The following is a 65374-nucleotide window of genomic DNA, read 5'->3' as shown; positions in this document are numbered from 1 at the left end:
TCCCATACCCACTAGCTACCTAACCACATTGTGACAACCCGTCCCGTGGACCCCACTAGCCCACCGCTAGCTGCCCCAACGGACCCCAAGCTGGCCCTGCAGGGCATCTGTAATGCCCCGAACCGTACTATTACCACCAAGGCCATCGGACAGCCCCGAGACGCTACTTGGGAAACGTTCACCAACGATCCGGCCGGGTACAAGAACGGATCAGGACCCCTTGGCCAGTCCATCGGTGAGGTTCCCGACCACGCGACACATCCTTCAGGCTTTACAACCCTGCGGATACGCCGTGCGTTGAGCCGACTCGGACAAAGTCTATACCAGTATGACTCGCTCGAATGAAGGAAACCCGAATATTTTGATTTAACAAAAAGAGTTATTACAAAAGAGTTTCTGAACAAGGCTTAGTGCCAAGTTTGTTTAAAACATACTTGTATTTTACAATAGACTCAAAATAAAACTATTCCGGGTTCCTATCGTTCACCACGCCCACTAGTTCCCTCTAGGGTCATCTGCAGCACAAAATATTATCATAAGTAATCTAAGATTACTTAGTGAGCTCAGGGTTCCTGCACAATAATAATCCCCCCAACCCCAAACATCAACAACAACAACAACAACAACAACAACATGCAAGCAAGCATCACAACTTCAAGCAGTCAAACAACAATCAGAGATAGCATGCGGAAGATAATGAGCAAAGCAAATTAATCTTGCAAGCAATAACATCAACATGCAATAACATGCAACAACATAAACTTGAAATCAAACAAGAGTTTTAAACAAGTTCTATTTCATGGGCCCGGTATGCTTCCTCTCCCTAACCCCTCTTGAACAACCGTATTACAGCCACAAAGGCATGCAATCGGACTTCACTCAAAACTACACCGTCGTGTAGACAGCCTCGGCCAGGGTAGCGAGCCCAGTAACCTCCGAGCTCTTTGTAACCAACCCTACAACACACGAACATGGGTTGCATGTCGCGGCTGCATGTGGTACGGATGGGAAGGACAGCGATACCAAGTCTTACTACGCTTAGCCGGAATTTCTCGCAGACTAAAACGTCTTAAGACCTCACCAAAGTTGATACTTGAGTTTTTATGGTTTTTAAACTCATAATTTTACAAGTATCTTAACATGTTATCACCCTTGTTACTAGAACATTTCGAACTAGTAACTGGTATAACCTCACCGCGCATGCATTTAAACAAGAAAATCACAAAGAAATTCAAGTAAAATGCAACTAAATGCTCATGCCAACCGTGCACTAGATGGATGTCTTTGTTCCCCATCTAGTCCGGCAAAAATATGTGCCTGAACTCACCGAAAACCGGCGATCTCGGTAAGAGTGGTCGGATTTTCTTCACGGCAACACCTTAAATCCTCCCTTGTTGAAATCGAGTTCCTTCTCGATTCAACACTTAACTGCGGTCGTGCGATAGTCTTGTCTTGCTTCCTCTTCTCTTCTCCTCTTCTCCCTTGCGGCAGCACTTCTTCTCTTTCTCTCCTCTTTCTCTCTTTCTCTCCTCTCTTTCTTTCTCTCTTCTTTACTTAAGCAATTTTTGCGAAAATGAGAGAAGATAGAGATTCTTATATAGAGAAAGAGGGTGGCGACTTGGCCCAATGCATGTGTGTCGTGTGCCTCTCCTCTAAGCCACACAATTTTGTGGTTGTACACTTGTCAAGTGTAAACAACACTTGTCACATGGAATCTTCCATGCCTTCTCCATTCACACTTGTATGAAATATGATTGGCTGCATGGAAATCATGATGTCTTCCACTTCCAATTTTGTTGTAGAGATTCCTTGGAATATCCACTTTGATTCCTCTATTTACTTGCATGAATTCTCATTGGTTGATTTGTGAGAAGACAAATTCCGCAATTTCCGGAAATTTGTTGACTCAACCAGTCGTCGGTCACTTGTCGACGTCACCCAGCACCTCTCGACCATTCTCTCGACAACTCTCGGTCGACATCAATAGCTCTCGGTCCTTTTTCTCGGACGCTATCGGCAACTCTCGATTCCCTTCTCGGACTGTGTCGACAATCCTCGACACTATCGGACATCCTCGGCAACTCTCGGCTCTATCGGATATCCTCGGTAAACCTTCGGACAACTTCCCTCGACTTACTCGGCAACTTCTCTCGGCCTTTACGGTACGTCACGGACGACTCGGGCGGTACGTCTCGGACGACACGGACATCTCTCCAACCGTTAAAAATTCCTTGGACTTTTCTTCAGCAATCTTTCTGTTCTCCTTGTTGGCTCCCTTTCTTGACCCTTTTTGCCTTGGGTTTTCATTTTGATATTTACCCCTTGGTGAGGGTCACTACAGCATCGATCCTAACCCCTCACTGGGCAAATGGAACTAATCATCCAAATCCTCAGTAGGTTATTGGTGCACTAGGCGTTCCTCGAACCCTGGTCCCCACCCTTTAACAACCTACTGTGGATTTGGATGATTAGTTCCATTTGCCCAGTGGAGGGTTAGGATCGATGCCCTGCAGGGCCAGCTTGGGGTCCGTTGGGGCAGCTAGCGGTGGGCTAGTGGGGTTTACGGGATGGGTTGTCACATAAAAATCGATTCTTATTGTAACAACCTTCCCACAGGACAAGCTGTCATCAATTGACCTGTGTGAAGGTTGTTAAAGGGTGGGGACCAGGGTTCGAGGAATGCCTGGCGCACCAATAACCTACTGGTGGATTGGGATATCCATAGTGATGGGTTAGGATCGATGCCCTGTAGGGCCAGCTTGGGGTCCGTTTGAGCGGCTAGCAGTGAGGCTAGTGGGCTAGCAGTGAGGCTAGTTGGGTCCACAGGACGGGTTGTTACACACATTCACAATCATAAACTAATAATCCAAACAACATAAGCTAGTGAATCAGCAATCCTAAGCAACATTCTAGGACTCAACTCTAGCAACCTAACAGAAGCTAGTCAACCAAGCGAACCACTAGAACATCCTTCTCTTCATTGCCTTGATTCCACGATCACACTTTGCCCTTACCTGCACCACAAACATATATTGCAATGCATGAGTATTTTATAAACACTCAGTAAGGCAATCCTCCCATCTACTGGGCTATACACACAAGCAATAGAGTATCAAACCAACACACAACAATCAACAAACGACAATTAGCAAACCAGGACTCAGCATCGACCGACGCCTACATGCATCGACTGATGCCAAATGGGGAAGCATCGATCAACAAGAAGCTGCATCGACCGATACCCAATCCGCATCGACCGTCGCATGCTCGACGTAACGCGAAAACCCTAGAGTTTTACGCGCCGTCCTCGCACTTGCATCGACCGACGCAAGTTATGCATCGATCGACGCAACGTCGAGCACCGTGTTTTTCCCGAAGCTTCTCGCCGGATCTTTGTTCCTACAACCACAAAACTCGATCTCAAGCCACAAGAAAGCTTCCTAACGTCCATGGCAACGATCTAACAAGTCTAGTATCACACAACATACAAATTAAAGAGTCCTCTAGCTTAGATAAGCCATGGTCATGCACTTACCTTTGCCACAGAAGAATCTGAACCTCAAACAACCAAGAACAAGCTCCTAGGAAGCTCCTACAACGATCCCAGCTACAGATCTCACCAAGAAATGCCACAAATCTCCAGAAATCACCAAGAACGCTCAAGAACAGTTTTCTCTCTTTCTTTCTCTCAAAATCGGCTATCCACGACTAATGAGACAAAAGAACGATTCCAGGGTTTTCTTTTCCCCTTTGCCCAAAACGCAGCGTTTGACTTAAGTCAAAACGCACAAAATTGAGCCAGCTTCGACCGATGCTCCAACTGCATCGATCGATGCACATCCCAAACCGAGATTTCCGTTTCACAGATGTTACAATTTAAAATTTAAAATTATATATTATAAAATTATTTGAAAATATATGCTAAATAATAAAATTAAAAATTGTCTCAAAAGAAAAAAATAATAAGTAGGGCTAAAACTTCATAAATTTTTTTAAAATATAACTTTGAGTTTAAAAAAAAACCATCAAAATTAAATAAAATTTATAATAAAAAATAATGTGGTAAAAAGACTCAACTCTAGTTTAAAATATTAAATAAAAAGTCATAATGAATTGAGACAACTCTAATTATAATTTGTATGTATTATAAATATGATATATTGTATGAAAGATTATTGTAAAGAGTAACAAGCATCATAACAGTTATTAATATTTATATTAATCATAAACATATATTATGACAAAGTGATCATAAGTGAGAATATCAAACAAACAATTATAATAAGTAAATTTATAATAAAATAATTTTAAAAATAAAATAAATTTCATCTTGAGTGAAAATTTATCAACTTATAATTATAATAAAAAAACACAACTTCTAAATTAAAAGATGAAACAGTTAAATCATAAAAAAGACATATTTTACGAAAAGTTACGATAAATAAACATAATTGTAAGTGACATAATTAAAGTTGATTAAATTTTTATATTACTATAATCATTGTGTTGAAGTAGTCATATGGACCAGGCAATTTGTGTTGAAGTGGTCAGATTTGAGAGGTGTTGGGTGAATGGTGAAGTCTCAGGAATGGATCAGGTTGTTAGAGATTTGAAAGGACTACAATCAAGGTAGGTCTACAGAGAATGGGAATGCAAAAGAGTACCAAGAGTTGAAGTTGCAGCCAATGCGATTTTATTTGTCAAGGTGGAGTTGGTTCTTCAAGGTGACTTAAAATCTCTGGAAGACTTTTGTAGACGTTGCAGGACTGTGCAAGAGTTTGCAAGTAAGTGCAAGAATCTACAAGGCTGGCGGAAGGTGACTGGGGTTAGGTTTTGCATTGAGAAGAGAATCAGAAACAGAAAAGTTTTGGTTTGCCTGTTTGCATCTACAGAGATGATTTGGTGGATGAATCTTCTGAAGGTATCACTTGTAGGAAGTTTAAGTGTTTGTTGACACTTAATAAGGAAGAATGTGAGTATAAGGGGAGGATTCAAGTAGATCTCTGGTGGTTAAAGATGCAGGTTATGATAGAAAAAACTAGTAGAAGACTAGTGGGTCTAGCAACATCATTAAGTTTTCTCAGGAGAGTCACTTACACGAAGGTTAAGTGAGGATTCATCAATGGTAAAGACATGTCAAGTTGTATTGATGAATGGTGAGAAAAGGTATGATGCTGGTACCAAGGTTCTTCTTGGTAAGGTCTGCAAACGTGAAGAACTATTGCAGGGTTATGTTAACAGTAGGTGTGGCTTCAGGGATTCTAGAGTGAAGCACTAAAGGCTGTTACAAGGAGACTAGCAGAGGTTTTTAAGCTGTTGGTCGAACATCTGTTTTAACATGAGGTTGTACTGTCAGATCGTACAAGCTGGATTCAAGAATCAATTGGTTAAATAGATGGGATGAAAACTCAATCTCAAGAGTAATGCATTGGGTTGAGATTGTTTACATGATAAATCAGAGATTGTTTCAAGATTGAAGCATGTATGATTCATGTGTTCTGCATGAGATTCAAGGAAGTTTGGTTCAATCTCAGTGCACATGAGGGGAATCAAAGGTCGACCAAGTGAATCAGGTTGCAGACGGATACAGATGATATACAATCATGATAACAGGTCTGTGGTATTTATCAGAAACCATGGAAGAGGTTGTGTGATTGTTGTAATCGTGTTCTGAGAGGTTGATGTCTTAGGTTTTACTAGTTCTAAAAGTTTCAAGATCAAGTTTCCATAAGCAAGCAAGGTGTTACTTGCGGGTGAATTAGAAGTTCTACTTCTAGGTGGAGCTGTTGTGAGGAACAGGAGAATCGAGTAAAGGTCTTCATAAGTGTTTCTAAGACCAGGAGAAACAAGGTTGAAGAAGATGATTCGTGTAAGGAGTGACACAAACTTGTTGGGACAGCTGAAGAGCATCATAAGCTATTCAGAGAAGCTGTCAAGAACAAGGTGAAGCTGTATTGCTTTGCAAACTGAAATTTCAGAAAGTTCGAACATAGGGACAATCATGACAGTCTAAAGATTTGATAGGTGCTGGGAATTTCAGAGCAATAGAGGATGGCATTGAAGAACACAAAGGAACATTAAACGGTTGGTTGTGTTCTGTATTGATTATCAAGAAACAAGGTTGTAAGGGTTTCTTCAGTTGTCGGGTTCAGTGGTCGGATTTCGTCTGCAAGTGGGATTACAGTCATCAGAAGAAGGAAGCTTAAGGGAGAGTCGCGAATCTCTTTAAGTTTCTGAAGATGAAGTTAAAAATTCCTAAGGTGGACAAAAGATAAGGATCATTGGGAGTTGCAGGTGCTACAGGAGAAGACAAACTTTGTTTTTCTTTTCAGGAAAGAATCAACACAAAGGGGATTTTGTGAGTTGGACCAAATGAAGCAAAAGGTGGAGTTTGTTGTAAATGTTTGCTTCATATGGGCTTATTTGGTCTGAACCAAGAACTGGGCCTCTATTGGTGTGAAGCCCATACAGGATCCGTGTTGTGTGGCCTGCAGGACTAAACCGACATAAGCTCTAGGGTTTCACTATAAAAGGGAAACTAGGGTTGAAGAAACATGTATGATGAAGAAAGCCGCAGAGCACGCACTAAAGAAGCTGGAGGTACATTGGTGACGGCTGTAGGGCACAGCGCAGGGCGCTGTGCATGGCAGACGCAGAGACGCAGGGCGTCGTACATGGAGCTTGAAGCTGTGCGCAGAACCATGATAAAGGAGCAGAAGCTGGAGCTGGGGTCGAAGGGCTGAGAGTCGGACATAACCTTGTCTAGGTTTAAGGTGTCTTCAGGACACTCTGATGAGAGACGAAGGTGGAGCTGCTTCTTTGGGGTTATGGAGGTGTTTATGGGTTATACATGGAGAGGAGAGCTGAACTAGAGACAGAGAAAGAGGAAGAAGAAAAGCTAGATCTATTATGTATTTTCTTCTTCAGGTTCTCTGTAGTTGTTAGTTCTCTAAGCTTGTATATGTAATACTATGTAAAACCTTGGTTGATTGATAGTGGATGTTTGTGGGAGAAGGTTCCCACACGAGATGTACCCTCTGCATGAGGGGAACTCGTTAAATCTCTATGTTATGTTTATGTTATGCAAACTGATCTGTGAAGTAGAAGAGGAGTAGGGGCAGAGTGGCGGTCTGCGGTTCACTACAGAGGTGAATCGGGGTCTGCGATTCTCAACAGGGAGACTGCTGCGGAATCAAATTCGAAGTTATAAGTGATGGCTACTACTGCGCCGAATGTGACTTTTTTGGCCACAAGACATGCAGCAACCCCCCTAAAGAGATCAACCACCCTTTTCATAAGTGTTATTTCGATCTTAAATGGGCCAACAATTATGAGGAGACGAGATGTGGTATATGTAGAGAGAAGATCGAGTGGTGTACAAAAAGTATATAACTGCATGGGGCGCTGTGATTTTGTAATCCATCTGGATTGTGTCAAGTACCCACCACCGAAGGTGATTGACGTTCCTCATAACCATGACCATAAACTCAAGCTCGAAATGGTGGAAAGCTGCTACACTTGCGCTTCTTGCGGAGAGGAAGGCGATGGATGTCTGTACAAATGTCATGATTGCGATTTGTCATTCCATGTGAGATGTCAAAAGTATGCGCCAGAGGTAATCCACCCTACCCACTCCTTACACCCTCTCAAAGTCTTAAATGGTGAACCACCTGCTTACAGTGATGGAAAATGTCGTCTGTGTGGAAAAAAACATGTTGATGAAGCTTTTTATCATAGTTCCTCATGTAACTTTACCTTAGATTTGCTTTGTGTTCAAAATCCACCACCACGATGTAAACACCCATGACCATAAACTCACCCTTATGCCAAAATCCATCTCTTTCACTTGCACCACATGTGGCTTGAAGGGAGATCGAAGTCCATATGTCTGTCTTCAATGCGATTTCACTGCCCACAATCATTGCTCTGGATTTCCATGGGTCATAAACATTAACCGTCATGACCATCGCGTTTCTCGCACTTCTCTTATCGGTGTTGTGAATTCGGTATGCGGAGTTTGTCGTAAGAAAATGGATTGGACTTGTGGGGGTTATCCTTGTCAGAGGTGTCCCATGTCTACGTTTCATACCAAATGCGCTACTAGAGAAGATGTATAGGACGGCATAGAGATGAAAGACGAACCCGACGAAGATGAAGAAATCGAGCCATTCAAGGTGATAGATGAAAACACGATACAACATTTCCTTCATGAAGACCATAACTTAAGACTTGACAAGTCATGTATATTTATTGAGGAAAGGCGGCGTTGCGAAGCATGCTCTTATCCTGTTGAGCTTTCCAAGCCCAAGCCAACTCCCCTTTTACTTTAGTATGATATTTTCTGCTTTGGATCCAGGTGGCAAAGCCCGCACGGATTTCTTATTGGGCTCCTTCCCAAAAGGCCTCATACTAATTGGAGTTGGTCTTGGCTTATATACTAGAAACATATTTTCTAATCTTCAGATGTGGGACATTGTTTGTATCTCAACAAACCTCCCCTCAAACTATGTACCACGATATTTTGGCCTCCCCTTCAGCGAAACCCAGGTACCTAGGCTCCGGTATCCCTTTTATTCCTGAAGTATCCTTGAGGCACCCTTAATCATGTCATCTTTTTTTGAGAGATCCTCCCACACCGAACACAGAGCCCACACCCACTCCCTAGGTCCACTTTTCGACCTAGGCTCTGATACCAATTGTTGAGCTTTCCAAGCCCAAGCCAACTCCCCTTTTACTTTAGTATGATATTATCCGCTTTGGGTCCAGGTGGCAAAGCCCGCAAGGATTTCTTATTGGGCTCCTTCCCAAAAGGCCTCATACTAATTGGAGTTGGTCTTGGCTTATATACTAGAAACATATTTTCTAATCTTCAGATGTGGGACATTGTTTGTATCTCAACAAACCTCCCCTCGAACTATGTACCATGATATTTTGGCCTCCCCTTCAGCGAAACCCAGGGTACCTAGGCTCCGGTATCCCTTTTATTCCTGAAGTATCCTTGAGGCACCCTTAATCATGTCATCTTTTTTTGAGAGATCCTCCCACACCGAACACAGAGCCCACACCCACTCCCTAGGTCCACTTTTCGACCTAGGCTCTGATACCAATTGTTGAGCTTTCCAAGCCCAAGCCAACTCCCCTTTTACTTTAGTATGATATTGTCCGCTTTGGGTCCAGGTGGCAAAGCCCGCACGGATTTCTTATTGGGCTCCTTCCCAAAAGGCCTCTTACTAATTGGAGTTGGTCTTGGCTTATATACTAAAAACATATTTTCTAATCTTCAGATGTGGGACATTGGTTGTATCTCAAAAAACCTCCCCTCAAACTATGTACCACGATATTTTGGCCTCCCCTTCAGCGAAACCCAGGTACCTAGGCTCCGGTATCCCTTTTATTCCTGAAGTATCCTTGAGGCACCCTTAATCATGTCATTTTTTTTTAGAGATCCTCCCACACCGAACACAGAGCCCACACCCACTCCCTAGGTCCACTTTTCGACCTAGGCTCTGATACCAATTGTTGAGCTTTCCAAGCCCAAGCCAACTCCCTTTTTACTTTAGTATGATATTGTCCGCTTTGGGTCCAGGTGGCAAAGCCCGCAGGGATTTCTTATTGGGCTCCTTCCCAAAAGGCCTCATGCTAATTGGAGTTGGTCTTGGCTTATATACTAGAAACATATTTTCTAATCTTCAGATGTGGGACATTGTTTGTATCTCAACATATCCCATATATCACGATTGCTTCTACAGCTGCATGAGTTGTAGTTTCATTCTTCATGAGAGATGTGCTAATCTACCTACACGAAAATGGCATGTGCTAAGCAATCAACGCTTGATTCTAGAAAGAGGTGAGCCCGGCCATTATGATTTATGTGGCGCTTGTGGAGAACTTTGTAGTGGTTTTCACTATAGACATGGACGATTTCAATTAGATGTGCGATGTGCTTCCGTTTCTGAGCCTTTTTTCCATCAAAGTCATCCTGAGCATCCCTTATTTTACACATCACCGCGGGGAATCTGTAGTGCTTGCAACCGAGGGGCATTTCATGTGCTCAGATGCGTTGAAAATAATTGTGGATACGTCCTAGACTTCAGGTGCGCTCTATTACCATATGAGGTCAAACATAGAGTTGACGATCATTTCCTCTCTTTATGCTACGGTGAAGAGACAAGTAGTAAATACTGGTGCGATATTTTTGAGAAAAAACGGATCCAAAAAAATGGTTTTACACATGTTAACATAGTGTGGTTACTTTGCATATCAATTGCGTGCTTAGTGAATTCCGAGGTCTCAAGCCAGGAAGTGAACTGATAGTGGATGCAAAAACTTTTGAGATAGTTCGTAAGAATAGTATGTCCCGACCACTTTGCTGTGAATGTCAGTCTCGTTGCATATTCCCAATTTTCTTGAAAATGGACTGCAACTTTTACTTTAGATATTATTGCTCCGATAACTGTCGTGAGCAGTACGACATACGATGTCTTTGAATTTGCTTGCTGTTTTGTGTTTCAAAATTTTTGCTGAACAAAAGAAAAGTGTATCAAAAGTACTTAACTTTGTTATATATGGTGATGTATTGTTGTTTCACAATCTTTTTATCCTTTCACTTCCTCTTTAACGAGAGTGAATTACTTTACGTGTATATGCACGCTTACATATACAGCCCAGTTAAAATCTTAATATAGAGTGAAACTTGTTTCATAAAAGAGACGGAGAATTTACTGTAGTGTGTCATACTTGAGTGAAAAAGTGATTTAATTGACTGTTTAATTGGTTATAACTTATAAGTTAACACATTTGCCAGTTGAACTGTTGTTCGTTCCATCCTAATCGAAAAATCGTAACTCATCAAGGACTTGGAATGTATGGAGGAAGTTCTAACTTCGATAGTCTTAAATTGGCTTTATATGATGAGTGGTTGAATCTCAAGTTAAGAGACAATTGAGTTATCATTGGTTTTGTTGGTTGCCAATGTAAAGAAAACTGTGGTTCATTGCGTACATACCTTTTAAGACCGAAGAACGTGATCAGTGTTAAAGATACTAGCTAGGGACTAGTATTGTTTGCTTCATCATTGCAAATTTAGTAAAATTTCTAGGAAAATGGTTTCTCAAATCCTGAGAGGTGAAAAGTGTCTTACCATCTTGTGACCCGAGTGTATCAATCTTTCTACAAGCAACCACAAGTGAGAGTGGCTTTAACTACGATACTTCCATGTCCTGCAAATAAGTAACAATATTGTACACATCAAATCAAAGCATATAGAAAAAATATATGAGAGACTACCAGCTCTACACTGTAACGAAGAATTTGAGAATGCAATCCGTCATGTTGACAGATTCTTCGCTATAAAGCTAAGCGAGAGCTGGTTCTCTGACCATCACCAGTCTCTTCACTAATATATAAAAATGTACAAGTCAAAGTGCCAAAAATTTAAAAGTTATTCCTATACATATTATGCTTCTTGAGATTGTAGCTACCTAAACACATGTCTAGATTCTTTCAGGATGAGAATTCCAGCCAAAAAGAAGCAGAACCTATATATGATGCCTTTTCCTGACTATACAGTTTATGAAGCATGGTTGATAAAATTGGATGGTCGATAAGGCTATAAAAGTCATGACCCTGCTTCAACCAGTCTAATAGAAATCTTGTAGGTCTATATGAGATTGATGCTTTCTATTTTTGTAACACTCGGAGATTTCTGTTAAGGTTTATTGGTTTCTGTAATATGGTTACTCTTAACAGATTGCAAATAAGCTTTAGTACAACTAGAGAGATATCTGAACACGAATACATCAGCATTCCATATAAGCCCATAACATAAATATTAATGCATTTGGTTCCAGTATCTTGATGGCAAATCAAAAAGGTTATATAGAAATGAGAAACATGGTTTGTAAGGGTCAACATACTTGATCTCCCTGAAGAAGTACGCTCAAGACTTCCAAATTTTCTGCTTGGCACTGTTGGCAACGGCATCTCTTTTGCAGCTCCTCCCCGAGTGAAGCCAATATCTGTTCCAACTCAGATGTCTGCTTGTTTTCCGTCAAGGAAACTATTCTTCTGAAAGAATGGCAAGTCAAAATGAAAAGTAAAACCACTTGCTTGCTTTTATATCCTCGCAAAAGAATGGCTGGCCGTCTCAAAAAAAGAACAGAACTAGAAGGTGCAAATGTGATAAATGATTACTGCAACTGTAGTTATAAGTATATAAACCGCTACACTAGCTAGCCGAATTAAGGATATTTAGCAAGAACTTGAACTGAATTTGTTTTCTCTGTTATGGACTCCATGAGTGACATTTTCTTCTCATACTCATCAAGCTCCTTCTGCAGCTACATATAGAAAAACAGATATCAATCCCATTTGTTCTCTTTATCGAATGAATAAACAAAATCTGAGAAACAAGGACTGCATAAGCTAGAAAAGGTATTTGGCGCAGCAAATTAATAATATATTCAAGCATCTTGGTCATGGTCTATTACCTGTTGTTGTATCTTCTGCTCAGCCAGGTATCCTTCTTCCTCTTTTGCTAATTGAGAATTTACATCAGATAGCATATTCTTAATAGTTTCTGAATCAGCTCCGTGACCATCCTCAAAAGCTATTATGAAACATATCCGGAAGCCATTATCTCTTAATAAACATTGAAAAATCAGACAAGAAGAGTAAACTATAAACTTTAGCTACTCACTTGCTTTTACGCCAGTACTATCATCATTGCTTAAACTCGATTCTACTGTTCTCTGGAACTCCCTATTACCCAACCAAGCAACTTAGATGTGTGTTGCATCAGCAGAAACATTAAAAACACAGAGAATCAAAGTAAACCTTATTTCCTTGTTCAGCTCTTCCATTTGGCTTATAAACTGATCTCTGTACATCACAAAGAGAACTAAACAATCACCAAACAAAACAAAAGTTATCTGTCAAAAACTTGAACTTATTAAGACGTTAGAAAGATCAGAATCACCTGAGTAATCCTTCCTTGTTCTTTATTTCCCAAACCATCAAGTCACCCCACAAAAAGTTCCAGAATATCAAACGAAGAAATTAACCAAACAAAAGACTAAAACTCAAATAAACAGTGTGTAGCCAGACCTTAAGAGCATCAATCTCACTGCCAATAGTAGAAACTTCATCCTGAAGAAGACCAATCCTTGCCTGAGGATAAAAAAGAAAAATACAGTTTCGATCTCACTATACTACAGAATACACCAAAAGTTCTTAATCATCCCAAAAAAATCGTAACAAAATCAAAACCTCCAGAGATTGAATCGTAGCATCGTTCAAAGACAATTCAACTTCGTATCCGTTAAGCTCCTCTTCCGCGACTTCTTTGATACGCTTCGCATGCTCAACTTCTGAATTCGCTGCTTCAACTTCCGATTGTAAAACCTCGATTCGTTTCTTCAATCCAACAACTCTTTGCTCTTAACCAGAAAAATCACCAAACAATTTCAGAATCGAAATCGCATAAAATCAACGCCTACAACTCAAAAATAACTCAAAAACGCATTATCAATCTTCTCCAGAATCTGTTCGATTTTGTTTCAAATTTCTTCTTCTTCTTCATCGCGAAATCTCCAGAGAACGATATGTACAAAAAAAATGAATGAAGATCTAACCTCCACGAGATCGTTCAGAGGTGAAATCGCGGATCAGAGAGAGAAGCTGCTTCTGCGTATCGATTCCCGCCATGGCTGTTTGTTTCTTCGTGTGTTCAAGCTCTCTCTCTCTAGTGATCTCTCTACTGAAATAAAGTAGAAATATATCTCAGTTCCTTTTGTTCTGAAACTGCTCGCATCTTGCGCAACAATTGGCAATATCTCGGCCTATATTTTCAAAGGCCCAACTTATTAAGCCCAAAGATGTTATCATATTCAGTATCGTAGGAAACTTGGAAGTTGGAACTGAAACTCGACGTATATTGCGTTTATGGCATATTTTGTTTTATGGCATATTTTGTTTTATAATCGCAAGCAACTGCTACTGCGACTGTAATTTTTCCTGTAGTATATAATGCAAACTAATATTATATAAACAACTAGCTCAAGTTTACTGGGGGCACTCACTCTATAAGAAATTTTGAAGGATTACTTAGCTGATTTCATTATGATTCGATTATTCCAATTTAAAATTATGGATTTTAGATTTTTAGTCATGAGATATAAAGAACTACTTCAAATTTATGATGGATTGCTGAAAGTGTCAGATAAGGTTTGGAGGATGAGGAAGATGGGCTATAGCAACTATTGTTATTCCTTATTAATATTTTTATAGGCTGTTTAAAACAGATCGATACATGAGTAATCAGTAGCGAATCTAGGAAATATGTTTGATGGGTTCAAAATGGATTCAAACTCACAATTGGTTGGGTTCAAACTGATATATACATTTAAAAAATTGGTGTAATTTAAAATAATTTTTAAATTTTATTGGTGTCAATTGCACCCATGAGAGTAAACATTCATTTTTGAGATATGAAAACAAGCGGATTCTCCAACAGAAATAAGTACAAAAACTTACTAAATCAGCAACTCACCCTTAATTTTTTTCGGGCCAAACCAAAAACGAGGTGGTTCAAGTTTGTTGACTTCTAGTCAGAGTTTAATTAGGATAGCCTCAATTTGTCGACTTTTTAAAAGTTTATGTTTAATAAATTTCATCAATTATTATATTACGATTCTACTAATTAATGTAGATCTAACTCATATCCAACAACCAACTTAAGAGTAAGAATTTGCCATATGTATTTTTTTTTTGAATAAAATGTATAATTTATTCGAAAAAGTATAACGTTTTTACATAAGTGCTTCGGCTATTTGAGTCTTTTAACGAACTAATCAGTAAAGCAAAAATTAAATGATATCCCTAGTGTGTTGTGAATCAAACCGCCATACAATCATCATAGGGATTATCACCTTGCTCTCATATGGAGGTTATACACTACAAGAAAATAAGTCTATAGCCACAACTATGCCACAACAAATTTGTGGCTAAATAAATATAGCTATAAATGAGACACAAATTTTTTCATGAAACTTTTGTAGCTTTTGTTTGGAAAATTTGTGGCAATATAGCAACAAATAATTAGTTGTCGCTATACGTGGAAAAAGAGACACAAGAAGCTACGGCATATATTGTGGCTATATAGCTACAAAATGGTCACCGCTATTTTGTGGTAAAGTAACCACAACACTCAAAATGTGGCTAATTGAAGCAGTGCCACAGAAAGAACCGTTTCTAGTTGTGGCTATATTGATTTTCGGAAGGTTTTACCAAAATATCTAAAAGAGAATATTTTTTTCCAAAGTAAACAACAAAATGTCACAAATCAAGTCACAGTTATTGGAGGACTGGGCCACAAAAATATTAACAAGTTGGACTTTTCTACAGTAGCCACCAAAAAGTTGTCACAATTTGTGGCAATCTGCAAGTTTCATTATTTTGATATGAAATTGTCTCATCGTATCAGTCTTGCCGGTGCAGAGAATATATTCAGTATGTCGACGAATTTAGTGTTGCTAATATATATACCACCACCACTCTTTCATTCGTTAAGGAGAGGAAAAAAAATGTCAAATTTTTTTCAATCTAGAGAGTGGATGTATCAACGAGTTGATTACTAGCAAAATAGTGTTCGTAATGAGTTCATTGATGGAATCAATATTTTTTATAGATTTTGCTCAAAATCAACTGTCTTTTATGGAGCGTAGAAATCTTCTATGTCCGTGTGTGAGGTGCAAAAACTTAAATCGTCATGATGCACAAATTGTGGCACATCACCTATATATGAGGGGATTTACATCAAATTATTTTGTTTGGACGAATCATGGTGAAAATTGCTACTTCGACAACGAAGCATCAACAAGTCATGATGCAGGGGAAAACGAAAACTGGGGTGATCATTCTAATACTCAGGTCCCAGACGGCCAATATCATTTTCCAGATGCAGATGTTCACATGGTACCCGACGAGGTGAACATTCCGGAAAATATACATCAATCAATGTATGAGGAGATAAACCATGATGGCACTTTCCAAGCATTAGAAGCAGCAAATCAACCTCTTTACGAAGGATGTGTTGATGGGATTTCTCAGTTGTATCTATCATCGAAGGTGATGCATTGGAAGACCAATTTCAATGTGTCAGAAGAATGCCTAGATGATATCTCTCATACGTTCAAAGCTGTTCTTCCAAAACCTAAAAAAGCTCCAAATTCATATTACAAGACGAAGAAGTTGACGAGGTCGCTTGGATTGCCATGTCAAAAAATTGATGTTTGTGAGGATAATTGTATGCTATTTTGGAAGGGTGAAGATCGAGAGTTGTTGCGTTGTCGATTTTGCAACAAAGATCCGTATGAACCAAACGTTGGGCGATCAGGGAAAAAGATTGCAAAACAGAGGATGTTTTACCTACCAATTGCGGATATGTTGAAAAGATTGTACCAGTCAGATACAACAGCATCACAAATGAGATGGCACTCTGAACATCTGTCTCCAAAAGGAGAAATGCAACACCCCTCAAATGGAGAAGCATTGAAGCATTTTCAGAAGGTATATCCAGAATTCGCTGAAGAGAGTCGTAATATTTATTTAGGCTTATTTACAGATAGATTTCGTGAAAATCCGGAAGTTGTTGATCAAATTGCGTTGCAAGACGACATACATAATCATTTCGTAGCAACTAGCAGTGTTATGCAAGTTGGAGCACGTGCACTTGAAGATGTATCAGATGATGAGCCAATACCAATGAATAATCCAAATGACGAGCATGTCTCTGAAGATGAGTTAGAAGGCCAATGTGATGAGTATGATTCCGACGAATATTCAGATTCAGATTGATATATTTTATTCTCGATGATATGTTGTACTTTAAATAATTATTTCTATTATTCAATCTAGACCTAAGCTATTTCTTAATTAGAATTCAAACTATTATATATATATATAAGATGGAGCTAAATAAGCAGATTAAGTCTTTTAATTTAAATTAATTAGCACCAAAATAAAAAAGAGTAGCTGTACATGTAAATAAAATTCTTATTATAATAAGAAATTTTGAGAGATTGTGTTAATTGTTGTATGCAACAAGTCTTGCTCTAAAATATTTTAGATTGGCACCAAAATTTTCTTAGTTTCCCGGTTTAATTTTCATGTTTTTAACCAGTGATTAGAGAAATAGCTGTGAAAAGATTAGAATTATTTTTGTCCGGGTAAGTTTGGCGTAAAACTAAAATACACAAGAAAACCCTAACTTTACTTTATTTATCTGTCTCTAGACTCTTCCTCTTCCTCTTCCTCTTCCTCCACCAATTCTGTTCTCACACCATCCTCCTCGGATTTTAGAAGTAGGCAACCGATCTCAAGAAGAAGTCCGCCTACAAGTGCTTAGCAACTATCTTATCTCTAATCTGTTTTTGATTTCTTGAATCTTTCTTTCTCTAAACCCTTTCACGTTTATTCACTACCAAGGTTTTTTCACCATCGTTGCTGGTTCTTCATCTAACAGTTAGGTTTCTTCATCTCACAATGGTTTGTAATCTCTGAATTTTAACTCTCTTTATGTGTAATTCTCTAAATTGGTAAATAGTAAATCTGAGTTTCATCTTATGCTCTAAACTGGTAAATAGTAAATCTGAGTTTTTGATAGTTTCTCTTAATTGTTAAATGGGAATTCTCTGTGTTTTATGAGTTTTTATGGTAATTCTTTGTGTTTTTATGTTCTCAGTTTTACAAACACTTCATATTTGCAGATGAATCTTCGTGCCCCTTCTTCATCACGAAGAACTAACATGCACTTCGGAGCCTCACAAGGAGTGCGTATGACTCCTGGAGCAACTAGGTCTACTAATTCTGCTGCTGTTCGACATATTGTTTTTGATAGGTATATATATTTTTGTGTCTATACGTCGCAAAAAGCTACAAAGATAGTTGTTGCTATTTTGTAGTATTTCCACAAATATATTGTGTCTATCTGTGGCACCCTGGATACATTGACATTGTAGCTATTTATGACAAATAGACACGAAAGAGTAGTAGCTACGTTTTAGCTAATATAGACACAAATTTATTTGTCACAATTTTGTGGTAATAAGTTACGTCGTAATTTTGTGGCCTTTTGTGGATATCCGTCACGACTTTTTTGGTCGATATTTGTGTCTATAATTGCTACAAACACGTTTGCGGCAAAATTGTGGCAAATTATCTACAAAATATATTGTGGAAAATTTGTGGCTAATTTTCAGCGAATAGCTACGAAAATAATTAGCTACAACGCTATAGACACAAATTTTTGTTGTAGCTATCCAATGCTATCAAGATAATAGCCACAACATTTATGGGCATATACACAGATATTTTTGTAGCTATAGCCAACTTTTCTTGTAGTGTTAGTCGGTTGCGAACATCTTTATCTAGTCTTTTGAGTAGTTGAGCCGATGTTGTGTGAAGTTCCCTATGTTTTCTACCATCTCGTTCTCTTTATAAAGAATAAACAAGGAGCTGAAAAATATATCATAGTAGGAATAATCGAACCCTGCCTATGATTCGTGACTAGGTTGAGAATAACCGCCCAGTCGGTAGAGAAGTTACCAGCGAGGAGTTTGGAAGCAAGGCCCGAACACACTTTGCTCGAGTATGGACATGAAAAAAACAAATGATTTCTGGTTTCCAATGGCGCTTTACAAAAGACACAAGATATGGGAGTCCATACATTCGAACTCAGCAACCGGTCACCCGTGGTTAGTCTGTCTCTCATGGCAAGCCAAGCAAGGAAAGAAAATTTTGGTGTGGCATGGGTAAACCATATACCTTGAGACCAATCCTGCCGTGGAAGCTACACCCTAGTTGCCTGCCATACTTCTTTTGTTTTGAAAGAATCCCTATAGCAATCTCCTTTCCTTTTCCAAATAAACACATCCTCTATTTCAGCTAGTTCCTTAGACTGTATCTCATCAATAAAGGTTTCTAATTGGTTAAGATGGTCAACACGATGTCGCCTTCTGTGGTGTGAAGAGATCACTTGTGCCAATGTTTTGCGGATACCAATCCCCATATTAACACATCCTCGTTTTCTTGTAACCGCTATAAAAGGCCCCAATGGGGACCAGTGATCGTGCCAAAAGGAGATGCTCTGCCCATTTCTGATCTTATATTTCACAAAGCTCAAAGCAAGGTGAAGATATTTTTGTAACTTTTTCCACATCCAAAAGCCTAATGTAGTGTGTCCACTGAGTGACAAAAAGTAACCCTTGTGGAGTATATATAGTCTCAAAAATTGTGTCCACAAAGTGTTTGAAGACACAAGACGCCAAATAAGTTTTAGGCAACAGACATTGCTTGCAGCTTGTAACGATTGAAGACCCAATCCACCTTCATCCTTCGGCTGGCAAACATCCGACCAAGACACTTTTACTTTTTGGTATTCAACTCTGGCCTTGACCACAGAAAAGCTGAACACAAACTATCGATTTCTTTGATTTAAGCACTTGGCAGACGAAACACACACATCCAAAAGTTGGTTTGACTGTGAAGAACTGAGCTAATAAGTTGAAAACGCCCTGCAAAGGAAAGATGTTGAACTGTCCAACAGCCAATCCTGTCTCTAATTCGCTCTATAAGTGGAATGTAGTCACTTGTTGTCAATCTTTTAGTTAGCAATGGCAGACCAAGGTAGTGTACTGGCAAAGAGCCAGATGCAAACGAAAAAGTTTGAAGAATTAAAGCCTTCTCAATGTCTTTAGACCCAGCCATATATAAAGTGGACTTTTCAAGGCTGCTTGTGAGTCTGGAGAATTCTGCAAATTGCTCAAATATTTGTAGAATACCCTCTATTAATCGTTGATTCCCATCTATAAAGACCAATAAATCATTTGCAAAACATAGATGTGTGAGCTGCAGGTTTTGACATCGTGGATGGTAACAAATCTTTCGTTCATTTGCATTATCAAGCATTGTGGACAATACTTGCATACAGATGACGAACAGATAAGGAGATAGTGAACAACCTTGTCGTAAACCCCTTTGACTACGAAACAAACCTGAAAAATCCCTGTTTACTTGCATTGAGAAGGATGCCGTAGTGATGCAGAGTTCAATTCATTTAATGAATCTCGAGGGGAAACTTCCCTTTCAAGTATAACTCCATCAGCATCACAACACCGATATGTCAACATATCCTCAGATATACCTTGATAATGAGCTGGCTTGTGAGCTAAGAAATCATGGAAAAACCTGACCGCCTTCGTTTTATTTTCTCAAGGGTGTCCACTACAGAACCGTCAGGGCATTTGATCTCTTTAATCGCATTGCGTACTTCCTTGACCTTGGCAGCTTTGTGAAACATCTTATTGTTGCCATCACCCACTTTCAACCAATGGAGCGTGGACCTCTGTTTCAAGAACTTCTCTTCCAAGCTAGAGACAAACAACCACCAACTATAAGCTTCAGATTCCGTCTTCATGGCCAGGGTAGTTGGATTATTCAACGTTTCTGTTTGAAAAATAAATAGTGTTGCAAACGCTTCTTTAGTTTTCCTTGTCAAATTTCCTAGCTTAGCCTTACTTAACTGCTTAATGCTCGGCTTCAATGCCTTCAATTTTTTGAAAATCGATATATCGCAAAAGTGGAATGATATAGCGAGTCTGTGTTGTCCCAAAAATCTTTAACCATGGGCAAGAAACCTGAATCTTGTGCCAGTGCATTAGTAAACTTGAAAGGCTTACGCAGGCGTGGCTTATCCGCTCCAAATTTTATCTGAAAGCGCAAGAGATCTGAACCACCCCTGCTTCAAAGACCCCATATGATTGTTGAAAATCTGTTATCCACGTATCATTAACCTGTATCCGGTATAGTTACTTACAAATGAACCCATCATCCGCTCTTTTGTTGCACCAAGTGAATAACGGTCTATGGGACTGCATATCTGAAATGACCCGACCCATTTTTTTATATAGATGTAATAATCTAGTGATCCCATACTCACTAACCACCTAACCACATTCAAAACAAACAGCGGAATAACCAAACTTAAACCAATGAATTAACCAATAATCAAATAACCATTATTAATTCCATTACCACTAGACCAATAATCCAATCTAACATAAATAAAAAACCGGCAATCCTAGACAACGTTCTAAGGACTCAATCTAGCAACCTAACAAGAGGCAGACAACAACCAACTGAGCCACTAGAACATCCTCTTCTTCATTGCCTTGATTCTATGATCACAATTTGTCTTTACATGCACCGTAAACACAAATTGAGATGCATGAGTATTATCATAAACACTCAGTAAGGCAATCGTCCCATCTACTGAGCTATACAAACAAGCAACTGAGAATTCCAATGTTAAACAAGCAAAAAAAAACACAAACAAACAAGAAAAACAAGTATCAGCCGCCTTCTTAAAGGATTGGTGTTGATCAACACCGGCTCTTGGTGTCGACCGACACTGCTCCTTGGTGTCGACCGACACCCCTCCTCGAATCGGAAACCCTAGCATCGACACTTGCAAAGTCTCCGCGCCGTCAATGTCTTGGTGTCGACCGATACCCACCTGGTGTCGATTGACACCGACTCCAGAGACACGTTCTGCTCAAAGCCGAAAGTCAAAGATCCATTTTCCAATTTGTCCAAATCGTCTGAAACTCACCCAAAAGTCTTGGAAACTCATGTGAACCAACAACCAACCCAATGCATACAAGAAAACAACACAAACAGCCATAAAACAAGCAAAACAAAGGATTCTCAAGCTTAGATCAGCCATGGTCATGCACTCACCTCTTTTGCAGAAAGTTTATGACCCAAACTGACGAATCCAACATCTTAGAAGGCTTCTCCTTCGTTCCTAGCACAAGATTTTCACTCCACAACAACATATTTCCCAAACAAGCCTAGAATCTCTAAAAAACCTCTAAACACTCAAGCACTCTGTTTTCTCTTTGGAATCGGCTAAACAACCTTTTTCCACGACCTAGGTCGAGTTTTGCCTTAAATATGTCGATTAGGGATTTCCAATTGAACTAAACTGAACCAAAACGACAATTTAAATCAACCCGTTCGAACCGGAAATTGATGGTGTCAATCGACACTCCCCTTGGTGTCGATCGACACCCACCCCAAAACCTACTATTTGGTTCGCGGATGTTATAATATCACTTAGGCTGCAATATCTCACCACTTCTTGGAAATCCACCATTCCCAGAGGAACATTAGGATTCACTGCATATACAGAATGATCCTCTCCCTTCAAAATTTCATTGAAATCATCGTAGATCATCCATGGTTTATTTCTAAATATTGGCGAGTCTTGGTGATTTTTCAAATCCTCTCATAGCAATTTTCTCTCCTCCACCAAGTTGGAGGCATAAACAAAGTTTGAGTCTCGGTGATTTGCCATATGTATTACCAAAGAAACTACTGTTGGGTTGTAATTTGTACGACAGATATCAACGTATATACCTCAATATCGGTAAATTAAAATCTTATTTTAATAGAAATAAATTTAAATTTAATTCACACAAAAAGTTAGTATAAAATATCATATATTTGTTATTTATGAAATTTGTTAATTTTCTAAATTTCATTCTCATCTAAACTTTGCAGACTGATAATTTAGATTAGATTGTTTGACACTTTTAATGATGCCACCATAATATAACAAACACTACATACATCTTTTAAAACTTCACGGGACGTAAAAGAAATACAACAACGAGAGTTAACATGCATATAGTTGTGACAATGTGATATACATTTAAACTTATTGATATACTCCATATTTACTGTTTTTTCATGGTTGTTATGTTCCATTATATTGTGTTTTATTAGTATTTTCATTGTGTTTTGTTACATTTAGTGTCTAAGTGAGTCTTCTTGCATTTTAAAGGTCCTATAGTGTCTTTGTCTATTGTGTGTCTTTTGAACCATTTCAGATTAATATAATGGAAAACACACATTTGGATGCGAAGAAATTGATTGATGATTCGGAACCAGTCTGTAGTCCCTCAAATATCGACTCTTATGAAGACCTTGACTTGGGATTTAGCTTCAAATTTCTGATCAAAATTATTGGAAATTGAGTTATATTTGCAATGGAGGTGATTTAAGGCCAATCAGATGTGAGTGTAAAGAGTTATACCTGTTTTAGTGAACATATATACAGCTAGAGCGAAGACAGGAGCCACAGAACAGCATGATCGCATCTGGTCGATCAGACTATCGATCAAACATGGATTAGAATTTACCAGAACCCCGGATTTCAACCGATCGACCAACTGATCGATCAACTCGAGCCAGACTTTCAGACTCCTAGACTTGAACAACCGACCAGACGATCGACCAACTGGTAGATCATTCTGGGAATTTGATGGACCAATTAGTCGATCATACGGTCGATCACACGTTATTTTTGCAACCCACTCTGGTTTGTTCCGGTTTTCTTTAATTTGTCTTATTTCAATCCGATTTATTCTGGTTTAGTTTCCTACTTCTATATACATACACTAACTCCTCCTCATTAGGAGAATCCTATATTTTGTTTAGCAATTTTTAGGGCTCATAAGCTTGTTTATTCTAAGTTTGTTGGATTGCTTGTTGATTTTCAAGTTATTAACAGTAACTAATTTTTTTTATCTTCCCTTATCTACAAATCTCTAACATTGATTTCACAAAGATCAACCATCTACCATTGTGTGATCATAAAATGAGTGAGTAGATCATTTTATAACTTTGGGCTTGGTAGATTAGGGAGATAGATGATTGATGTTTAATGTTTAAGGCTTTATTTACATGAATCATTTCTTGTTTGGTGATTATAATGCAAGATTAACCTTGATCATGTTATTTCTAGATATTCAGACTTCTATGCGCAAAAGGTGTTTGATGAAATTCCTGAACCAAAATATTCAAGAGCTTTGCATTCCTAGCCAATGGAAATTGATGATTAGGGTGCTTAGTGGTGTTTAGACTTGATTATAATGCATGCATATCTTGTGATTGCCTTTGGAAATTGTTGATGATTACTTGATTTGCATAGAGTCTTTATCATGGAAGTGAATTGATTTACATAAGTGTTCTTAGCCTAAGGATTGTTTTTGAATGTTTGCTTAGACATCTAGGATTGATTAGCTATCTCCCAAGGTATTAACCTTGCCCAAGGTTCATTTGCTTAATCTTGATTTAAAGCAGTTTTAAGTATGTGTTTCCCTTGCTTTGTGTTTTCTTTCTTTTGCCTTGTTTAAATTTGCTTGTTAATTAAGTTATTACATAAAAATAAAAAAATCATTTGTTAAGTTTAGATTGAGCATACTTATGTATTCCTTTTGAGTTTATTCAACTGAATAGATAAAAGTATTACATCACTTATAACAATGCAAAGACAATTAGGTCTGAGCAATGTACAAAACTACAAATCATAAACACCAACAAATGGTGCGACACTAGAACCAATCCAAATCTTGCCATCTTTCTCTTCCACATCACTTATAAACTGTAATCTATTTGCCTTATCCCCAAGTGCCTCCAAAACTTTTCCTGATTCACTCAACTTCACCGCTTTAGTGTAACGTATTTCTTCATTGATCAGCGAGTTTAAAGCGACCCAGAATTCTCCTTTCGAGTTTCTTCTGATGTTGTCAGGGTAACCTGGAAGCACAACAAACACATCTTGGGTTCCTGCTTTTGGACCGGAGAGCCAAAGCCTCAGGATTTTGCAATTTGTTGTTTCGGCTACCAATACAAAAGACCGGTCTTTGCTTAGTGCAACGCCATTTGCAAATGATATTCCATGTAATAAGACCGTAGCTTTCTTGCTTGATCTATCATACTTGATAAACCGTCCAGTTTTATCAACATTCAAAAAAGAACGGAAGTATTCCCTGACCATGACAACACTTTGGAGTTAAATCATCATCACAAAGAGAAAAGGATAAACCATGATATAAGCATCAATGTAAGAAGTTCACACTTTTGAAAACATGGATAATAAGAAAGATGAAAAATTTAGGGTGCTTCTACTTCATGTTACCATCTCTGGAATTTGGAACTAGCATCTGTGAAGTAAACCACATCATTTTCCTCATCAATGTCCAAATCATTAGTGAAACGAAACGGTTGTCCCTCAGCTTCTGTAACCAAAGGTTTGGCTAAACCACCAGCAGGACCAACGATAAGAAGGCCAAAGTAAGCATCCGCTATATAGAGATCTCCGGTTTTCTTATGGAACCGCAATCCTAATGGCCTCCCACACACATGCTCCAACTCTGGTGCAAAAGGGAGAACACATATCTGCCTAGTAACCATTTTCACAAGTTGTAACAGATGAGTACTAATCTATGTAAAGTGTTATGAAAATGTATCTACTATATATTTTTGAAAATAAAATATTATCACCAATCAAAATGTATTTACTATATATATATATATATATTTTGTCAAAGTATTTACTATATATTTAAAAGGAAATTTTTAAAATAAAACTGTTGTTATGTACTTAACTATATGATATGCCATTAAACACTTTTTGTGAATCCTCACCTTTACTTATATGTTAGAAAAGTTTAAGAAATAAAATTGCAAAAACAACATCTACAACATATTTTTACAAATATTAACAATTTTCTTTTTGTTTAAACTACTAATTTTTTCGGAAGAATTTGTTTTCCTTTCTAATTTAATTTTTGTATCTTAAAAAAATTCACTTAGTTTCATTATTAGAAAATAGGCAGTATATGAATAATGAAATATGCAATAGTTACACTTTCCATATATTATTCAATAACATATGTTTATCACATTTTTACTTGTACACTTTTGTATTTATATTTGTCCAAAATGTTCAATAACTATTTTTGTTTTTCCATACAAAAATGCTGAAACATGTACACATCTCACTAAATATCCTAAAGTTATATTACCTCTCATCAAATTCATACAGAAAGACAAAAGATTTGACAAAACACTAAGCAATCACTTCATGACTTCCACCATAAACCAAATTCTAGGGCTAAATTCCGAATCACTCATCGAGAGTTGTCGAATTTAAAATTTTGAAAACGTACCTATTAGCCATTGTGTAAGCGAAATCTGTCCATCCAAGTAATTTACCGCGCCATTTCAATACTCGACCGTCAGCGACACCAACATATGGACCTTCCCCTGCTGGATCGAAAGCTATACTCTCTGGACCGGAGGTTCCGACTAAGTTAACCACTTTGGCCAACGAGAAAACATCACGCGAACCAGGGATTTTAGGCGGTACGAAGGTACCTTAACCGGTTTGACAAGTCGAGACAAGGATTGTGAGAATTGATACAACCACTGTTAAGAATACTGTAACGAGCATCATGGTGATCGACTCAGTGTAAAAAAAATACAAGAAAAACCGCTACTCCAACTTGTATAATGCAAATATTTTAATTTGTTAGCACCTATAATGAGATAATCTTCTTATATAATAAAGTAAGTGGGGGTTATTGGTTTAAGATTTGAATAGAGTTTTAAAGATTTGAAATGTTATGTAGAATCTGGTGTTATTAGATCAAGATTTTGTTAAACTCTATTAAAGTTTAGTGTCATTAGTTTGTGATTTGTAAAAAGTCATTTAAAATCTTAACAAATCTGGGTTATTGGATTCAGACTTTTATAAAATCATTAAAAGTTTTGTGTTATTCAATTAAAACAAAAGAATCTAGGATTGTTAATGAGTTCAATTATTATGTTATTGGTTCATGATTTTAGATACTTTTTGTAAAAAATAAAGTCATGGAAAGTGTCATAAAAATACAAGGATTGTTTGGAGGACTTTACAAGATTTTGTTGGACTCTTCAAAAATCTTCATAAATCTCAAACCAATACCACCCCCTAAGATTTTTTTTTGACAAGCTTTAAACAGTTGTCATTTAGCACTTTCTTCTTGCAAAAAAAAAAAAAAGAATTGTTCAAAGTATTGTATTTATGAGACATTGTGATAATTTTTTAAAAGGTAGTATATAATTTAAAATAAGGAAAGTGTGACTAAATACATTAATTTTAAATATATTTACTTTATATGACATACATTATTTTAAATATATTTACTTTATATGACATACATTCTCAAATTTGATAACATAAAAAAATGTCCAAAAAAATATCTTGACATTTTAGCAATGTTTTTTTTGAAATATCTTGACATTTTAGTAATGTATTTCTTGACATATCTTGACATTTTTGTAAGATTCTGTTTTGACAGGCTATAAGAAGTTGCTACTTGACACTATTTTCTTGCAATATGTGTCATTTTATCTTTGATATTTTTAGTGTGTTTTTTTTCAATTAACTTTCTGTGACATACATTATTTTATTTACATTTATATTTAAGACAAAATATAATTTGATATTATACATTATAAAATGTTTAACTTATTCTTTAATTTATGTAGCATAGTGTAACGCCCCGATCGTCACCTCTTAGTGGGCCTCATGTTCAATCTTAGTCCATGGGCTCACCTTCTTTAAAGGGTCTCACATCCTTTCACTAGGCTCGTGAGCCCATCCATATCAGACAGCCGGTTTGTTACTTCCGGGATGTTTAAAGACTTGTTATCATCCCTACAAATCACCACATGATCTTTCCATGTGTTTTGTCCTCACTCGCACAGTTCCGACAGTCACTTTCCGGAAGGTAACCCATCCTAAGACTACTTCAGCATAAGCACGCTTAATTGTGGAGTTCTCTCAGGATCGTTGACCGAAAAGATAAGTGCACTTTTGGTGACATAGTGTGACACCCTGGCTTGCGGAGAGGTTTAAAAGAATTGATTTGGCCACCTATGTCACCAAAGTGCACTTATCTTTTCGGTCAAGGGTCCTAAGAGAACTCCAGAGTTAAGCGTGTTTGAGCTGGAGTAGTCTCAAGATAGGTGACCTTCCAGTAAGTGACTGTCGGAACTGTGCGAGTGAGGACAAAACACAGGGAAAGATCATGTGGTGATTTGTAGGGACGGTAACAAGTCTTTAAAACCTCCCGGACTTAGCAAACCGGCGGTCGATATGGATGGGCTCACGGATCTAGTGAGAGGATGTGACGCCCATTAAGGAAATTGGGCCCATGGACTGGGATTGGACATGGGGCCCACTGAGAGATGGCGGTCGGGGAGTTTCAACTGGTATCAGAGCCGAACCAAGACGAGTGTGGAGTCGAGTGGCCTCACACCATCAGGGGTGACGGTCTTGGTGCGCAACGAGGACGTTGCGATCTGTTAGTGGGGGTGAATTGTGACACCCTGACTGCGGAGAGGTTTAAAAGAATTGATTTGGCCACCTATGTCACCAAAGTGCACTTATCTTTTCGTCAAGGGTCCTGAGAGAACTCTAGAGTTAAACGTGCTTGAGCTGGAGTAGTTTCAGGATGGGTGACCTTTCGGGAAGTGACTGTAGGAACTGCGCGAGTGAGGACAAAACAAGGAAAGATCATGTGGTGATTTGTAGGGATGGTACCAAGTTTTTAAAACCTCTCGGATGTAGTAAAGCGGCCGTCGGATATGGATAGGCTCACGGGCCTAGTGAGAGTACGTGAGACCCATTAAGGAGAGTGGGCCCATGGACTGGGATTGTACATGGGCCCATTGAGAGATGGCGGTCGGGGCATTACACATAGGTGGCCAAATTAGTTATTTTAAACTTCTCCGCAAACAGGGATGTCACACATATTGTACAAAATAATGGTTTTCTCTTTTATTTCTTTTTTCCTTTATTTATTTATTTATTATAATAGATATATAATTTATTTTGCTTGAAATTCCTATCATATATTATTAGTTACATTAACAATTTATATTTAAAAAATGATAAATTTATTTATTTATGAATCTTCTCACATATTTTATTAAATTTCATATTCATCACATATTTTGTAAATCTCATATTAATTTGATTACGTTGAAATTCCTATTATATATTTATAGTTATATTAACTAAAAACAATTATACTTAAAACAACTAATAAATGTATTCTTGGTGAATCTTCTCACATATTTTACTAAATTTCAAATTCTATTATATATATTGTAACTCTCATATTAATAATCATATAAATCTTTAACTCACATATTTTACTTGCTATGGCTCACCGGCGTCAGACTGTGTCTTTGTTGTCCTGCTCCGCCGCTTCTCTCCCATCTAATCCAATATTGCTTCGCTTCAAGCTTCTTTCAAATCATATTTCCGATTTGAGATCCTGTGTTATTTTCGCTGTGATTTGTCTACTCCGCTAGCTCTTGTTGTTCGTCTTGACGGGTCTTCCGAAACCGCTTTGCATTCTGGATTCTTCTTTGCCGGTTATCCTAGCCTCGCTGTGTCTCTTTCCGGTTTTGGATTCTCCTTCGATCTTGTCTCCACCTTGGTAGCCATCTCGATGTACCAGACTCCGGCGGTGGTGAAATGACCCGACTCGTTTTTTTATGATAAATAATAAATAATAATAATAATAATAATAATAATAATAATAATAATAATAATAATAATAATAATAATAATAATAATAAATAAACTACAACTAGTGGTCCCATATCCACTAGCCACCTAACCACAATCACAACCAACAGCGGAATAACAAATACCAATAAATATCCAATAATCCAATAACCAATAAAATAATAACCAGTATTAATTCCAATCATAAACTAATGATCCAAACAACATAAATCGGAGAACCAGCAATCCTAAACAACATTCTATGACTCAACTCTAGCAACCTAACAGAAGCCAAACAACCAAGCGAACCACTAGAACATCCTCCTCTTCACTGTCTTGATTCCACGATCACACTTTTCCTTTACTTGCACCACAAACACAAATCGCAATGCATGAGTATTTTATAAACACTCAGTAAGGCAATCCTCCCATCTATTGGGTTATACACACAAGCAATAGAGACATCTCTAACCATCAACCAACAATCAACAATCAACAATAACAAACCAGGACTCTGCATTGACCGACACCAAGCATGCATCGACCGACACCAGTTGGAGGTTGCGTCAGAGAGATCTCTAGCTTAGATAAGTCATGGTCATGCACTTACCTTTGCCAAGACAATTCTGAACCTTAAACAAGCTAGAAAACACTCCTAGCAAGCTCCTACAACGTTCTAAGCCTCAGATCTCACTAGGAAACGCCACAAACCTCCAAGAATCTCCCAAAACGCTTAAGAACTCTTTTCCTCTCTTCTTTTCCCTCAAAAACGGCTAAACTCGCCTAATGAGACAAAAACTCGTGTTAAGGTGCAAGTTTTGGGAAAAATCGACCTTGCATCGACTGATACACTATCTGCATCGAGCGATGCAATCCCCTAAACCGGGATTTCGGTTCGCGGATGTTACAATTCTCCCCCACCAACATAGATTCGTCCTCGAATCTCGAACAACTATCACTCAAGTACTCCTGTGCAACCATCTCCACAGTCTGCACTCCTCCAACCGATCTACGAAATGTCACCTCTAGGCGATAGACTCACGCTCCATGCATTAGTTGCTCTCGACTTTTGAACTTTTCTTTACTCATAGGCCTAAACCTTGAGTTTTTATTGGCTCCACATCAGACCTAAGTCTGCATGCCATAATGTTGGCTCCTCATCAGGCCTAAGCCCGCATGCCATATATAAAAGGAAGTCCAATATTCGTCTTTCGGGTTACCACCCTACAGCGTGCCCCGGATCGTCATCCAAAGTCGATATACCAACCATACTCCCAAGCCACAAAGTCTCAGAATATGGCAGTACTAGGAGAACCAAAGTCCCCCAAGCGAGCAAACAATTCTGAACACGTCTGAGTCCTATCCCTATCCAGATTTCCTTCTTGTGGCTCGCGTAAAACATCACAATGTCCTACCAACCACATATCCCCTCTTTGGAATACCTCATGACCACACAAGGATCATATACATGCCACAAGGCCAATCAAAGGTCCTATACATGATCGCCACAAAGGCCAAACAAATGTTCTAAACAGGACCGCCACCAAGGCCAAACAAATGTCCTCAACAGGACCGCCACCAAGGCCAAACAAATGTCTTAAACAGGACCGCCACCAAGGCCAAACAAATGTCCTAAACAGGACCTCCACCAAGGCCACTCGTCCCAAAGGACCGTCACAAAAACCACTTGTCCCAAAGGACCGTCACGAAGACCACACTGGCTAAACAACCAGCAACAAAGGTCACACATCTGACTAAACTGCCCACCACAAAGGCCACACAACTGGCTAAACAGCCTGCCACAAAAGCCACACATCTGGCTAAACAGCCCGCCACAAAGGCCACCCAACTGGCTAAACAGCCCACCATAAAGGCAACACAATGTCTCAAAAGACTACCACACACGGGCACAATGACTCAGAAGTCCGCCACTAAGGCCAAACAAGCCCCTCCAAGGCTCCCCACCACTAAAATGGACAAATTCTAACTCACATAAAACTTTCCATTTTTAGAACTTTCCACTTCTGAATACTTTCCACTTTTGGAAACTACTATTTCAGGAAACTTTCCTCCAAACCCCGCTTCACAGAGATTTTGTACCCCAAACACCACCTCATCTTGTTACTTAGTCATACAACCAACCACCCCAAGCGACCAAGTAAACAAGAGAGATGGGCTAGAATACTCCATTCCCGCTCCAGCCACGAATTACAAATGGGACAAGGCTAGACAAGCTCAAGTTGCAGCTTGCTTCTCATACCACTTCTAAACCTTGCCTTCATCCTCGCCTCAGGCTCCCAAGTCTGCTTCTCCACACCATCACAGTCCCAAAGGACTCTCATCAAAGGAACCTTCTTCTTCCAAAGTTCCTTGATCCTTCTCTCGGGAACCCTCACTGGTCTTGCCTCCAAAATCATGTTAGGCTGAAAATCTTCAGGAATCTTAGCCAACAACTGATCATCCTCACAGAGACACTTCCGCAACATAGAAATATGAAACACCTTGTGGAACTCACGCATAACCTCAGGCAACTCCAGCCTATATGCTACCGGTCCCACCCGCTCAATCACTTTGAACGGACCCATAAACCTCGGACTTAACTTAGTCTCTGTCAATGACCTGTTCGGACCCGCAACATAGCCATCTTGAGGTACACTCTGTCTCCTACCTGAAACTCAAGATCTCTCCTCCTCCTATCGGCATAACTCCTCTGCCGATCCTGAGCTTCCTTCATGTTCAGCTTGAGCACCCGAATCTTCTCTGAGGTGACTAGAACAAAATCTGCCCCAAACATGCTCCTCTCCCCCACCTGAGTCCAGCATAACGGTGTACGGTATGTCCTCCCATACAAAGCTTCATAAGGAGCCATCTTAATACTCGCCTGATAGTTGTTGTTGTAAGCAAACTCTACCAGGTTCAGTGATCTGCCCAATGGCCACCCCAATCCAACTTACACATCCTCAGCAAATCCTCCAGCGTCTTGATCGTCCTCTCTGACTGTCCATCTGTCTAGGGATGATAAGCTGTACTCATATGCACCTTAGTGCCCATCTCTGCCTGAAATGCCTTCCAGAACACCGAAGTGAACTTAGAATCCCTATCAGAAACGATACTCGCTGGCACCCCATGCAATCTGACTATCTCTCTCACATACTTCTTAGCCAAGACCACTGCTACATCAGTCTTCTTAATGGCCAGAAAATGTGCTGACTTAGTCAACCGGTCCACCATGACCCAAATAGCATCAAAAGTCCAAGACACTGGCAATCCTACCACGAAATTCATCGTGATCATATCCCACTTCCACTCAGGAATGGGTAGACTCTTCAGTAACCCACCAGGAACCTGATGCTCAGCCTTCACTAGCTGACACACATCGCACCTCGCGACCCAACTAGCTACATCCTTCTTCATCCCGACCCAGTGATAGTACCTCTTGAGATCACGGTACATCTTAGTCGCTCCTGGATGAATAGAAAACTTGCTCGGATGAGCCTCTCTCAGGATCTCCTGCCTCAACTCCTCATCCTTGGGCACACAAACCCGACCGTGCACCAAGATAGTTCCATTATCTGAGACCTGATACTCTGAATCAACATCCTTTGAGGCATTCACCAGCCCCAAATCCTTCTCCTGAGCCAATCGCACCCTACTCGGAAGATCTCCTGCTCCTGAGCCGAAGCTACCCTCTTCCGACACAAAGCATCTGCAACCGTGTTAGCCTTACCAGGGTGATAAGCTATCTCCAAATCATAATCCGCCACAAGCTCCATCCACTGCCTCTGTCTCAAATTCAGCTCAGGCTGAGTAAATATATACTTCAGGCTCTTATGATCTGTAGACACTTGCACCTTTGCACCATAAAGATAAGATCTCCAAATCTTCAGGGCAAAAACTACAGCAGCCATCTCCAAATCATGAGTAGGATAGTTGCCCTAATGCTTGAACTACTGCCGCGAAGCGTAGGCAATCACCTTCCCATGATGCATCAGCACACACCCCAAACCAACTCTAGATGCATCTGTATAAACCACATAGGGTTCTCCCTGCTCAGGCAAAGCCAACACTGGTGTAGTAGTCAACATCTCCTTAAGGCTTTCAAAGCCCTCCTCACACTCCTGTCATCAAACAAAAGGAACATCCTTCCCTGTCAACTTAGTCATAGGGCGTGCCCTACTTGCAAAGCCCTGCACAAATCTCCTGTAGTAACCTGCCAAACCAAGGAAACTCTTGATCTCTGTGGCATTATGTGGTCTAGGCCATTCCCTGATAGCCTGAATCTTCTCCGGATCTACAGAAACTCCCTCTGCAGAAACAAAGTGACCCAAAAACCCCATCTCACGCTGCCAAAAACTGCACTTGCTTAACTTGGCAAACAACTTCTGCTCCCGCAGCTTCTCCAAAATTGCCCTCAAATGCACTACATGCTCCTCAGGACTCTTAGAATATAGGAGGATATCGTCGATGAAAATGATGACAGACACGTCCATAAACTTCTGAAACACGTTGTTCATCAATCTCATAAATGTTGCTGGCGCGTTAGTCAACCCAAAAGGCATCACCACAAACTCATAATGCCCAAACCTTGTCCTGAAAGCCGTCTTCCTCGCATCAGCCTCATCTATCGGTATCTGATGATAGCCCGACACCAGATCTACCTTGGAGAACCAAGTAGCACCTCTCTACTGATCCAACAACTTATCGATCCTAGGAAGAGGGTACTTGTTCTTCACAGTGACCCGGTTCAAACCCCGATAATCAATACATAACCGAGAACTCCCATCCTTCTTCTTCACAAACAACACCGGCGCTCCCCACGATGATACACTAGGACGGATGAATCCCTTACTCAGCAAATCCTCTAACTGCTTCTTCAGCTCTGCCATCTCTGCTGGAGCCATTCTGTAAGGAGCCTTGGATAACGGCGTTGTCCCCGGTTCCAGTTCAATAGTAAAAGGATCCGACCGAGATGCTGGTAATCTCTGCAACGACTGAAACACGTCCTCAAACTCCTCCACTACCGGAATACCGCTAACCGTAGACTTCCCCACTGACTCTGGCATAGATATAGTAACCAGATAAGCCTCACGGCCCTTCTCGATCATCTTCCCAGCCTGAATGGCTGAGATCACGAGACTCCCCGAAGTCGGTCTAATACCCTGAAAAACCAACTTCCCTCATGGATGCTCAAACTCCACTCTACCCCGATGACAATCCAAATGCACCATATGCCGATGCAACCAATCCATCCCGAGAATAACATCATACAACTCCACTGGACTGATAAGCAAATCCGCTGGCCACGACTCTCTTGCGATCTGAATATCAACTCCTCTAACTCGTCCAATAACTCTCAAGAACTTGCCTCCCGCAACTCTGACAACTCCTGTGCGCTCCCCGGGATCCGCTCTGATTCCCGCGCTCTCTGCACACTTCGGAGTAATGAAGCTATGAGAAGCTCTAGAATCAAACATAACGTGGGACTTAAACCCGCCCACTAACAAGGTCCGTACACAAACCTCATGTGTTCAGAACCTAACACTTTTATCACAGGAAACATAAAATCTGAACCTACTAAAATTCACAAAGCTTAAGCACCAGAAATTATACCTGTGATTGTTCCGGCACTGGTTCCACCAGTCTCTGCAGTTATGTAAACCCGTGGCGCCTGCTCAATCTGTGCTACCTACTGCCCACCCGGCTGCACCTGCTGCAACGCTGCCACTGCTACCGGTTGCAACTTGGGACACAAGGACCTGATGTGCCCTGACTCCCTACAATGATAACATACACGAGCCACTGCTGTCGGAGCACTCCTCTTGGGACAGCTAGCAATCTTGTGATCTTTGCTCCCACACTTGAAGCAACTCGCACCACTCGGCGTCTGCATAGCCTCCCACCTCCTCTTGGTTCCTTGCACATGCTTGCCGCCCCTGCTAGAACCTCCATGATGTTGAGTCTTACAGGGCTGAACTGCTGGACTAACCGTCACTGACTGTGCCTGGATATCCTCCTCAATCTATGTTGCAGTCTCAACCAGCTCTGCACACGTAGCATAACTACGTCCTCTACAATGGACCCTCAAGTCATCATGAAGAGCCCTCATAAACCTCCTGATCTGGGCCTCCTCAGGCTCCATGGCCCAACCCCCATAACATAGAAGTCGACTGAACTCCAAGTCCAGCTCCCGCACTAACCGCGTCCCCTGAGATAACTGCAAAAACTGCACCTCCAACCGGTCCAATGCCTCTCTCAGAAAGTACTTGCGGCTAAACTCCAAAACGAAGTCAGCCCAAGTCATCTCCCTCTGCACTCTCCTAGTAGCCACTGATCTCTACCACACCTGAGCATCACTAACCAACTGGTAGACCCCTATGTCCACCCAAAACTCCTCAGGACATCTCAGAGTATGGAAGTTACATTCCACACTCGTCCTCCATGCATCTGCAGTAGTAGGATCTGTACTAACCAAAAACCGCGCAGTATCGATGCCTTTCATCTCCTTTAGCATGGACAAATAACATCCATGTGCTCCTGCATCCGCAGCCACTGGCTGCCGCTCCTCCGCCACCACTGGTGGCACCACCTGAGCCTGAGCCGGTACCACTAGTGGCAACCGCTCCAACAACTGTGCTAGCAAAGCGGTAAAGTCAGCAGCAGGGACTCCATCCGCTGGGACTCCCACACCTGGGACCCTAGCATCACCAGCTACTGGAGCATCAACACCGCCCCCTCCGGCCACACTCATGGAATCCTCCTGGACACCCTGCGACTCGCCAACACCCTCAACTGTCACAGTCTAGTCTGCAGTCTCACTCACTGCTGGGCCTCTGCTCCTACCACGACCACGTCCGCGTCCACGACCAGCAACAGCACCATCTCTAACCATCTGCACTACCATGAACAGAAGGCTAAGCACACAATTTAAACATACACAGAAACATAAACTCACCGTGGAATCACATAGTAGGCTCGAAGAGGATGTTCTAGGACTCCATGCCACACACAATTGACTAATTCACATAATCAATCAAAGCATGCAAATCCCAAACATCTACAGCACAAAGCCTAGTGAACCCAAACCTAGAACCGTAAGAGCTCTGATACCAAACTGAAACGATTCGACCCTTTTAAAAAAATAAAAAATAAATAATAATAATAATAATAATAGTGATAATAAATAAATTACAACTAGTGGTCCCATACCCACTAGCCACCTAACTATAATCACAACCAACAGCGAAATAACAAATACCAATAAATATCCAATAATCCAATAACCAATAGAATAATAACCAGTATTAATTCCAATCATAAAATAATGATGAAAACAACAAAAATCGAAGAACCAGCAATCCTAAACAACATTCTAGGACTCAACTCTAGCAACCTTACAGAAGCCAGACAACCAAGCGAACCACTAGAACATCCTCCTCTTCATTGCCTTGATTCCACGATCACACTTTTCCTTTACCTCCACCACAAACACAAATCGCAATGCATGAGTATTTTATAAACACTCAGTAAGGCAATTCTCCCATCTATTGGGCTATACACACAAGCAATAGAGACATCTCTAACCATCAACCAACAATCAACAATCAATAATAACAAACCAGGACTCTGCATCGACCGACACCAAGCATGCATCGACCGACACCAGTTGGGGGTTGCGTCAACCGACGCATGGTATGCATCGACCGATGCAAGGATAACTTGCATCGACCGATTCTACCATTGCATCGACCGATGCATGCTCGAGATAGCACGAAAACCCTAGGTTTTAAGCGCCGTCCTCGCACGTGCGTCGACCGCCGCACAAAGTGCATTGACTGATGCACATACCGAGCATCGTTTTCCCCCGAAGCTTCTCGCCAGATCTTCGTTCCTACAACCACAAAACTCGATCCCAAGCCACAAGAAAGCTTCCTAACGTCCCAATTAACGATCTAACAAGCCTAACAGCACATAACAAGCCAATCAGAGAGATCTCTAGCTTAGATATGCCATGGGTATGCACTTACCATTGCCAAGACGATTATGAACCTCAAACAAGCAAGAAAACACTTCTAGCAAGCTCCTACAACGTTCTAAGCCTCAGATCTCACCAGGAAACGCCACAAACCTCCAAGAATCTTGTGTCTCTATGTTTGAGCTTTGGTTGTTCTTATTCGGGTATGTCTGAATAGGCTTTATCCTTCTGTATCGTTTTAGTTTGAATGAAAAGTTTGGGTGCACAAAAAAAAAACTCCGCTTCTATGATATTTGACAAAAAAATTTAAAGAAAACTTTCAACATATTAATACACTTTAATGTATTAATTCCATACATTTTATTTTTACAAAAAATGAGAAGAAAAAAAAACACATATTAAATGTATGACATATTTATTCTTTGAAATGTAACCGTAACTAGCTCCTATTATTGAAAAAAAAAACTAGCTCCCATGAGGTTTGACCCAAAAAAAAAAAACTGAAAACCTCCCATGATACTAATGATATATTGGTACCACAAATTTCTCTATAAATAGGAAGACAAAATTTTTCATCAAACATCATATTCTACCTCTCACATAAATTTTTAAATTTTGTAATATATATTTTTATTTAACTAAAATATCTTAATTTTTTTTCCTATATGTGACTTTTCTAGGTTTTGAAACGAATAAGTAAAGTCAAAATTTGGAGCATATGTGAAAAAGCTAGATGAATAAGTTCTAAGGCACATGACACGTTATATTCTCACTTTTAGAAGAGACACAAGGTATTTCATATCTTCTTTACCTTTTGTTTTTACTTTTTCTTCGTGTTTTTAAATTATTAAATGACATTTTTTGTGCAAAAGTAAATGCTTTTTTTTTTGTCATCGAAGTAAATGTTGTTTAGAATGCTTATTTTGTGTATCAGTATATTACTTTGTTTCTTTTGACCTATCTGATAAATTTTTAATATAAAAAATTAATTCTAGAAAATAATTCATAAAATCTAATATATTTTTATTTTACAGATAATATATCTTATTCATAATATTAATGTTAATTATCATTGGTTATATTTAAAAATAACTAAATATTTTTTATTACGTTCATTTTATCCATGTGAGACTTACAAAAAAAAAGACGTGTGGGATTTTTTTTAGTACTATATATAGAAAAAAATATGTCTCAAGGCGTAGAGATCGTTGAAAGCAATGTTTTTAAATCCAGACCGGACCGGCCGGTCGAACCGGTCCAACCGCGACCCGGTAGACCTCTAAAAACCAGACAAATAAAAACCAATAAAGCACCGGAAAAATCCGCTAAAAACCTGTGAACCAGTGGTTGAACTGGTTGGTCGGACCGACGGATTGGTCTCAAATTAAAAATATTTTATTTTTATCACGTTGTAAACTCAAACCAAATTAAAATAATTGTTATTATTTATAAAAGAATCACTTAGTTATTTTATCTAATCAATTGAAAGTTTAATTGAAGTTGTTTAGTACTTAATTAAGTATGTTTTGTTCATGTATTTATAGAAAAGTAGATGTTATGCTCATAAAATGTAAACAAATCTGAGATGGCGATTGCGACTGCTTCTAAGATCTGTGATGGATTTTTTCTTTGATTCGGAGAAAGGGAGAAATGGATTCTCGCTTTCTTATTCTGGTTTTTGGTTCCGGAGATGGAGTGGATCTCCTTATTTGTGGCGATTTCGAATCCGATTTTTGCTGTTCGGGATCAGATTCAAAGAAGGGATTTTGGTTTTTATGGGTTTTGATTCTGCGATTCCTTTGGATATTGATTTGTTTGTAGTTATGGAGAGGGATTCTGTGGAGATTGAGATTGGGCGGACTTGGTATATCCTTGAGGTTATGGATTTAATCGGGATTGTATATCTATTATTACGGATCGGGTTGTGGTTTCATCTGTGTAGTAGATATGGAAGCTTTTGCGATTTGTTGATGGAGGTTAAGGCAATTGAGATTTCCAGATCATCGTCGATGCGATCGGGTTTTGTGCGGATAGTGATATGCATTTACTTGTTGCGATTCGATTGTGATTTTGGGGTCTGGGAGGACGAGAATTTATTTATGCGTGTATTTGAGTTATTCTTTGGATTCACTTTTCTCTTGCTCTCGCATTGGTTTGCTTTCGTTCATCTTCTTTCTTTTATCACTTCGTGGTTGGTTAGTTCGGGTGGTGGTTACGGTTGTTTGTTGTCAAGCAAAATGGCTCAGCTAGCATTCAGCAAAAGCAAGGCTTCTCTGGTTCGTACTGATACGGTGACTATCTCCAATTTGGTTCTGGCCCAGCGCATTCAACAGTTCTCTATGACTCTCATTGGGCGGTTGATGAATCCGGCTTGTCAGAGGATGGAGTCTGTGGTAGCTAACTTTCCAAAGATTTGGAAACTAGAGGACAAGGTGGTTGGAGCGGAACTCGGTTAGGGGGTCTTTCAGTTCAATTTCGAGGAGGAAGAGGATATCCTCTCTGTTCTTCAGAATGGTCCGTATCACTTTGATAAATGGATGGTTTCATTGGTAAGATGGGAGCCGATCATTTCTTCCTGTTATCCTTCAGCGATTAATTTCTGGGTGAAGGTGACAGGGATTCCAATGCATTTGTGGGAGGTGGCTACTCTTGAAGCCATTCGGAAGAAAATTGGGAAGATTCAAGAGATTGATGAAGAGTCAGGCAGTCTCTGTGTGTCTGTCAATGGGTTTAATCCTCTGATTACAAAGTTATTGGTGCCGTTTGCTACTGGGGATGAGATTGTGGTTTCTTTGGAATATGAGAAGTTAGTTGGGGTCTGTGATCATTGCTCTAGGATGACTCATGATTCGAATTTGTGTCCAGAGATTCTGAAGGTTGGTTCTGGTTCTAGTAATGGTACTGAAGAGCTCTCTGATAATAGGGGAGGACCACGACATCTTCCTTTGGTGAATAAGGAGATGCATCATAATGTTGGAGGTTGGGAGAAGCCTCGAAAGCATGCTAAGAGAGCCTTAGACTTTCAATCTTGCGGAGGTTGGTGATTCTGGTTACTTCCCACAGTTGCGTCAGGGTGATAATGGGTTTCACGGTTCTCGCCACCAAGACAGGGTTCACGGTCAGGCTTGGGGGCAGCAGAGGAACTTTGGGGATTTGTCTATACGGGACGAAGGGTACAGGCGCGGGTCTTACGCTGGTAGTGGAGAAACATCGAGTAAGGCTTCTGGTTTTCATCTCAAAAGGAAGGGTGCGGGGATGGTTTGGCCAAAACCTTTATACAAGGTGAAGCAAGCTTCTCTGGATCAACAAACTCAGTTGGGTCTTGAAGATTACACCAGGGTCTCCAGAGTTGGTCTTGTGACAGAGAAGGAGCATGAGGGAACTTCGCAAAAGGTTGATGGGGTGGCTTCTATGGCTATAGATTTTGTGGTTGACACAGATGACCTGCTTGAAGATGGTGAGTGCAATGACTCGGCAAAGGGTGATCTCAGGGTGGTTCAGGAACAGGGTGTACCGCAGGTCTAGGGGTTAGAGTTGCCAACGGATCAAGGGTCCGAGCTTCACACTGGTCAGGAGTCTGTTATAACGGATGAACCTAGTGGTGATCAGCAAGGTATTTCTTCTCTTTCTAACCTGGTTGCACTTGATGTGGGTGTGATTAATAGTGCTTTGGCTACCTTTACTTTAGGAGATAAGAGGGATGATAAGAAGAGGATAATCAGTCCTTATGTTAGAAAAGGTGTTAATGGTTCTAGGTTAGCTACTTTGGTCTCGGCTTCTCCTGGGAAACGTTTGCTTGCTAAGGCTTTGTCTAAACCTGCAGGTGATGCTAACAAACAGAAGGTTTTGGGGAGACAGGGGACTTCTACAGTGGGCATTAAACCATCGGATGGTGGCCGCTTAGGCAAGAAAGAGAAAGGGATGGGGGCTCTTCCGAAAGCGCTAACAAACAGAAGGTTTTGGGGAGACAGGGGACTTCAATAGTGGGCGTTAAACCATCGGATGGTGTCCGCTTAGGCAAGAAAGAGAAAGGGATGGGGGCTCTTCCGAAACCGCCGGCTAGAACGTGAAGATTTTAAGCTGGAACTGTCAGGGCATTGGGGCTGATCTGACAGAAAATTATTTGGGTGATTTGTTGAAGAAGCATCGACCAAACATTTTATTTTTATCGGAAACAAAAAAGTGTTTTTCTTATTTACAAAAGTTGCAGAATAAGTTTTGTTATAATAATTTGTATACTGTTGAACCCCGCGGATCTAGCGGTGGGCTTGCTTTGTTTTTTATGAATGAAATAAAACTCTCAATTATTTATGATAGTGATCGTATTATTGATACACAAGCATATGTTGGTCAAAAGTTGGTTTTTATGTCCTTTGTTTATGGTGATCCTATTCCCCAGAAAAGACAGGAAGTTTGGGATACTTTGATTGATATTGGCTCTTTCCGAGTTGATCCTTGGTTTTTGATAGGTGATTTCAACGAACTAGTTGGTAACCATGAGAAGACAGGGGCGCACTGCGCTCAGCCTCTTCCTTTGTACCTTTTAGTTCAATGCTTCGGCATTGTGGGATGCTTGAGTTTCCTTGCTTTGGGGATCAATTATCCTAGAGGGGAAATCGATGTAATAACCAAGTGGTCCGTTGCCGGTTAGATCGCACTGTGGGTAATGAGGATTGGCATGGGTTATACCCAAATTCGAGGGTGGATTATTTGGAGATGATTGGTTCAGATCATTGTCCGATCTTGGCGAATTGTCAGAAGTGGGATAGGCGACGACTTAGACAGTTTCGTTTTGACAAAAGGTGGTTGGGTAAGGAAGGTATAGCGGGTGCGGTTGAGTCTGGGTGGAATCGTACCAGGAATTTCCGCATCCCTAGCTTTGTGGATAAGTTAAGGAATTGCAGGAATTCCATTTCTTGGTGGCGAAAGAATAATATAAGTTCTGGTCCCTCGCTTATCTCTTCCTTAAAGGCGGCCCTCCATGAGGCTAAAATGGATGATTCGATTTCTCAAAGGGAAATTCGGGATATTGAAAGGAAATTAAAGGAGGCGTATCATGATGAGGAAATATATTGGCAACAAAAAAGCAGGAAATTCTGGCTCAGGGTTGGAGATAAAAATACCAAATATTTTCATGCCTCCACGAAGCAGAGGCGGGTGAGGAATAGGATTGTTGGTTTATTTGACATAGATAATGTCTGGAACGATTCGCCGTCGAGTATGGAACATATTGCTACTAAGTACTTCGAGGATCTTTTTAAGAAGTCGGCTGGTAATGGCATTTCAGAGATGGTTCAAGAAATTAATCCTTTAATCACGGAGAGTATGAATAGAGATCTTACTCGGGACATTTCTGAGGCGGAAGTCCGTAAGGCTCTGTTTGCGATGCACCCGGAGAAAACACCAGGTCCTGACGGCATGACTGCTTTATTCTTTCAACGGTTTTGGTCCTCTTTGAAAGGGGATTTGGTGACTTTGGTTCAGGAATTTTTTAGGACGGATCGTTTTGATCCTCGTTTAAATGAGACAAATATTTTTCTTATCCCTAAGGTTGATAGACTGCAGCGGATGACAGAGTTTCGACCGATCAGTCTTTGTAATGTCAGTTATAAAATTATTTCTAAAATCTTGTGCTTTCGGTTAAAATGGTTCTTACCTCTATTGGTCTCTGAAACTCAGTCAGCCTTTTTTTCTGGTCGTCTAATAACTGATAATATTCTTGTCGCTCAGGAGATGTTTCATGGACTAAACACTAATCAAGGGTGTCAGACAGAGTTTCTCGCTCTCAAAACGGATATGAGTAAGGCATACGATCGAGTAGAGTGGGATTTCTTGGAGGCGGTTTTGGTCAAATTCGGTTTTACCAGGAAATGGATTTTATGGATTATGTGGTGTGTCTCTTCTGTGTCATACCAAGTTCTATTGAATGGTCAACCCAGGGGCTCCATTCACCCTCATAGGGGTCTTCGCCAGGGGGATCCCCTGTCGCCGTATCTGTTCATTCTTTGCATGGAGGTTCTGATAGCAAACATTAAGAAGGCAGAACGGGAAGAGAAAATAACGGGTATCAAAATTGCCCGTGATAGTCCTACTATTTCGCACTTTCTGTTTGCTGATGACAGTCTTTTCTTCTGCAAAGCTGAGGCAACCGAGTGTAGAAAAGTCATGGATATAATAGGGGATTATGGGAAAGCCTCAGGACAAGAGGTTAATCTGGATAAATCTTCTATTATGTTTGGTAAAAAAGTCCCTTCCGATCTACGACCTCAATTAAAAACCGTTATGGGTATTTCTAAAGAAGGCGGCTTGGGCTCGTATTTGGGTATCCCTGAGAACCTTCAGGGTTCGAAAACCAAGGTGTGTAGTTATGTTAAGGATCGATTAGATGACCGAGTAAACGGTTGGTCTGCAAAGCTTCTATCGAAGGGGGGGGGGGGGGGTAAGGTGATTATGATTAAATCGGTGGCATCTGCACTTCCTACCCATGTTATGTCGTGTTATAAGCTCCCGCAGGAGCTGACTTCAAAATTGACAAGTGCTATATCTACCTTCTGGTTGAAGTCGAATGATAAGGCTCGTGGTATGCAATGGATAGCTTGGGATAAAATGTGTAAAGATAAATGTGAAGGGGGTATAGGCTTCCGAGCTCTTGAACAATTTAATGATGCTATGCTGGTAAAACAGTTCTGGCGTCTTATCCATTATCCGAATTCCCTAATGGCTCGAGTGATGCGCGGTCGTTATTTCAGGAACAAACACCCTCTTTCGGCTAAAAAACCATATAATCCTTCCTTTGCTTGGCGGAGTATTTATTCAACTAAGGCATTAGTGGAGCAGGGTGCAAGATGGGCGGTAGGCTCTGGATGTTCCATCTCGGTGTGGCGGGATCCGTGGTTACCGGATACTCGTCCAAGACCAGCTAATGGTCGGGGTCAAATTTTGCTTCCAAGTTTGATGGTTAATCATTTAATAAATCCATCTACGAAGGATTGGCATTTACCTATTCTAGAGGAGTTTTTTGATCCGGAGGATATTCCGATTATTCGGAGTATTGCGGTCAGCAAAGTTTATAAACCAGACTCTTTAGTTTGGCATTTTACTAAATCAGGAAAGTACTCGGTGAAGTCTGGTTATCGGCTAGCACAGGAACTAATCACGGAAGTTGAAATTGGACCTACGTGCATGGCTCTCCGAGCCTATGCGTGGAAACTTGAGGTTCCCTCTAAGATTCAACATTTTTTCTGGCAGGTCGCTTCTGGGACTCTTCCTGTAATGGAACGGCTTGCACATCGCGGCGTCCGATGTGATATTCAGTGTAAGCGGTGTGGTCTCGATTCGGAGACCATTAATCACGCTCTTTTTGAATGCCCGCGGTCGAAGAGTATTTGGGAGTTGTCTCCTTTATCACTAGAAGCAGAAGGTTTTCCATATGCATCAATCTATGCGAATCTGGATTTTCTTTATTGGTGGGCGGTAGGGCAGTCCGGGATTGCTGATATTTCTCTATATCTCCCTTGGATCCTATGGTCGGTATGGAAAGATAGGAATAAAAAGGTTTTTCAAGGTTTAGAGGCAGAACCGACATAAATTTTAAATCAGGCAACAAATGACAGATTATTGTGGGCTGAGGCCAAATCTCTCTCTGATAGTTTTTAAATCCCCCGGCTCCTTTGGAAATTAGGGAGCCGTCTATCCGATGTCCATTTGATGGTTCATGGAAAAATTCGGATGTTTTACAGGGTCTGGGGTGGTGGTTTTGTGATGGGGATGATTCAACGATTCTCTTAGGAGCTCGGAGTCAGCGACGTGGCCTTACCCCCTTACATGCGGAACTTCAAGCCTTGCTCTGGGCCATGGAGTCTATTTTGGAGGCAAGAATGGATTGTCAAGCTTTTGAGACGGATTGTGCAGAGCTTATCGCGATGGTACAGAAGCTCGACGATTGGCCAGCCTTTTCGATTTTACTGGAGGACTTCTCTATTCTCAGATCTTCTTTCCCTTTCTTCACTTTGAACAGGATCCCTCGTGAGTCTAACGCAAGAGCAGATTGTTTAGCCCGGTCTTCAAGGACCTTAGTTTCTGAAACTTCTTTTGTAAACTTTTTCCCTCCGGTTTGGGCAACCAATCTTGGAGTTCTCTTTTAATTTTAATGTGTGGTTGAAAAAAAAAACGTAAACAAACCAACAAATTGACTCGTGGTTCAACCAGTCTGACCGGTTGACCCAGTGACCCAAAAGACTTTCGGTTCACCTTCCGGTCAGATTTTAAAAACATTGTTTATTATGGTTATATGATATATCATGGTTTTTAGGTGTTTTTACCCATGATATAAGTCACATTTATAGAGTCTTTGTGAGTCTTTGCAGGTTTAGGTACATCTTGAACTTATTTGTAGATTTCGGAGCATTTTGGAGCATCAGGAGGAACAATGCCGAGAAAACAAACTCGGAGAGTAGAATTTGTGTGGTGCATCGATTGATGCAGACCCTGTGTCGAGCGACACGTCATTCTGACAGCAATTAAAAGGCCCGTCTTTTTGAAGTTTAGAATATTTCCTAATTCGGCCAAGAAGTTTTCTTTATTTGAAATTAAGGCCCAAGACGTGTTTTACACTATACAAATATAATTTTTAGGTCGCTGTTTAGACTTAAGCTTTATTTTTTTCTGTAACATTTGAGAGAGAGATTTTTAGAGAGCTTTTGTAGAGAAGAATCAAGACTCCTTCGGAGAATATTCAAAACTCCTTTACTTCTTCTATTTATTTCTCAATGATTTCTATTTTATTCTTGATGTTTGTTTCATTCAGACATTCACCATGTCTAAGTAGATCTCTTGTTAGGTTTAGGTTTTTCAAAAGAATTCATGAATTGTTAGGTTATCGGATTGTTAGAATAAATTATAGAGTTCTTCAACTAGATTGGTTTAGAAACAACCCGACCCATTTTTTTTTAAAATAATATAATCAAAACCCCCATGATATATAATTACAATCCAAATAATAAATCAACAACAAATCAACATGTACAGCGGAAGCAGAAGATAAACCAAACCAACTCCAATTTAATATAAATACCATATCAATTAAAAACCAATAAAAACCATCAACCTAACATGCTTCTAACAAGGTTCCAACAACAAATAACACAACACAACAACCGAGACCCTAGATTATCCTCCTCCTCATCGTCATGATTCCACATTACTTGCACCACAAACACAATCAGAAAAGAACAGTCTCAAAGATGAAACCTTAAAACAAAAAAACAACCATTAACTATCAAATCCCTCCAGTGAAAAACTAGCCCGAGATATCAAGAAGCTTCCAACAAAATTTCGTGCCGATCAGAAACCATACAAAACCACTATATCAGTTACAATCCCCGATAGTCCCAATTCGTGTATGAGAAAACGTGTCTCACAAAACTGCCAATAACTCATCGAATTTAAATCCAAATCCACTACTGTAAAAATCAGAATGAAGATGGACGACTTGGAAATAAATCTACCAAATTTAGTTATCTTTGACAACGATTTGATATGTCAAAACTGTTTCCTCCCAAACCCTGACGATTCTGCTCCTTCTCCTTCTCTCTAAGATAAAGCTTTGTTGATTTCTTTCTCTTTCTGCTTCACACCAAATCGACCAAAGCTATCTCTCTTACTTTAAGACTCAGTGTCGACAATCCACAAAAAGGAGAAGGAGGCGTCACTTTTAGAAAGAATACTAGGGTTTTTGGTTTAATTAGATTAAACCAGAATTTAACTAAACCGAAATTAATTAACATCTACTCCTTTAGTTTAATCGACACAAACCAAAATATAATCCCAGAACACGGATGTTACAATTATCTCCTACGAACAAGGATTTGTACTCGAATCCCGCAACACCGTCTATCCACCAAGGAACTCTGTGCAACTGTCACCACGGCCCCAAATCCTCCGACCGGACTGAACAACGTCAGCCATGGTTTCCCCATGCAACTGTCGGAACAGCCCGCACACTCCCATGACCCGACGGTCCACAAAACCCTGACCCCACTGGTCATCACAAACCAAAACCCGGTATCACTCCCGATTTCCGAGGTCTACATCCAGTCACTATGCTCATATCCACGTCCTAGACATTGTTTGCTCCCTCACTCATACATTTTCAGGTTGCAACCTTCAAACTGCACCGCCTGCACTCTCACACCATCGTCCTCGAGCCATACCGTCTCACTCTCGGATTGTCACCCTCGAGATCTCGGTACCAAGGGAACTACTCATCCCCTCCGGGGAGCTAATCATCCCCTAGGAGAACTAATCATCTCCTCTGTCGCTCTCAGGGTCGCAACCCGTCAAGACCGCGGTGCACCAGGGGAACTAATCATCCTCTCAGGAGAACTAATAACCTCCTCCAGAGAACTATTCATCTCCCCAGGAGAATGAATCTTCTCCTCATGAGCAAAAAAGTCATAACGTTTATAAGAATCTCCCGATCGAAACTACCTCCCGTGGTTCGCGTAAAACATCGCAATGTCCTACCAGCCACCATATTCCCTCACCGGAATATCACCACCCCATGACCACTCTTCATGCCAACTCTAAAACATCCCTGCCACTAAAGCTGTTTATCCACCCACTTTTCAAAAATAGATAAGTTTTAACTATTCATAAAACTTCCAATTTTTAGAATACGCATAAAACTTCCAATTTTTAGAATATGCATATTCTCGTATCACCGTGACATCACCAATCAAAAACCCATGAGAACTGATTATCTCATCTGCGACTATTCTTCAGGTCAACCTCTAAACATTCCCACCACTCTGGACAAGTCCTAACTATTCATAAAAATTTCCATTTTTAAAAATTTCTATTTATGAAAACTTTCCATTTTCAGAATCGCATAATCATTACACTCCAACACAAATAAGGATCCATAAGAACTAACCATCTTATTAAATCCTCTCCAACAACATTGTAAATAAGTCCGCAATACGGTCATCTCGGTCTGAGCAAAACCTGTTGCCACACTCACAATATCGGCTGGACCTCCAACAACACCAGTAAGCACACCGGCCACACCCTCAGACCCCAACCTGACCAGCATGCGAATTACTAACTTGCTAAAAAATGGCACTCCAACCACCCTGGATGAAGTAATTCTCCAACTTAATTTCTCGAAAATCCATTTCCAACACATGCACTTTCACAAATCACCGACAACTGTATTTCCCAATACCAGCGTGAACCACCATTTTCCGACAACTTGTCAATAGCCAACTGCACTTCCCGCAGAGAAGCTAAAAACACTACACGACTAACAACACACAAAACAACTTACCGTGGATTCTCATTGAAGGCTCGAAGAGGATGATACTAGGACTCCATACAACATGCAAAATGACTAACTACTCATAATCAATCCCATCACACAACATCATGCATCAAACAATAGGAAAATAATTCAACCAGTTAAATTCCTAAACCGCTCTAAACCATCCATTAACCCGCCCTAGAACCGTAAGGGCTCTGATACCAAACCGAAATAACCGACTCGTTTTATTTAAAAAAAAATATATATATATATATATAATTAAATAACCCATAATATTTCATTACAATCCTAATAATAAACCAACAACAAATCAATATGTACATCGGAAGACAAACCAAACCAACTCCAATTTAATATAAATATCATATCAATTAAAACCAATAAAAACCATCAACCTAACATGCTTCTAACAAGGTTCCAACAACAAATAACACAACACAACAACCGAGACCCTAGATCATCCTCCTCCTCTTCGCCATGATTCCACGCTACACATTCATTACCTGCACCACAAACACAAGAGATGCGTGAGTATTACCAGAAATACCCAGTGAGACGATTCTCCCATCTACGAGCTATACACACAAGAAAATCAAGAGTACAACCACAAATAAAAAATAACAAACCAGTCATTAAATAGAACACCCAATAACACATTCACCACACCTACACATCATCACACAAAACAAGTCATACAACCCAATCGCTTAGATAAGCTCATGGTCACGCACTCACCTTAAAAAATTGATTCTAACAACAAATATAACCAGGGGAGACTCTCCTCGCGTCTGAAACAGTCTAGAAACATCCTACAACAAGTCACACAACCAAAAGCAACTGTAAGATGATTAAGCTCTGTGAGTCGGACGTATTGTATTCACATAATATATATAGGGTGTTACATGATATGGTCAAATATGATCCGAACTATACGAGATATACACAAATCATATAGATTCCTATATCTACGCTAACACCCCCCGCAGTCTGAAACAAGCTTTCTTTGGTGGTGAATGATGATGAATGTATGCAATGAGATATGAATGGATGAATGGTAAGGTGTTTCAATTTCCCTTATGCAGTTGCAGTATAAGAGGTGTCAATCCTAAATGAGTGTTTGTGAACAATTAAGATATGTATATGAATCTAAGTTAAGCCAAATATAAAGGATGTTTGTCACTAACAATCCTATGATGCAAATGCAAAGTGCAGAAAGTAAAACTACAAGAACTAGATGCTAAATGTAAATGGAACAGAATGATTGTAACAGTAATGAAGCTAGAACAGAAATAGAAACTATGCTAATGAACTAATGCAAGACAAGTAATGAACAGGACACTAAGTAAATGCAACAGAAATGCAACTAGAATGAAACAAGAGATAAGACAGGACAACTACAACGCATAAACAAGAATTCTGGGGATAAACTCGAGCAAGCACTCGATCGAGTGTAGATCGAGTGCAGGGTCGAGCTGGACTAAAACGAGAAAACAGAGCAATGCAAGAAAAACATAGCAATACCAAAAACGAATCAAACAACAAGCAAGCAACAGGATTAAGACTAAGAAATCAATAAACAAAGAAGGCCTTGAGGAGGGATTCATGGGATGAACTAATCATTGTGGTTATCTAACTTGGTCAACAAACCTCAAACAACTTGAGCTAATCTCTAGACATACTATTCTAAGACATGTTTAATCCACTTTCATGGCAAGAAACAATCAAACCTATGCATTTCTAGACTTGTTCTCACATAGTAAAGAATCTACACAAGCAGGCATTAAGCAATACATCTCATACCAAACAAGACCTCTAATCTCTTAGCAAGCCTAATGGTAAGCTCTAGATCTAGCCTTATCTATGCTTCTTAAACATTGGTGTGATGCTAAGATGCTTGAAATCAAATCCTACCTTCTCAGATATAGGATCAGCATTAAGATCATCTAGCCTAGAAGAGATCTACAACAATCAAGCTTGACCAAATCAAACAAACCACAAGATCAATCCAGCCTAACCCATCCTCAAGATCCTAGAGAACTACTCACAAGAACACATGATGAACAAAGTCAAAAACCCATAAAATATTGAAACTTGCATCAAATGAAAGATAAAACAGAGATCTACAATATTGATGAAGAAATGAAACTCGAAATCTTTATATCTTGAAAGTTATGAAACCAACAAATTACAAGAATCTAGTCTTTTTCTCTCTTAAAACAAGTACAACATCTAAGAAAAATAAAAGTGCAAAAAAAATAATTCCCAAAAGGGTAAAAACTAGGTTTAGAGAATATCTAAAAAGCTGGACTCTTTTGGTGGCTGCAGGTACAAGGCCTTATATAGGAGAGGGAGTGGAAGCCCTAAAAATACTAAAAGACAAAATAGTCAACGGCTCGGTCAACTCGACCTGTGCTTGGTCGAGTGGCAGGTCGAGCTAGCTTCTCTCGTGCGTTCTCCACTCGGTCGAGTCCTCCTCAGCACACGGTCGAGTGTCTGGTCGAGTGTGCAGTCGAGTTGGACTCCGGACCTTGTTGTTTCAGCCTTAATTCTCTTACCTTCCCTTCATGATTGCTTCACTTCTCCTCAGTATTGCTTCCATGCTCCTTAAGCTCCAAAATCACATGTTTATGCATGAAAAGATGCAAATGCAATGCAACTAAACTCTAATGCATGATTAGTCCTAAAGCTATACAATAATGGTCAAAATGGATAGCAAAAGATGCAAAAGATGTGAATAAACTAAGGGAAAACAAGGTAAAATATATGAACATCAACACCCCCAAACTTACTCTTTGCTTGCCCTCAAGCAAATAAGCAAGACATAAGAAGGTAAGTGAGGTTTGAAAGTGGGATCTCAGCTCCTAAAGCTTGCAAATAGACCAACTAGAATCAATGTCCAAGTTATTAATACTAAGATGCAAGTTGAATGAGCTAAACTTAAAGACTTTAGACAAGCATATCACAACCTTTATTGATTTGAGCCTAAGATATCCACATGCATTCAAATCAACTATTTCCTTTAACATTCATTAAACAAGAACATGAATCAACTTATGCAATGCTTAAACTCATTTGGCTTGGAGATAAAGGTTTTGTGACAATGATGGTCTCTTTTTAGAGTGGGGCTTATCAATATCAAGGTTCTCTCATGAAAATGGATTGAGCTTTAGAAGAATGCTAAAGGTAAGAACACCTAGACATATACAAGAATAAAACCTTGTCTACCCAAAGGCACCCAAAGTGTTTATCCTAGCAATCTAAACACAAATGATCCTAGTGCTACCCTTTACTTCTTCTTTTCTCTTTCACCCTTTCCTCTTTTGGTTTTCAAGTCTTAGGAGATGTTTCTTATTTGATCTTTCTAGTGGGATGGGGGATTCTTACTTATTTGCTATGGTTCTCTTTTCTTCTTATTCTTAAGACATATAAGTTTTTTGCTAGACTTTTCTCTTCTTTCTTTTCCTTTCTTTAGCTAGACCCATTTTCAACAATTTTTACTTCCCATCCTTTCACTAGACTTTGCTTAAACTCAATCTCCTCTTAAAGACTCTACCCTTTTTCTTTCTCTTTTCTTTCTTTCCTTTTTATAACAGCCAAGTCCCAAACCCAACAAGTGAACCACCTAATCCTATCTAGTTTGAAAAATGCAAACTAGAACTACACAAGGTCTTACTCTTGTCAGTTCAAACCTAACACTTTCTACCAAGCATAATCCCAAAAATAGGCCTCACACACACAAGAATAAACATGGCTTGAAAGAAGGGTTGGCTTAGGGGTAGGGGAACTGATTCTTAATAAGGAAATCAGCTACTTGGATCAACAAGAGTGGTGAAAAGGAGAAAGATGATCCAAGTATGTATATGGTATCCATGAGTTTAAAGCAATGCACACATTGATAATTATAAGTCAATATTAGGCTCTTATTAGTAGGAAATGGTTTCAAATCTCAACATGCTTCAATTTAGACCAAATGCAATGCAGGAATTCAAGGCTTGGTTCAATCTTATACTTCTAACCACTCGACTAGCATCAAAGTACTATTAACTTGGGCATTGATCCTAGTCTAGTGAATAAGCAAGCTAACAAGGAAATACTCATTATAGATCCCTAATGCAAATATTATACAATCCTATATGAAACATGCTAAACAAGATCCTAATATACAATGCAAACTACATGAACACTCTCTTTTTTATAAAGATTTTTTTCAAAAAATTTCAAATTTTTATGGTTTTTTCTATGCCTTAGATGCTTATGCAAATACTAACATATTGATGCTAAAAATTTGAAATAAGAACACAAAACACAATATCAAATACTATCTCAAACCCTCCCCCAAACTTAAATCACATAGTCCCCTGTGTGAAAGAAATTTGTAAGAGGATTTAAGACTAAAAACAAAAAATAATATGAAATGCAATGATATTTACAAGTGAAGGTGATGGTTGTACCTTATGGATTGTGGAAGAAGTTGTCCACATCCATCTGCATGCTGTCATAGGAGTAGTTGGGGTCTTGTTGGTGACTTGGAGAGGGAGTTTGGGGCAGCTCGACGATGGCGATCGACCGTGACTCGGTCGAGTGCATGTCCGAGTGGGGGGGTCGAGCTGGACCGCGTGTGTTCAAATCTTGTCCCTGTTGCTGGTAAAACTGCTGGTAGAGAGCTGGATCCATGAAGTATTAAGGTGGGATGGGAGGGTAACTTGGATAACCTGGATAAGCAGCTGGAGGTGGGAAGCCATAGGGTGATCTGGGCTGGAACTCGGCCAAGTGCATTGGGGGTGCTCGGTCGAGTGGGTGCTCGAGTGACCCGGTCGAGTTCCTTGAAAATTTTTGTTCTCGGGTACTTGAGCTCCTCTTCCTCTGATTTGGCTCATACATTGAAGTCCTAGCTGGTTCCACATGATTCGCAACTCTTGAAAGTGCTCTAGTTGAGCTACTTCTCCTCAAAGGGCTTGAAGGTGTAGGTGAAGAATTCCCACTCTTCAACTCAGCAAACTCCTTCTTTAAGCCCTTGATAGACTTAGCCATGTTGGTCACCTTCTTCTTCAGCTTATCAAACCTCTTCCCATGGCACTTATTCCATTTTTGCAAAAGAGTCAACCTCTTGGTATTCTCCCTTACTCCTCTACTATCCCTTAGATTGGGCTCATAGTCTTCAAAATAGAACTGCTCCTCCCCATCAGCCACTTGTGCATTCCCAGCTTCCTCAACTCTAGGTTGAACTACTCCATCAAACAAGTGTTCCTCAGCTGGCCAAAAGTCAATGTTGGCTCCTTCTTGAATGGTGGTGAGCTCTTGGTTAGGCAAGATGAATTGCTTTTTCCCAAGTGTTGGAAGCTCAAAGTTGAAGATGTGATTCCCTTGATGCATCTCCTTGGCTAGGATGAGAGTAGAGGTGAGGTAGCTTGAGTCAATCCATCTTGGTAAGACCCTTTCTCCTCTAAATGGAACCTTGGCAGCTTGTAGAATTGGAGTAATGATGCCTCCAATGGTTAGTGCTCCTCTTGATCCTTTGTTCTCCAACTTGCCTACCCAACTTCTCAAGTGAACCATATAGTCAATGAGCACAATTGCTAGGTCAGTCTCCACAGTGGACCCAAGGATGATGGTAACATTTCTTGCTTGGAAGATGATTCCATTGAGAGCTAAGTCAATCATCTTTAGCTCCCCCTCATTAATGTTCCCAGTTTCCTTCCTAGCAAAGAAGGTGTTGGCAAGAGCTTTGTGGAAGTACCTTAGGACTGGGCTCCTTATCCTTGAGCTCTTGGAATTGGAGGATGAGTAGAGCTTGTTGTCCCCAATGGTTTCCCACACAGCATAGAGTTCTTCTCTTGGAATCATCAAACTCCTATTGCTCCCAACCTCAAATCCAAACACATTTGCTAACTTCTTCATTGAAAGATCATACCTCTTCCCCTTGATTGTTAAAGCAATGTGACCAGCTCCAAACTCAGCATCTTTCCTTGCATATGTGGTCAGCTTGACAGTGGCTAGGAACTCACAACTTTCTTCTTTATAGCCCTCCATGCAAAGCCACATGAACTTGGTAAGGTTGCTCTTCTCAAAGAGATACTCCACATCTTCATCAATGGCTAGCTTCTCCATTGTCTCCTTGTGAGGATATCTAGTCCCCAGGAACTCCATTCTCATGAAAGCATCATAAAGCTACCTCTTTGACAATCCACAAGATTCTGCCTCTCCATCATCCACCAACTCTTCTTCTTCACTTTCTTTCTCACTCTCATTTTCACTCTCCTCTTGCTCAACCTCAACTGCTGGCCTCTTCCCTTTGGCCTTGTGTCTCCTCATAAACTCATTTAGAGTTGGCTCCCTTTCCTCCTCACTTTCAGTCCTCTCAGGATCTTCCTCAACTGACTCTCTCCTTGGACACGGCATCTGGCTCGACCGGCTGCTCGAACCGCCACTCGGTCGAGTGCATGACCGAGTGGGGCGTCGAGTGGTTCTCCCAGATTCTCTTCTTGAATCAAGGCCAGCATCACGACGTTCCATGGAGCTTGCAGCGGTTTGTTGAGACTTCATAGTGATCTTTGAAGACATTTTCAAAAAGAACTGAAGGGAATAGACTCAAAGCTCAAAGTTAATAGGTTAGTGACCCAAAAACTTAGAAGAACAAAGCTTGAGCAAAATATGAACTTTGAGAGAGATTTTAAAACTTGAATTTAGTTGTTTTGAGCAAATGAGAGTGTGTGAGAGGTATAATCTCGTGTAAGCTCTATATAAAGAAGCTAAGGGGACAAGGAGACAAGGGTGGAGCGTCCATACCATTCAAATTTGAATTGGGAATCTTTGACTTGGTTTTTTCTGCCACTCGACCCCACACTCGACCAGCACGTGCTCTAGCTCCCTTGACCAAAGTTTGAAAATTCAAAATTTCTTCTTGTTCTTCCCTCCACTCGATCGTTCTAGCGATTTGAAGACCAAATGGGCCTTAGTTCCTTTCCAACTCGGTCGAGTACCTCTCGTGGGCTGGTCGAGTGGGCTTGCGTTTCTCCTTCTCCAAGTCCAAATCTCTCCTTACCCATCTACATTTTCACTAAAAGGCCTGTCCAACACAAACATAAAAGAAAACACATCAAAACTACAAGGAAAATAAACCATATTTACAAAGGATACCTTAGGGACTTCCTCCCTAGTGAGCTTGTTTAGAGTCACTAAGCTTGACTTTGGTTTCCTTCTTAGACTTGGTCTAGATATCAAGGAGGTGATGAAATCCTCCCTGGAACCTCTTGGTCACTGTGAAGTTGATCCTTGATCACCTCACCCTTAACACACAAACCATATTTCTTCTTGATTTTGAGCCTTGGTCTTGCTTTCCTCAAAGACCTCTTGTTCAGCTTAACTTGGAGATCCTCAACCATACTAGTCAACTCTTGAACTGACCTCTTAAGCTTCCCTTTCAAGTATAACTCCATCAGCATCACAACACCGATATGTCAACATATCCTCAGATATACCTTGATAATGAGCTGGCTTGTGAGCTAAGAAATCATGGAAAAACCTGACCGCCTCTTGTTTTATTTTCTCAAGGGTGTCCACTACAGAACCGTCAGGGCATTTGATCTCTTTAATCGCGTTGCGTACTTCCCTGACCTTGGCAGCTTTGTGAAACATCTTATTGTTGCCATCACCCACTTTCAACCAATGGAGCGTGGACCTCTGTTTCAAGAACTTCTCTTCCAAGCTAGAGACAAACAACCACCAGCTATAAGCTTCAGATTCCGTCTTCATGGCCAGGGTAGTTGGATTATTCAACGTTTCTGTTTGAAAATTAAATAGTGTTGCAAACGCTTCTTTAGTTTTCCTTGTCAAATTTCCAAGCTTAGCCTTACTTAACTGCTTAATGCTCGGCTTCAGTGCCTTCAATTTTTTTGAAAATCGATATATCGCATAAGTGGAATGATATAGCGAGTCTGTGTTGTCTTAAAAATCTTTAACCATGGGCAAGAAACCTGAATCTTGTGCCAGTGCATTAGTAAACTTGAACGGCTTACGCAGGCGTGGCTTATCCGCTCCAATTTTTATCTGAAAGCGCAAGAGATCTGAACCACCCCTGCTTCAAAGACCCCATATGATTGTTGAAAATCTGTTATCCACGTATCATTAACCTGTATCCGGTATAGTTTCTTACAAATGAACCCATCATCCGCTCTTTTGTTGCACCAAGTGAATAACGGTCTATGGGACTGCATATCTGAAACGACCCGACCCATTTTTTTATATATATGTAATAATCTAGTGATCACATACTCACTAACCACCTAACCACATTCAAAACAAACAGCGGAATAACCAAACTTAAACCAATGAATTAACCAGTAATCAAATAACCATTATTAATTCCATTACCACTAAACCAATAAACCAATCTAACATAAATAAAAAACTGGCAATCCTAGACAACGTTCTAAGGACTCAACTCTAGCAACCTAACAGGAGGCAGACAACAACCAACTGAGCCACTAGAACATCCTCTTCTTCATTGCCTTGATTCCATGATCACAATTTGTCTTTACATGCACCGTAAACACAAATTGAGATGCATGAGTATTATCATAAACACTCAGTGAGGCAATCCTCCCATCTACTAAGCTATACAAACAAGCAACTTATAATTCCAATGTTAAACAAGCAAAAAAAAACACAAACAAACAAGAAAAACAAGTATCAGCCGCCTTCTTAAAGGATTGGTGTTGATCGACACTGGCTCTTAGTGTCGACCGACACTGCTCCTTGGTGTCGACCGACACCCCTCCTCGAATCGGAAACCCTAGCATCGACACTTGCAAAGTCTCCGCGCCGTCAATGTCTTGGTGTCGACCGATACCCACCTGGTGTCGATTGACACCGACTCCAGAGACACGTTCTGCTCAAAGCCGAAAGTCAAAGATCCATTTTCCTATTTGTCCAAATCGTCCGAAACTCACCCAAAAGTCTTGGAAACTCATGTGAACCAACAACCAACCCAATGCATACAAGAAAACAACAAAAACAGCCATAAAACAAGCAAAACAAAGGATTCTCAAGCTTAGATCAGCCATGGTCATGCACTCACCTCTTTTGCAGAAAGTTTATGACCCAAACTGACGAATCCAACATCTAAGAAGGCTTCTCCTTCGTTCCTAGCACAAGATTTTCACTCCACAACAACAGATCTCCCAAACAAGCCAAGAATCTCTCAAAAAACCTCTAAACACTCAAGCACTCTGTTTTCTCTTTGGAATCGGCTAAACAACCTTTTTCCACGACCTAGGCGAGTTTTGCCTTAAATATGTCGATTAGGGATTCCCAATTGAACTAAACTGAACCAAAACGACAATTTAAATCAACCCGTTCGAACCGGAAATTGATGGTGTCAATCGACACTCCCCATGGTGCCAGACTTTCAGACTCCTAGACTTGAACAACCGACCAGACGATCGACCAACTGGTAGATCATTCTGGGAATTTGATGGACCAATTAGTCGACCATACGGTCGATCACGCGTTATTTTTGCAACCCACTCCGGTTTGTTCCGGTTTTCTTTAATTTGTCTTATTTCAATCCGATTTATTCTGGTTTAGTTTCCTACTTCTATATACATACACTAACTCCTCCTCATTAGGAGAATCCTATATTTTGTTTAGCAATTTTTAGGGTTCATAAGCTTGTTTATTCTAAGTTTGTTGGATTGCTTGTTGATTTTCAAGTTATTAATAGTAATTAATTTTTTTTATCTTCCCTTATCTACAAATCTCTAACTATGATTTCACAAAGATCAACCATCTACCATTGTGTGATCATAAAATGAGTGAGTAGATCATTTTATAACTTTGGGCTTGGTAGATTAGGGAGATAGATGATTGATGTTTAATGTTTAAGGGTTTATTTACATGAATCATTTCTTGTTTGGTGATTATAATGCAAGATTAACCTTGATCATGTTATTTCTAGATATTCAGACTTCTATGCGCAAAAGGTGTTTGATGAAATTCCTGAACCAAAATATTCAAGAGCTTTGCATTCCTAGCCAATGGAAATTGATGATTAGGGTGCTTAGTGGTGTTTAGACTTGATTATAATGCATGCTTATCTTGTGATTGCCTTTGGAAATTGTTGATGATTACTTGATTTGCATAGAGTCTTTATCATGGAAGTGAATTGATTTACATAAGTGTTCTTAGCCTAAGGATTGTTTTTGAATGTTTGCTTAGACATCTAGGATTGATTAGCTATCTCCCAAGGCATTCACCTTGCCCAAGGTTCATTTGCTGAATCTTGATTTAAAGCAGTTTTAAGTATGTGTTTCCCTTGCTTTGTGTTTTCTTTCTTTTGCCTTGTTTAAATTTGCTTGTTAATTAAGTTGTTACATAAAAATAAAACAATCATTTGTTAAGTTTAGATTGAGCATACTTATGTATTCCTTTTGAGTTTATTCGACTGAATAGATAAAAGTATTACATCACTTATAACAATGCAAAGACAATTAGGTCTGAGCAACGTACAAAACTACAAATCATAAACACCAACAAATGGTGCGACACTAGAACCAATCCAAAGCTTGCCATCTTTCTCTTCCACATCACTTATAAACTGTAATCTATTTGCCTTATCCCCAAGTACCTCCAAAACTTTTCCTGATTCACTCAACTTCACGGCTTTAGTGTAACGTATTTCTTCATTGATCAGCGAGTTTAAAGCGACCCAGAATTCTCCTTTCGAGTTTCTTCTGATGTTGTCAGGGTAACCTGGAAGCACAACAAACACATCTTGGGTTCCTGCTTTTGGACCGGAGAGCCAAAGCCTTAGGATTTTGCAATTTGTTGTTTCGGCTACCAATACAAAAGACCAGTCTTTGCTTAGTGCAACGCCATTTGCAAATGATATGCCATGTAATAAGACCGTAGCTTTCTTGCTTGATCTATCATACTTGATAAACCGTCCAGTTTTATCAACATTCAAAAAAGAACGGAAGTATTCCCTGACCATGACAACACTTTGGAGTTAAATCATCATCACAAAGAGAAAAGGATAAACCATGATATAAGCATCAATGTAAGAAGTTCACACATTTGAAAACATGGATAACAAGAAAGATGAAAAATTTAGGGTGCTTCTACTTCATGTTACCATCTCTGGAATTTGGAACTAGCATCTGTGAAGTAAACCACATCATTTTGCTCATCAATGTCCAAATCATTAGTGAAACGAAACGGTTGTCCCTCAGCTTCTGTAACCAAAGGTTTGGCTAAACCACCAGCAGGACCAACGATAAGAAGGCCAAAGTAAGCATCCGCTATATAGAGATCTCCGGTTTTCTTATGGAACCGCAATCCTAATGGCCTCCCACACACATGCTCCAACTCTGGTGCAAAAGGGAGAACACATATCTGCCTAGTAACCATTTTCACAAGTTGTAACAGATGAGTACTAATCTATGTAAAGTGTTATGAAAATGTATCTACTATATATTTTGAAAATAAAATATTATCACCAATCAAAATGTATTTACTATATATATATATATATATATATATTGTCAAAGTATTTACTATATATTTAAAAGGAAATTTTTAAAATAAAACTGTTGTTATGCACTTAACTATATGATATGCCATTAAACACTTTTTGTGAATCCTCACCTTTACTTATATGTTAGAAAAGTTTAAGAAATAAAATTGCAAAAACAACATCTACAACATATTTTTACAAATATTAACGATTTTCTTTTTGTTTAAACTACTAATTTTTTCGGAAGAATTTGTTTTCCTTTCTAATTTAATTTGTGTATCTAAAAAAAATTCACTTAGTTTCATTATTAGAAAATAGGCAGTATATGAATAATGAAATATGCAATAGTTACACTTTCCATATATTATTCAATAACATATGTTTATCACATTTTTACTTGTACACTTTTGTATTTATATTTGTCCAAAATGTTCAATAACTATTTTTGTTTTTCCATACAAAAATGCTGAAACATGTACACATCTCACTAAATATCCTAAAGTTATATTACCTCTCATCAAATTCATACAGAAAGACAAAAGATTTGACAAAACACTAAGCAATCACTTCATGACTTCCACCATAAACCAAATTCTAGGGCTAAATTCCGAATCACTCATCGAGAGTTGTCGAATTTAAAATTTTGAAAACGTACCTATTAGCCGTTGTGTAAGCGAAATCTGTCCATCCAAGTAATTTACCGCGCCATTTCAATACTCGACCGTCAGCGACACCAACATATGGACCTTCCCCTGCTGGATCGAAAGCTATACTCTCCGGACCGGAGGCTCCGACTAAGTTAACCACTTTGGCCAACGAGAAAACATCACGCAAACCAGGGATTTTAGGCGGTACGAAGGTACCATAACCGGTTTGACAAGTCGAGACAAGGATTGTGAGAATTGATACAACCACTGTTAAGAATACTGTAATGAGCATCATGGTGATCGACTCAGTGTAAAAAAAATACAAGAAAAACCGCTACTCCAACTTGTATAATGCAAATATTTTAATTTGTTAGCACCTATAATGAGATAATCTTCTTATATAATAAAGTAATAAGATTTTTTTTTGACAAGCTTTAAACAGTTGTCATTTAGCACTTTCTTCTTGCAACAAAAAAAAAGAATTGTTCAAAGTATTGTATTTATGAGACATTGTGATAATTTTTTAAAAGGTAGTATATAATTTAAAATAAGGAAAGTTTGACTAAATACATTAATTTTAAATATATTTACTTTATATGACATACATTATTTTAAATATATTCACTTTATATGACATACATTCTCAAATTTGATAACATAAAAAAATGTCCAAAAAAATATCTTGACATTTTAGCAATGTTTTTTTTGAAATATCTTGACATTTTAGTAATGTATTTCTTGACATATCTTGACATTTTTGTAAGATTCTGTTTTGACAGGCTATAAGAAGTTGCTACTTGACACTCTTTTCTTGCAATATGTGCCATTTTATCTTTGATATTTTTACTGTGTTTTTTTTCAATTAACTTTCTGTGACATACATTATTTTATTTACATTTATATTTAAGACAAAATATAATTTGATATTATACATTATAAAATGTTTAACTTATTCTTTAATTTATGTAGCATAGTGTAACGCCCCGACCGTCACCTCTTAGTGGGCCTCATGTTCAATCTCAGTCCATGGGCTCACCTTCTTTAAAGGGTCTCACATCCTTTCACTAGGCTCGTGAGCCCATCCATATCCGACAGCCGGTTTGTTACTTCCGGGATGTTTAAAGACTTGTTATCATCCCTACAAATCACCACATGATCTTTCCATGTGTTTTGACCTCACTCGCACAGTTCCGACAGTCACTTTCCGGAAGGTAACCCATCCTAACACTACTTCAGCATAAGCATGCTTAATTGTGGAGTTCTCTCAGGATTCTTGACCGAAAAGATAAGTGTACTTTTGGTGACATAGTGTGACACTCTGCCTTGCGGAGAGGTTTAAAAGAATTGATTTGGCCACCTATGTCACCAAAGTGCACTTATCTTTTCGGTCAAGAGTCCTGAGAGTTAAACGTGCTTGAACTCTAGAGTTAAACGTGCTTGAGCTGGAGTAGTTTCAGGATGGGTGACCTTCCGGGAAGTGACTGTAGGAACTGCGCGAGTGAGGACAAAACAGGGAAAGATCATGTGGTGATTTGTAGGGATGGTAGCAAGTTTTTAAAACCTCTCGGATGTAGCAAAGCGGCCGTCGGATATGGATGGGCTCACGGGCCTAGTGAGAGTACGTGAGGCCCATTAAGGAGAGTGAGCCCATGGACTGGGATTGTACATGGGCCCATTGAGAGATGGCGGTCGGGGCATTACACATAGGTGGCCAAATTAGTTATTTTAAACTTCTCCGCAAACAGGGATGTCACAAATATTGTACAAAATAATGGTTTTCTCTTTTATTTCTTTTTTCCTTTATTTATTTATTTATTATAATAGATATATAATTTATTTTGCTTGAAATTCCTATCATATATTATTAGTTACATTAACAATTTATATTTAAAAAATGATAAATTTATTTATTTATGAATCTTCTCACATATTTTATTAAATTTTATATTCATCATATTTTGTAAATCTCATATTAATTTGATTACGTTGAAATTCCTATTATATATTTATAGTTATATTAACTAAAAACAATTATACTTCAAACAACTAATAAATGTATTCTGGGTGAATCTTCTCACATATTTTACTAAATTTCAAATTCTATTATATATATTGTAACTCTCATATTAATAATCATATAAATCTTTAACTCACATATTTTACTTGCTATGGCTCACTGGCGTCAGACTGTGTCTTTGTTGTCCTGCTCCGCCGCTTCTCTCCCATCTAATCCAATATTGCTTCGCTTCAAGCTTCTTTCAAATCGTATTTCCGATTTGAGATCCTGTGTTATTTTCGCTGTGATTTGTCTACTCCGCTAGCTCTTGTTGTTCGTCTTGACGGGTCTTCCGAAACCGCTTTGCATTCTGGATTCTTCTTTGCCGGTTATCCTAGCCTCGCTGTGTCTCTTTCCGGTTTTGGATTCTCCTTCGATCTTGTCTCCACCTTGGTAGCCATCTCGATGTACCAGACTCCAGCGGTGGTGAAATGACCCGACCCATTTTTTTATAATAAATAATAAATAATAATAATAATAATAATAATAATAATAATAATAATAATAATAATAATAATAATAATAATAATAATAATAATAATAATAATAATAATAATAATAATAATAATAATAATAATAATAATAATAATAATAAATAAACTACAACTAGTGGTCTCATATCCACTAGCCACCTAAGCACAATCACAACCAACAACGGAATAACAAATACCAATAAATATCCAATAATCCAATAACCAATAAAATAATAACCAGTATTAATTCCAATCATAAACTAATGATCCAAACAACATAAATCGGAGAACCAGCAATCCTAAACAACATTCTATGACTCAACTCTAGCAACCTAACATAAGCCAAACAACCAAGCGAACCACTAGAACATCCTCCTCTTCACTGTCTTGATTCCACGATCACACTTTTCCTTTACCTGCACCACAAACACAAATCGCAATGCATGAGTATTTTATAAACACTCAGTAAGGCAATCCTCCCATCTATTGGGCTATACACACAAGCAATAGAGACATCTCTAACCATCAACCAACAATCAACAATCAACAATAACAAACCAGGACTCTGCATCGACCGACACCAAGCATGCATCGACCGACACCAGTTGGAGGTTGCGTCAGAGAGATCTCTAGCTTAGATAAGTCATGGTCATGCACTTACCTTTGCCAAGACAATTCTGAACCTCAAACAAGCTAGAAAACACTCCTAGCAAGCTCCTACAACGTTCTAAGCCTCAGATCTCACCAGGAAACGCCACAAACCGCCAAGAATCTCCCAAAACGGTTAAGAACTCTTTTCCTCTCTTCTTTTCCCTCAAAAACGGCTAAACTCGCCTAATGAGACAAAAACTCGTGTTAAGGGTTTTCTTAACCCAAAACGCAGCGTTTAACTTAAACTCGTCCGCAGAAAAATCGACCTTCATAGACTGATACACTATATGCATCGAGCGATGCAATCCCCTAAACCGGGATTTCGGTTCGCGGATGTTACAAGGATAACTTGCATCGACCGATTCTCCTATTGCATCGACCGATGCATGCTCGAGATAGCACGAAAACCCTAGGTTTTAAGCGCCGTCCTCGCACGTGCATCGACCGACCACAAAGTGCATCGACTGATGCACATACCGAGCATCGTTTTCCCCCGAAACTTCTCGCCGGATTTTCGTTCCTACAACCACAAAACTCGATCCCAAGCCACAAGAAAGCTTCCTAACGTCCCAATTAACGATCTAACAAGCCTAACAGCACATAACAAGCCAATCAGAGAGATCTCTAGCTTAGATAAGCCATGGACATGCACTTACCTTTGCCAAGACGATTATGAACCTCAAACAAGCAAGAAAACACTCCTAGCAAGCTCCTACAACGTTCTAAGCCTCAGATCTCACCAGGAAACGCCACAAACCTCCAAGAATCTTGTGTCTCTATGTTTGAGCTTTGGTTGTTCTTATGCTTTATTTAATAAGCTTGCTATTCGAGTATGTCTGAATATGCCTTATCCTTCTGTATCGTTTTAGTTTGAATGAAAAGTTTGGGTGCACAAAAAAAAAAAAACTCCGCTTCTATGATATTTGACAAAAAAAATTTAAAGAAAACTTTCAACATATTAATACACTTTAATGTATTAATTCCATACATTTTATTTTTACAAAAATAAGAAGAAAAAAAAAACACATATTAAATGTATGACATATTTATTCTTTGAAATGTAACCGTAACTAGCTCCCATTATTGAAAAAAAAAACTAGCTCCTATGTGGTTTGACCCAAAAAAAAAAACTGAAAACCTCCCATGATACTAATGTTATATTGATACCACAAATTTCTCTATAAATAGGAAGACAAAATTCTTCATCAAACATCATATTCTACCTCTCACATAAATTTTTAAATTTTGTAATATATATTTTTATTTAACTAAA

The 65374-nt window shown here is 39.5% G+C and overlaps 4 protein-coding genes, 2 long non-coding RNA genes and 1 pseudogene across 6 annotated transcripts; 4 read left to right on the top strand and 3 right to left on the bottom strand.

Moving 5' to 3' along the window:
• The first annotated feature begins 6554 nt into the window (after positions 1–6554).
• Positions 6555–10487, top strand: LOC109126376 (uncharacterized; annotated as a pseudogene).
• Positions 10488–10930: 443 nt separating this feature from the next.
• On the bottom strand, positions 10931–13795 carry LOC104710677 (uncharacterized). Its single transcript, XM_019230145.2, has 10 exons — positions 13632–13795; positions 13267–13436; positions 13105–13167; positions 12977–12996; positions 12835–12879; positions 12698–12759; positions 12489–12607; positions 12252–12338; positions 11916–12041; positions 10931–11219 (listed from the first exon to the last, which is right to left on the bottom strand). The coding sequence occupies exons 1-10, from the start codon at positions 13702–13704 to the stop codon at positions 11202–11204; spliced, it is 783 nt and encodes a 260-aa protein (XP_019085690.2). The 5' UTR covers positions 13705–13795; the 3' UTR covers positions 10931–11201.
• A 3503-nt stretch (positions 13796–17298) lies between these two features.
• On the top strand, positions 17299–18128 carry LOC109126595 (uncharacterized). The gene is made up of 2 exons (XR_002033473.2): positions 17299–17544; positions 17766–18128. It is a non-coding gene; the product is annotated as an uncharacterized LOC109126595 (long non-coding RNA).
• A 6187-nt stretch (positions 18129–24315) lies between these two features.
• On the bottom strand, positions 24316–26630 carry LOC104715089 (protein STRICTOSIDINE SYNTHASE-LIKE 10-like). Its single transcript, XM_019230239.2, has 3 exons — positions 26076–26630; positions 25043–25306; positions 24316–24893 (listed from the first exon to the last, which is right to left on the bottom strand). The coding sequence occupies exons 1-3, from the start codon at positions 26084–26086 to the stop codon at positions 24422–24424; spliced, it is 747 nt and encodes a 248-aa protein (XP_019085784.1). The 5' UTR covers positions 26087–26630; the 3' UTR covers positions 24316–24421.
• Positions 26631–38982: 12352 nt separating this feature from the next.
• LOC147937877 (uncharacterized) lies at positions 38983–41756 on the top strand. The gene is made up of 2 exons (XR_015567288.1): positions 38983–41055; positions 41266–41756. It is a non-coding gene; the product is annotated as an uncharacterized LOC147937877 (long non-coding RNA).
• A 402-nt stretch (positions 41757–42158) lies between these two features.
• On the top strand, positions 42159–45825 carry LOC147937876 (uncharacterized). Its single transcript, XM_087465319.1, has 3 exons — positions 42159–44996; positions 45182–45467; positions 45809–45825. Exons 1-3 carry the CDS (start codon positions 42159–42161, stop codon positions 45823–45825), a joined length of 3141 nt encoding a protein of 1046 aa, XP_087321445.1.
• Positions 45826–59151: 13326 nt separating this feature from the next.
• On the bottom strand, positions 59152–61391 carry LOC104710675 (protein STRICTOSIDINE SYNTHASE-LIKE 10-like). The gene is made up of 3 exons (XM_010427311.2): positions 60930–61391; positions 59894–60157; positions 59152–59744 (listed from the first exon to the last, which is right to left on the bottom strand). Exons 1-3 carry the CDS (start codon positions 61214–61216, stop codon positions 59273–59275), a joined length of 1023 nt encoding a protein of 340 aa, XP_010425613.2. The 5' UTR covers positions 61217–61391; the 3' UTR covers positions 59152–59272.
• Between the last annotated feature and the right edge of the window lie 3983 nt (positions 61392–65374).

This window comes from Camelina sativa, chromosome 9 (assembly GCF_030686135.1).
Source record: "Camelina sativa cultivar CO46 ecotype springtype chromosome 9, ASM3068613v1".
Taxonomy (NCBI): Eukaryota; Viridiplantae; Streptophyta; class Magnoliopsida; order Brassicales; family Brassicaceae; genus Camelina; species Camelina sativa.
This window is presented reverse-complemented; position numbering and strand designations above follow the sequence as displayed.

What these genes read in the sequence shown, in the direction of transcription:
- LOC104710677 (XM_019230145.2), bottom strand. Translation starts at nt 13,704, where the DNA reads ATGGCGGGAATCGATACGCAGAAGCAGCTTCTCTCTCTGATCCGCGAT. An exon ending in GTGAGATTGATGCTCTTAAG is followed by an intron (nt 12,997 to 13,104) that starts GTCTGGCTACAC and finishes TGGGAAATAAAG; the next exon opens with AACAAGGAAGGATTACTCAG. An exon ending in TAGTACTGGCGTAAAAGCAA is followed by an intron (nt 12,608 to 12,697) that starts GTGAGTAGCTAA and finishes GTTTCATAATAG; the next exon opens with CTTTTGAGGATGGTCACGGA.
- LOC104715089 (XM_019230239.2), bottom strand. An exon ending in AGTTCCAAATTCCAGAGATG is followed by an intron (nt 24,894 to 25,042) that starts GTAACATGAAGT and finishes TGTCATGGTCAG; the next exon opens with GGAATACTTCCGTTCTTTTT.
- LOC147937876 (XM_087465319.1), top strand. Translation starts at nt 42,159, where the DNA reads ATGATTGGTTCAGATCATTGTCCGATCTTGGCGAATTGTCAGAAGTGG. An exon ending in GGAAAGATAGGAATAAAAAG is followed by an intron (nt 44,997 to 45,181) that starts GTTTTTCAAGGT and finishes GATGTTTTACAG; the next exon opens with GGTCTGGGGTGGTGGTTTTG.
- LOC104710675 (XM_010427311.2), bottom strand. Translation starts at nt 61,216, where the DNA reads ATGATGCTCATTACAGTATTCTTAACAGTGGTTGTATCAATTCTCACA. An exon ending in GCTTACACAACGGCTAATAG is followed by an intron (nt 60,158 to 60,929) that starts GTACGTTTTCAA and finishes AATGGTTACTAG; the next exon opens with GCAGATATGTGTTCTCCCTT. An exon ending in AGTTCCAAATTCCAGAGATG is followed by an intron (nt 59,745 to 59,893) that starts GTAACATGAAGT and finishes TGTCATGGTCAG; the next exon opens with GGAATACTTCCGTTCTTTTT.